The sequence below is a fragment of the Amblyomma americanum genome, chromosome 5, assembly GCF_052857255.1.
Source record: "Amblyomma americanum isolate KBUSLIRL-KWMA chromosome 5, ASM5285725v1, whole genome shotgun sequence".
Taxonomy (NCBI): domain Eukaryota; kingdom Metazoa; phylum Arthropoda; class Arachnida; order Ixodida; family Ixodidae; genus Amblyomma; species Amblyomma americanum.
This window is the reverse complement of record NC_135501.1, coordinates 110,167,987-110,228,934: the sequence shown is the minus strand read 5'-3', so window position 1 is coordinate 110,228,934 and position 60,948 is coordinate 110,167,987. Positions and strand designations below refer to the sequence as shown.

General features: G+C 47.3%; 1 protein-coding gene and 1 pseudogene across 3 annotated transcripts; one reads left to right on the top strand and one right to left on the bottom strand.

Moving 5' to 3' along the window:
* The first annotated feature begins 933 nt into the window (after positions 1-933).
* On the top strand, positions 934-58,303 carry LOC144132602 (uncharacterized). Of its 3 annotated transcripts, none has more exons than XM_077665129.1 (5): positions 936-1,127; positions 12,076-12,234; positions 36,117-36,365; positions 39,042-39,318; positions 49,770-58,303. In XM_077665129.1, the coding sequence occupies exons 4-5, from the start codon at positions 39,070-39,072 to the stop codon at positions 50,151-50,153; spliced, it is 633 nt and encodes a 210-aa protein (XP_077521255.1). In that variant the 5' UTR covers positions 936-1,127; positions 12,076-12,234; positions 36,117-36,365; positions 39,042-39,069; the 3' UTR covers positions 50,154-58,303. The 3 variants fall into 3 exon arrangements, with proteins under 3 accessions (XP_077521257.1, XP_077521255.1, XP_077521256.1); XM_077665130.1 differs by lacking the exon at positions 936-1,127 and adding an exon at positions 1,720-1,868; XM_077665131.1 differs by lacking the exon at positions 36,117-36,365 and having other exon boundaries at positions 934-1,127.
* Positions 12,048-35,214, bottom strand: LOC144134105 (uncharacterized; annotated as a pseudogene).
* Positions 58,304-60,948: the final 2,645 nt, after the last annotated feature.

Sequence of the window (60,948 nt, the reverse complement as noted above, 5' to 3'; positions counted from 1 at the left end):
CACTCAAGCTTTGAGGGACTCTGCAGTGGAAAGCTTCGGAATAATTTATACCACCTGAAGTTCATTAACATGCGCTAACATCGCACCGCACACGTGAATATTACATTTCGCCGAATTTCGAAATGCGGCCGCGTTCGAAACGTCCATCTTGGAATCAGGAGCCAGACGCGAAAGCCACTGTCCCGCCGCGGTGGTTTATTAATTAGGGCGCTCGACTGCTGAGCCCGAAGACTTGGGTTCGATCCCGGCTGTGTTTCGGTGGAGGAGAAACTCGAGGCGCGCCGACACAGGCTCTCAATATGTGGACACACTTTACTCCGTAAAGAAAGGCACTTTCATGTCTTCTTTTTTTTTCGGAATCCCAACAAGGCATTCTCATGGCTCTTTACTTAGTGAAGAAGAAAAATCACGCCTCAGAAACTGCTGCGCAAAGCTTTAACAAAGTCTCCCACGCATTTCTTGCCTAGCGTGTCAGCCGTCGTCTGCTACAGCAGACATGCCACCGGTGGCGCCTCCTTCGAGTAACTCTTAAAGCGGAGGAGCAGGGCAGATTTTTTTTTAGCCCGTTCGCGTAACATCTCATTTAGTCATAAGCTGTGCTTTAATACCAGAACTTTTTGATTGCACAGAAAAAGTTTAGGAAGGCAACAGGACAGGTTTCATCTGCAACATCTGAGAACTACTTACCTATGGAAAGCCTCTGTGATCTAGTTTTATGCCAATTTTTTGTTGTATTATCTAATTTGCACATTGAAGTTTATAGGTACTGACAGTTTTGATATATAAAAAACATTAATAAAGGTACAGTTTTTTTTTTTTCCAAAAAGGCCTTCGCAATATTTGCAGCTGGCCACACTGAAAGCACCTGGCGGTGAAAAACGAAACGAATGCAACCACCTTCGTCCTATCTCTCCCGCGCGCACGGTACGGGCAGGCTTTCCACGTAGTTTGTGGAAGTAGACGCTCGACGCATTTTGTTGGTTGGCTCTCGCTTCGCCGTAAACATATGTGATACGGGGTGCCGGTGGCGTTGCGCTGAAACTCGCGAAAGCAAAGTTTGCTGCTCCCGGTCCTCGTTTTGATCCAACACCTGCGTCCCGTCGAACCGATCCGAACGACAAGCTTGGGTAAGCTTTGCGGTGTGCTGCTCTGCGCAAAGCATCTTTCCGTAGAGATCAGCGGCTGCTCCCCGTGCCTGCTCTGCTCTTGACGGGATTCGTGCCGGCATGGAAACCGGCACGCGCTGGCTCCTGACGCTCTTTTAGGCCTAATCATGTTGATTATGTTTTCTCGCCTGTCACTTTCTCGACCGTAATCAACAAATGTGTTCCTCATTGAGTTTAACGCGTGTACCAGTAGCCACGCGTAGTGGCAGAAAGAGATGCACTTGAGGGGCATCGTTGGGGCGCGCATTGCACCCGCTTTTCCCAGCCGGCTTTTCGGCGCCGCGTCTGAGAAACGTGGGTGCTCCGGGTTTTGTGTCCGAGGAGGCCAAACCTACGTGGTCACGTCGGGCGGGTTGTTTAAAGCGATCGCCGAAGGCCCCCGAAGTCGTCACCGAGTCGACAGTCCGGCCTTTTGAGCGCTATCCGTTGATCTCTTTTGATTTGATCGCGCGCGTCCGTGTGCAAAGCGACCTTGTGCTGAGCGCTCTGAGATGCGGGCTGATTAGCACTGTCAACTGATCCAGGCGCCCTGTCTACATCTCAGAGCGTTTGACACTGCTTCTTCTCTTCCGTATATTCTTTACGTCGCGATCGTTCGCTATAACAAGGCTAACTGTGTGGTTGTTATTCGAATGTCTTTATCTCACTTTTTTCGAAGCCTGCTTTGACGAATGGCCATCCCGTGCCGGCATTGAGTACTGGGTGAGCGCTGCTTGTTTGCGTAAATTCATTCATTTTTTTTTTCCTCATTTCCATCGCGTCTCTAATAGGCTGTGTTTCCTATGTGGATTCCATGCGCCCGTGATTTTCCGGGTCGCTGCTTCGGCCATGGTATTCTTGTTGTTTAGAGCATTCAAATTCTATTTCCGCGTCTGTCTGGCCAGTCTGGTCCCCCCCCCCCCCCCCCCCCCCCCCTCGCTGCCCGTATCTGCGGTCGTGGCGCGGTTATTAGGCCAGAAACCGGTATCTGCAGCATTTATTTCCCCGACTCTTCTGCAACTCCCGGTTTTAATTCTCCGAATAGTCGCTCGAGGTGCAGGCACTGCATATAGTGACGCTATTGAGGACGTGACCGCGAACAGCTCCCAAAGAGGAAAACTGTAGCGGCTTCGCGTTTAGCACCCACACGCTTTGCAGTCGCGGAAACGGCCTATTAAAAGTAACCGTAAAAAACTACTCCTTGGGTGCTGCACTGGTAGGATTTTCTGTTTACGCTTACTTGAAATGGCCAAAGTCTCGATCCGCGATCGCGATTATGGCAGGATCAGCGGGATGTGCGTTTCTGTTAATTCTATCCAACTAGAAGATCGATTTATTCGACTGATAGAATCACAGAAGACAAGGACGCGAAGTCAGCTCTTCGGCGACGGGTTCTTCGGTGCGCAGTTAAATTGCCTCACCGGGCACGAGCAATATCAACTCAAATGCGTATAATCGATCTCTGTTTGACAAGGCCGTTATAGCATGCACAATATCGATGGGACGGAGCAGAGTGCAACGCTGAAATGCAGTATGAGCATTTAGGTGACAGTTTTCCACTGGTTTCTACCGTTTCGCACCCTGTTCGTTGTGCAGTCATCGCACATATCGTCCGCCGTTCAGTATGGTAGGCGCTACTAATTTCTTTTATATACATGCTTTTACTTCGCGGGAATTCCGAGACCGGTGAGGCACTTCGCTTCTCGAACACTCGATTCGTGCTTGTCATTCCAAAAAGGATTCAACGTCTACCCCATTGTTGCTCTCGTCAAACGTGTCGTATTCCCACCACCGACCTCGATTCCGTCTCCCAGCCCCCTCTGCGCGTCACTGGCCTATGCAGTGCCTCACTGAAAGCCTGCCTTCGGGAGCTCATCGCATGCAAAGCACTCGTTGATGCGCCGACTCCAACCACGCAGTATACCGCTGCTGTAGTTTCTGGAACGTCAGCAAGCACGAGCCAGCTGCGCGTATCGCACGAACATCTCCCCGCAGTTCCGGCGCCTCTACGTAGTTTTTATTTCTTTCGAGCATCGGAGCGATCGCTTCTGGAATCCCGATACTGCGTCCGCTCTCCGGCTGCGCGCTTGCCGAAACCGCCGCGAGCACGCGCGCACGCTGGTGTCAGCACGCAGCAGACAGACATCGAGGTCGCCGCTTTCACTCGCTACGGTTATTCCCTGTCGCCCACAGTTCTTTTTTTTTTTTTTTTCGTTCGAATACGTCGTTGCGCTCGGTGCTCCCGGATTGAGTCTTGTCAAGGACTCTCGTCGCTGGAAACGGCGCGACACCGGAACGCGAGAGTGGCTCCCCGATATCGGTGGAACACGCGCAGTTCGCGTGCGAAACTGGAACGGCAGCACCCCGGCAACGACTGAGGTTGTCGGGGTGCCTTCAGAGTGTTCGCGAAGGTCGTCTCGCTAAACTTTTTGGCCGCGCGCGATCGAGCTTCGCGGCGCTTGTGTCCCGTGGGTGCGGCTAATTTGTAAGGAAGGGGTAGCGGTAGCTGCAAGGGGGGAGAGGTCGTGCGGAAATTGGCCGAAATGCGCTCCGCGGTCGCTGACCCCATGCGACGCGGGGCCGGCGCTACCGCAGGGCCGTTGCGAGAGAGGCTCTTTTTTGAAGCACGGTCATTGTTGCACCCGGGAAAGAATAAAAAGACAGAAACAGTATTGCTGTGCGCCGGTCGTGCTGAACTTTCTAGCAGCGCCGTTGCAGCGAGTCGATTGTCTGCGGGGCCGGCAGAGCCAGCAGTACTCGGTCGAAAAACATTAACAAAGGGAGCCGACGTACAGTGCTCTTTCAGGGCGTCAGCATGTCATCTACGTGTCATTCCTTCTGCTGTCCGGTGGCGGACTTGTTTTTGACAGTGATTACAGTGTTTGTCGGTGCAGTGGAATGGAGACGGGAGTATAGTGCGGGAAAAACGTCATTGGAGCAGCTGCTTTTATGCCACGTTGAGTTCAAAGCCGCCAGTACTCTTGGCTCTCGTGCCCACCTGCGTTATTCTATATCAAACGTGTTTTTCTGTGTCAACCGTTTCCTGTCCTTTCACGTGGCACATTAATTATGTGTCTTTATTATTTGCCCTTTCCTGGCGTCCTGTTTTCCTTGCACACTGCTTACTTATCGCCGTGTCACACAAACTAGTCCAAGCTGCCACCACGAAAGAGAAATCTCTATGCTGAATACTATAATTTCATGTGCATACCCTCATTCTCAACAACGGGCTGATGCTAGAAAACGCGCGGAAGCTCCTGCAAATTTATTTTTTGCCTGCTAAAAAGCCTTCTTCAAGATGCTCCTGGCCATTCTAGGTACAAAAAGGTAGTCATAAACTTTGAAAGGATGGCAGGGGCTTTAGTTAGTAGTTACTGCTGCTTCTGTTCCTTAAATGTGTATCTTAAAAGGGGTGGATACTGTTGTGGACTCTTCATAATTTAGATCGCAAATGGAAAGATTTTCTTTAATTGACAGCACTAGAAAGTGTATTGCCTTTTTAAGAGTTTTATCTCGTACCGACACAGGTCTGCAGAAGTCTTGAAAAAGTGATGCAGTGCATTGGTAGTTTATCAGAAAATTTGGATTTGATCCACTTGAACGTGCGTGGCTACAGAGTTATGCATTGGTCTTTGCACATAATTTGTGCATTTTTTTTTGTCTGTAGTACCTGTCTTTACTGGCTTGTTTACTTGATGCAGTAATGGTTATGTTGAAAGCAACTGGTATCGCCTCGGCAAAATAAAATGGTTTAACCACGACAACCCCTTAGTGATGGCGCTGCACGGGAATGCCAATGACATATTGAGCCTCGGGAAGCAATGTGTTAACATGGAAGAATTCACTGCGACCATCTGTGACATCTGGAGGTTCGTGAAGAAAGCAACCATATTGTTTAATAGGGAAATTGATTGCGGCTGCAGTTGCATTCCATTTTTAGTGCATTATATGTGTTTGTATTCAGTGTCTGCTTCTTTGAAATAGCAGTTTTCAGTGTGAAGCATGTTATAAATGAGTCACAAAAAAAACTTGGAAAATTTTTACATTAACTGTGTGAACTCCACATGACTCGAAATTTAGTGTTATTTGAAATCCCTCTCGATGATAAGCTTTTTAGAATGCTACAAAAAAATGGCACTGTAATGATCAGTTATTGGTTTCATTATATTCAATTGATTGTCATATAATTGTAAGAGCTTTCTCTCTTTGTTATTTCAAGTTCTTAAAATACTGATTCATATTGATACCAACTCACCTAAATTTCAACTTTTCTTAAAATATTGAGTAGTGCAAATTTAAAGCACCAAAACCAGGTAGACGAAAAGGTAAAACTCGGCTGTGTGCTGGATTATAGGGGTTTGGGTGATACAGCAATTACATTTTAAGCATTATTGGAAAAACTTGTGTGTATAATATTGAATGGCTGAACAAAAAGCTGAAAGTTTGTGAGACGACTCCCGTCATTGAAAAAAGTGCTGAACACTTCGAGCACATAATAGACAATAATGGATGAGTAATCAAGAAGGTGCACTGACGGTCAGGTTGATGCTAACGCACATTTACCAAAAGCATTGCACAGTGAGACACAGTGTTGTTTGTCATTTACATAAGTGGACATGTATCAATGGTTGTCTTGCCTTTTGACAGAATAAGAGGGTGAAGGGGGTTGTCCCGTCTACTGCACTGGTGCATGTGCATGCACATTACATGCCTGTGCTTGTCAGCTACTGCTAAACAAGACAAAGATATTTGCTCAGAAGTCGTAGCTGGGTGGTTTTTGAATGCGTCAAGGCATTTTTGAGTCTTAGCTAATGCAGGTTGTCTATGAAGCAAACCTTCAATTGTTTCGGTGGACTTTTCTCAGTGTTTATTTCAGAACACAATTTTTTTCTAGCTGATAATATTTCCTGTAGAAGAAGCACCAGTCGTTTTCAGGGATGTGTGGCGCGCCACTACGCTCAGCAGTCACGTTTAGCTTAGTTTGGTTTATTTGCAGGCAAGAGCAGTTCATATACAAGTAACTAACGCACAGATTGTCGTGTTTAGAGTAGTGGCAGCTGTATGAAATACTACAGCTCGAAAAATTAAAGGAGCTACGCAGAATTTGCGTGGTCAGGCTGCAAGGAAATTATGGAAATAGAAATCTGTTTCTAGAAGCTGGGTTGTGTAAACACCCAATGTTTGTCGTGTCTCGTTAATATGGACACTTTTGTGCCCAGCAAACTATTCTATAAAGCGAGTCCTCTGTATCAATGAATTGCGAAAAAAAAACATGCTGTGCTCAACATCTGCTTCTGTCGTTACTGGTGGCCAGCGAAGTTGAAATTAAACGTCAGGTGAAGAGGTTTTACAATTCGACCAGTTTAAAGGGGTGGAATGTGTGAAAGTTGCAGGTAAAGCATGCGAAGTATTTTTGTGCTAGGATTTGATATGGTGATCTAATCTCAGAATAAAGCCACATCGTCGTTCAGGCTTCTCTGCAGTGCGCAGCGACATGCAGAGGACACAACGATGATGTCACATAGAGCGGCGCTGCGTTTCCAGCGAAGAAACTGTTGTTTCAAGGAAATAAACCGCCGCCGCCGAAGGTGAAGCCCACGAAGCATTGTTTGGTGGTGCTGGAAAACGCGTGGCAGCTCGCGGGTGATAGCAGCAGACGTCATCGAGAGTTTCTCCTATGCAGTGAGGAGAAGCCTATCATTGCAGTTTTTATCTGCAGTTACGTAACTATTCTAATTGCTAGCACAAAGCTAGTTGGCATGCTTTACCTAGAAGCTTCATGGATTCGATTTCTTTACGAATTTCAATTTCTCAAAAAACCATTTCACCTTCCCTTTAAGCATGATTTTAGGCAACTCCAAGCCCATTATCCTCGTCACCTTTGTGTTTGAAATAATGTAGTGCAGCGTGACGTGCCTGGTGGTCTATGATATTGCTGCAAAGCTTTGTTATACTTAATTGTTTGTGCTAAGTACTGCCAGCACACTGCCTTATATCGCTTTGTTTGTGATACAAGATGCAATTAGATTTATCTTGGATGATCGCAGACTGGCAGAGCCAATTCTGTGTTGTTTGAGAGGGTAGTGGTTACTTTGCATTCTGCTGATAACGCCGAGCACACTTGCTGCTATTGCCACCGAGTTAAGTTCTTTGTGACTGCAGGTAAGCCCAATAGACTGTTTTATTTGGAAGCCTTTCGCTGTCTTCCTACTTGCCGGGCAGCTATCACTACACCATGAGAGCATGCTTGATTGCATTTCAGAGCTAAATGACCTAACTACTGCAGCTATTCACATCTCACGAGCTGCTACTACATACCAGCACTCAGCTGGCTGGCAGCTGCTGAGTGCGGCTTTCTAGATGGTACAAGCTGTAGAGGGAGTTCTCGTAAGTCATTCATGCAATTCCGAAAGTGGTGAGCCACGTCAATTGGCCAACTTTGCATTGTAAAGCATGTGACCACAAAAGAAAAGGGCCATCATTCAGCCATTTTCACCGCATTCCTCTGGAGTCCAGCGCAGAAAATGCAGAAATGAAAACACTTGGTTAGGGCAGTAGATATTTTGTTCTCATTGCTGAGCATAGCAGCGAGACAGAAATACATAGGCCCTAATGGGAACTGCATTTTCCTCTTGACCATTCTGGACAGAGAGTTTTCATAATAACGAGATGTAGATATATTGGAAAAGGTTTGTCCCCAGAATAATATATTGGAAAAGGTTTGTCTCCAAAATAATTGTTCATAATTTTTGTCGTGCTTATTAACGGGGTGAGTATTTACAGCGCATGATTGTGAACTATAAAAAGTACGGAAAATTAACACGGAAGAACACATCTGTAAACTTGTCTTGCTCAGGTAAGTGGAATGTGGCTTGGATCAGGGAAATCGTACAGCAAGACCGCACCATTCAAGTTCGCACGTTATCAGATGCTCTCGACATTAGTAAGACAACATGCCACCAAATTTTGCGTGAGAACTTCGGGAAACGAAAACTGAATGCCAGACTTGTGCCACAATCCCTCACACAGGACCAGAAGGACACGCAAGCATCAGTGAGCGCTGATTTGCTCTCCGAGGCAGAGAAGGATGCTGCGTTCGTTGACAGCATCATTGCTGAAGGCAAAACATGGCGTTTTCAATACGATCCTCAAACAAAGAGGCAGAGTGCCAAATGGCGGTCCGCAAGCACTCCGGTGTCGAGAAAGGTGCGGCGACAGAAGACCAAGCCAAAGACAATGCTGATAGTTTTTTCCGACGCCAGAGGTGTCACACACCACGAGTTCGTCCCACAAGGACAGGCGGCGAATCATCAGTTTTTTATTTGCGTGCTCCAACACAAGCGTGATGCACTGCGACGCTGTCGCCCTGACTTATGGGCATCTGGACAATGGAGCCTTCTCCATGATAACGCAAGGCCGCACATTGCTCTCAGCGTGACAGAATTTCTTGCCAAGCACAGCATTACTGTACTTCCCCGTCCGCCATACTCCCCTGACCTCTCCCCATGTGATTTTTTCCTGTTTCCTCGTGTGAAGAGAGCCCTAAAAGGTCTATGGATGGGGAGTGTGGAGGCCATTCAAGGCGCAACGACAAAGGAGCTGACAGCCCTGCCGAAAAAACTGCTGCAACAGTTTCCAAGACTTCAAGAAGCGTTGGAAGCTGTGTATAGACTGCAAGGGAGACCATTTCGAAGGGGTGCTACAGAAATGATTTCAATGTTAAGCGAATTTTTTTTTTAATGGACTCAGTCTTGGAACTTTACGGACAAAGGTTGTATGTTGTATCATTAGTTTCTTTTGTACATTTTTCATTCTTTGTCGCTCTTACTCAATGCCCTTCTGGGCCCTGTAAGGTATTCTGAATAAACCAATAAATAAACATAGTTTGTGTAATGATAGCAGCGATGGAGCTGCCACTAAAGCAGTTGCAGACCACATTGCCTTGTTATGGTTGCAAATGTTATCAATGTCCTTGTATGCCATGCGAAAACTCAACCACTAGCAGATCTGACAAAACGGTGATAGCGTATGAATGTTGCGCATCTACGTTAGTAGACGGAACTTGATGAGGTAGTCGACTGCTCGGTCTGCTCCCGACGTTTATCTAAAGTAGGGGAGTAGTGCCTGAAAGTGTACAACTGAGCTGTTTATTCCAATGATCCTGTTGTCTCACTGTGCTCCTGGTTTTTACACTGTTAATTCTCTCCTGTGGTTGATTGTAACTCATACTCCATACCAGCATGCTATGGCGTATTTTTTCAAAATACTATTCTGACGAATGGGTAAAACTGAGTTTTCAAAAATTAATTCAATGTGTGCTTATAGTTTTTTTTTTAGTTTAAACCAAAATCTCCCGCTCCCATTTTAATCACAATAACAGGTTTTTGAATGACTTGAGGCACAAGTTTTGTTTGCACATGTGAGCATTTTTTTCTTCTTTATTAAATCAGTTGTAATTGGAGGCTTTTTCTATATGCTTTCTTGTCATGTTGTATGGAATCACTGGAAAGTGATGTGGAAACCTAATCGAAAATATGATTGGCAGCAAAATCATAAACTCAGGTCAGAAGAATGCAAACATGAAAACTTTTTTGCATGGAAATGAAATGCTATATAAGTGCATAATTTGGTGTAAATAACTGGGACAGGAAGAAGCCCGTGCAGAAAAAGTTCTTGTAAAGTGCATGAAATTTAAAATAACTCTGCCAGGACCTTTAGTTATTGTAATGCATTCGATTCCAAAGATGGCGATCACCGTCCAGCGGTAAAAGGGCCAAAGTGGAAAAAGAAAAGACATCTGCTGGAAAAAATGTTTGCTATCAGCAGATGATAACAGATGGCACCGCATGATAACCTCTTGAGTTTTGGTTTGTAGTTTCTACACCAGATAGCAATGCTTGTCCACAAGATTCGCAGATATTTACGAGGAGAAAAAGAAATCTAGTTAGACAGATCAATAAAGAGACTTGCCTGGATACAAGTGCAGAGGTAAACCAGCTGCAGCTCCAACTTCAATGCGTTTAGAGACTTGAGAATGGGTTCATTTTTCTCGGCAGCTACCTCCAAACGGCTTGAAGCAGAAACCATCACCCAGATGCATCTTCTGCAAACCCTGGGGCAGAATAAGCGAGAGCTGTGTGAAGTGCAAAGGTTTTCCACACACAGAGTAACGTCTAGATTTCATTTGTATGTGCATGTTCTGACATCTGATTAAAACAATTTGGTCCGCTGGTATGCAGCATATGCTACCAGCGGAACAAGTTGCTTTATTTGGATGTCAGATGTATACCAGCAGAACAAATAGTTTTATTCGGATGTCAGAGCATGCTGACATTGCTGATTGTTTCATACAATCAAGTCATTGTATTCATACAATCAATTCAGACAAGCAAGTCATTGCTGATTGTTTCTTGATTGATTGATTGGCTCGCTGCACACTCAAAAAGACTGCACGGAATGCTATGCAGGGAACATAGACAAGAGGTGGAAGCGAATGGATTATAGGCTACTAAGAATGGACATAAAATTTATCACTTGGGCTGAATTGCAATTCATGTTTTTGGCAAAGCTTGGTGTATGCAATAGTCTGTGCTTTTTTTTTTTTTGTGTGTGTGTGTGTGTGTGTGCGTGCACGCGTGTGTGTGTGTGCGTGCATGTGTGTGTTCTCTTTTTCCTTTTTTAGTTTTTGCCGACTGTTAGGAATTGTGAAGTTTATTGATATTATTCTGAGTGCCCATGGAGATCCCCTCCATTTCAGTGGCACTTGCAAACCACTATGGCCACTATTCTTAGCCATAAGCATGCAGAACCAAACAGTGTTGTGAGTGAGCACAGCACTAACTTCCTAAGCCTAACTGCTGGGTGCTGCACTGAGTGCTGTTTGAAAACAATACATGCGAGGTGTCAGAGTTCATAAATGAATAACTGAACCGAAATAGTGAAGGGCTGCGGAATAATGTGTCAGTGCAGGTTAATATCTCCAGGTGGCCAGAATTATTCCACAGCCCTCCACTATGGCACCTCTTTCCTTCTTTCAGTCCCTCCTTTATCCCTTCCCTCACAGAGCAGTTCAGGTGTCTGGGATATGTGAGACAGATAGGTACCGTACCATTTCCTTTCCCCAAAAACCATTTTACCAATTTTAACCTAAATAATGCTGCTCATTGAACTTGGGGACAACACTCCACGGTACTTTGCAATTTCCTTTTACATGAGCCTGTTGTTACGCATCTCGAATTGTATTGCAATGAGGCTCAGATGATGTGACCTTGCAGCCTCAGGTGTAGCATTCTGAGCTTAAGTGCCCACGTGTCAACGTGAAGTGCATTTGTTGTAGGACTAGGAATTCTGCAGTACATGTGGGGTTAGGGCTCTGGATGAATAGCCTGTTATCGAGCTTTCCCCTGTGACCATGGAACTGCATGTCCTCTAGCACTGTCCCGGCAAAGTTGGTCATCTCTTTGCTGCTACATGCTTAAGTGATGGATGAGTGTAGTCCGATTCACAATGATGTATTATGGAAGGCGTAGAATAGTGAAACTAAGGTTTAATTTCCACTTAAGTGCGACTAGCTTTCACCAGCTCTTGCCAAAGTGGCATTTTTTGAGTTGTGGTATTTCAGGCTTTGCATTCCTGTTCCTGCAGTTAAAGGCTAGAACTCATTATCACTGCTTTGCTGCAGATACACTTTTTTTTACCTTTGTTGTGGTACAGAACAGTGGGCTTAAAATTTTATGAACAATACTCAAATCATCTTGCACAGGGTGGCAAAGGGACAGCGGTTAGTGATAAGTAGTGAGGGAGTGCATCAATGCAGGCCATGTAATCATGGCACTGTCATGCTATGGAAAAGAAGTTAGCAGTTTTGCATTTGAGCCTGTATCTCTGCACAAACAGCCCACATCATGGGGAGTGTGCCGTGGCTGTGCAGGAGGTTGTGTTGGCCCATCCCCTATGAGCCTGGCTGGCACGAGCCGCCTGGAGGTGAGCTGTGTGCTGCACTGGTTCTCCCTGTGGAACGCTGCCCAGAGGGAGGCCTTCTCTGCTACCCTCCTCGCCCACTTGGCACCACACCCGGAGGACACTGCTGGTGAGGGCATTGGTCTTTTCACTGGCTCTGCTGCCCCTCTAGCACGTCGAGTATTGCTCATATCACAACGGGTATCTGAGCTTCGCACCATTGTGGCCATCAGCCTAGCAATGTTCACTCCAGGCCGAAAGCCTGCCAGCTGTGACCACCTTGTCTCCGTGAACTTCTTAATCTCATCCACCCACCTGACTCTCTGTGACACCCCCCGCTATGCTTGCCTTTTCCTGGAATATACTCCATTAGCCTTAAGGATGATCGGTTATCTTACCTTCGCATCACATACCCTGCCCATGGCCACTTCCTGATTTTGACCAAAATTTCATTAACTCGCTGTTGTTCCCTAACGCATTCTGCTCTCTTCCTGTTTCTTACTCTTAGCGTTTTCCTTTCCATAACTTGGTGCGTCGTTCTCAATTTAAGCTGAACCCTTTTCATCAGCCTGCATGTTTCTACGCCATAGATGAGTACTGGCAAGATGAAACTATTTTATACATTCTTCTTGAGGGGTACTGGTAAATCGCTATTCTTCATTGCCTCATTTTACCTGCCAATTGCATTCGACCCCATTCTCCTAGTTCGCATTCATGAGCCGAATGTGCAGTCACTACCTGCTCTGATTCGGTAAATTACCTTGCCACTTCCTATGTTTCACTATCTGGTGTAAACTGTTGTGCCCTTCTGAGACTGTTGAACATTCCTGTAGGTTTTGTCATACTAATTTCCGCTCTGTTTGCCTGTCTAGGCCCTCGGTCAAGCTTTGCAATTCATCGGTGAATTAGAGATTACTATGGCAGTGGTGGTCCAGCTGCTCCATTTGCACCATTCGGATACCTTTGCATTTTGCTGCTACAGTCTGCTCCAAAGGTGGCAAATTGATCAGTATTGCGTCTTAGCTGTGCCAAAAAGAAGACATGATCACGGGAAAACAACTATTTTTGGAACCATTCAGGTTTCCAGTTGGCATCCTACTAAAGCGTTTCCGCAGTTGCCAATCCAGGGTGGGCTGGCTTGTGGTACAATTTAGCAGCCAGTTCATTCGCGCACTTGGAAGAAGGAAAGAACTCGGGAGAGGCGGTTAAAGGGGCCATGACAGCCTATTTTCATGCATACCCTGCTTATCGCCTTAAATTCCGAACAGGTTAAATTACAATTCCCCCAATTTTCAGTTCATTCTGTGCGACAAATATTTTTTAAACAAATTTTTTCCGTTTCCTGTGCGAACTGCTTGCTGGTCTGGCAACCTCTGATCGCTGACGTCAGAGGGGCATACACGCCCCACATCGTCTACTGCGCGCAGTTGAGGTGCTTGCATGCACACCGTAGACAACGGTCGCTCAAAAATTTTTCATTTTTTTTAGCTTATCGAAATAAAATGCATTTTCAGTGTTTTCTTTTTGGAAGCCGTCAGCTTAGTACGTGACCTGAATGATCCTTAAGAAGGCGGACTTGCTCGTGGCGCCACTTTTTTGATTCTGGGGGAAACAGAAATCGATAGACCCCTGCTTTATTATTTACGCTTATAAACATGTTATTTTTATGTTATGAGTGTGGTTTCTTTTGAGCAGTCAAGTGCTCCCATATGTGGAAAGCGGCACGTGCTGTGCATGCCTTTGGCGATGTGCGCCGTGAAAGCTGTGGCGTTTTGTAGCTGGCTATCAATTTCTTGTCCGCTATTGATCAGCTCGATAATTAAACTCAAATTATCACAAGGTGGCACTAGAGTAACCTTGAGGCACGAACGGACCAGAGAAAAGTGCCGAATGAGACGGCTTCCCCGCTGCATGTGTATATTTGTAAGTCGAACATACATTCTCTTCGGCTCGTAGAACCCTTTTGCAGGAACCAAGCCGCTTGCAAAATCCTACACAACTCTAATGCTTTCACTGCCCGCACCGATGAATAATTGCCGCCGTCTAAATGAGTGCTTCAAAATAATAGTACAGCATTTTGCTGTGCGTGCACATTGTGCCCCAGGAGTGCGACGATTACAACTGCAGCCCTGCACTGAGGTTGTTTACATGGCTGTGCGCAAACAGTACTGCTTGTTTGTGTAGCATAAAACGCAAGGTAGGTTCTCCTTATCTTAAATATTGCGTACTTTTGCTCACAAATTGCACTTTTACTCGTTTACACACCATGATAACACTGCAATAAGCGCCGATGATGCTATATCACCTGCTTGGGAAACGCTCCGCGTAGGGTACCGGCGCTTCCCACTAATTGTATCTACTTCCTCTTATGTCACCAAAATTTAACCTTAGATCGGTTTAGCTAAATATACGTTCGGGCATTACTTCAATTAATGAAAACAACTAGATTTGTTGTCGACAGTCGACGCCGACGGCTGCTGCCAGCTGGCTGCCTTCTGCACATGCTATGCAGACCGGGTCACATATATCGGCACCTCCCCTATAATGTATTCGCGTCCTGCGATGCAGGCACTCGTCGCTTTGAGGGCACTGTAGCCAAAACTACGCTCAATAGCTATTTGCAGGCGCTAAAACTTGCGAATTTGCTCTCCACAATCGCCGAAATCGCACACACGAATCCTGCGTACTCGCTAGGCCTTGTCACGAAAGGGGCCGGTGGTCCACCATCAACCGAAATTCAAGAATATGGCAAAAGTACCTCACTGATTAGTAACAAAGTGTGACGATATGATATGTAGCTGCTTGTTTCACTTTTTTCGATACAGATGAGGTACACAAGCGCAGTTTTTTTGGCCGTCGCCTCACCGGGCGTGAAGCTTTCGCTCGTCCGCACAAGCAGAGGCAACGTCGGCGAGCGACACCGTCGTGCGGCGTTTTCTGCCCGTGTATCTTGCCTCGCCGATCGGTTCTAGGTGCAGGCACCGAATGAAAGCACATCTTCGCTGGTGTACACACATCGCATATGTCGTGGTGGCTGGCATGAGGTCCAAGAAGTTTCAAAATTCTTAACCTTATAGAATGTCATACCAACTAGTCCCCTACCACACTCTTCTGGTTCCCACTAAGCTGACTCTTAACATTACTACGATACGTGATCGTTGATCATGCTGGCGTCGTTGTCGGTCTAGCGTGATAGACGAGTGCATCAGCGACGGCATTTGCGTACCGACCGGCCCACCGACCGTCGATCGCTGTCGCATCGGCCTATAGTGTGCCCGGACCCTATTTATAGCGAAGAAAAACAGCGTTACTGTTGTTATCGCTTTTGCGGCACCAATCATTCATATATGGGGGACAACTGCTACTTCGATCGCCCGCGAAAGTAAACGGGGGAATGAGACCTCGCTGTGCATATTGCAGCAATGAGAGCAGACGACGTTGCTCCGTGCATGCCCTAGTGACGTCACGAGAGCTTTCGATATGGTGGTCGCTGCCGGTGGGAGGAGTCTCCCGGTCTCAATTTTGATCGTATTTTTTGTATTAGTTACTGAAGCACAAAACTGCAATATGAAGAACGACGTCATGACCCCTTTAAGTCACTTTTTTGAAGCTGGCTCCCCCCCCCCCCCCCCCCCTCTACTTGGCCGCCGTCTCAGCGGGCTTGCGCATGCGCAGTAGACATTGCAGCAGGCGACGACGCTGCGCCAAGCGTTACTATTGTCTGCGCCTTTGGTTAAATGGTTAAAGACTCCCAGTAGTCCTTGCGATAGCGCATGACTTCCGGCACACTTTTTGGAGTGCAGCTCGGATAGCGAAGACGTCTCTAGAGTTTTCCTTCCTTCATGCTCGCGCATCATGTCGGTTGTATCAAAAGGTTGCATCATGTCAGTCAACCCTGAAGCGAGCTGAAGAAGTCGCATCTTCTGGGTTAAAGAACAGCAGCTTGGAACAGCTCCAGTGAGGTCAAGCTTTGTTGAAACAAGTGAATTTCAGCCTTGCTGATTCACTTTGTGAGCTTGAAGAATTTGAAAAAATTCCAAGAAGCGTTGAGACAGTGCTAATAAGAAGAAAGAATGGTTGAGGTGAACATGTAAGACAAAGCCAGCATTAATAAAATGTAGCTGTTTTTTGTGAGCACCTTTCTTGTTTTTTTTTATTCCTAGCTGCACATGGCTGACCCTGATCACGTTAGTAAAAAACTATTCTGGGTGACTTCTTTATTCCGTTTGTGCTGCTCCCGGGTTGCTCAAGAATTATTGTTCTGATAGAAAGGTGCTCCAAAATGAACATTTTTCTGCTCCAAAAATTGCTCCAGAACTTGAAATGGCTGGACCGCCACTGTTAAGGTATTCTCTATTGACTCTTATCCCCAACTATTCCCAATCCAATTCTCTGACACCTCCTGTAAACATGCTGTGAATAGTGCCAGAGAGATTGCGCCTCCCTGCTTGACAGCCTTCTCGATTGGTATTTTGTCACTGCGTTTACTGCGGACTGTGGTCAGGATGGAGCTGTAATAGTTATTTCACAGTACCTCTACATATGTCTGTTCTACATTCTGGTTTTTACAATGCCTGCATTACTTCTGAGGTTTCTACTGAGTTAAATGTTCATAACCTCAGCTGTTGCTTTCATAGCTACTCAGTCACTGAAGCGGCTATGGGGTTCATATTTTGGAATGATCATTTTCAGAAACAGTGCTTCGATCACGGGCTGGAATATTTTTACCTGCCGATCTAAATACAGTGGAAGGTGCTTGCATTCAAGTGGGCAGCATTCCTGTTGATGTCATTTCGATGTTGCAGTGTCACTGAGTGTACCAAAATGAACTGAAAAACAGAATAGTCTCTTGCAAGTTCTTGTCCCTAGTTTACCGTTAAATTCTGTTCCCCCACCTGTGACCACTGCCGACAGCTGCAGTTGTCTCATTATTATTGGAGCCCATTAGATTTACTTGGGAGAGTAGTCCACTATGTTTTCTTGGGCCACATGCACACTTGGCATGTGTGTGCAGTTATCAACTCCAGCAGAAACTTCATGATTGAAGTTAATGCAGTTTGCTGCAATGAGACACTGTGCATGATGTTTCTTCACATCAGTGGAAGAGTACTGATAAATATTTCTTGTCACTTTTTTTGCTTTCAGATGCCTGTTCGGGCCTATAAGCTCATTAATGTATAGGTTCGTTATATGCACCCAGTTCACATGCTTCGATAGGTTTACTTAGTCGATTAGTGCTACATGCTACTTCCTAGTAGATATTGCCGCCAATATTTGCAGTGTTTGTTCGTTTTTCAAATCTGCCGCGACACCACCTTATCGCTTTGTTTGCGACGCAAGACGCGACTAGATTTATCTCGATTGATCGCAGCCAGGCAAAGCTGATTCTACGTTGTTCCGGAATGTTCTAGTAACTTTGCGCCCTTTATCTCGAATGTTTGCTATCAGCTTTAAATTGAGCACGGCCGACAGCGGCGGGCATTCTGTTCGACGACCGCCGAGCACGCTTGTCGCTTCGCCGCCGCCGAGTGATTCAGTCCATTTTGGGTGCAAGTCAGCCCAATAAACAGTTCTTTTAGAAGGCCCTTTCGTCCATCTTCATCGCTGCTTCGACTGCCGTCACCACTACGTGACATCTGGTGGAGGTGCGGGGTAACTTCCATGTTCCGGACGCCCCCTTCAAGTTGTGAAGCCAGCCCTGAGCGCTTCGCACCCGAGGACGAGCCAGCAGCTCAGCGAGCCAGCCGACGTCTCCAGGGAGAGGAGCCTGAGTTCGGGAAACTGCCGGACCGTACAAGACAGCGAAAAGACGCGGCTACGAGCACCGCAACCTCGCCGAAGATGTCGACACCGATCATACTGCAGCAGCCGCGGGTGCCGCCAACTTTCAATGGATCCCTAGGCGAAGACCCTGAAGAATGGTTGGATCAATTTGAGCGCGTGGCGTCATTCAACAAGTGGGATGATGCAGCAAAAATTGGACACGTGTTCTTCTCATTGGATGGCTCCGCACGCACGTGGTACGAAAACTACGAGTCGTCCCTTACGACATGGGAGCTATTCAAGAGAGAACTATTGAAGGTATTCACCAGTGTCGTGAGGAAAGAAAGAGCCGAACGACTCCTCGAGTCCAGGATCCAGCTTCCGAATGAGCCCGTCCGCAGTTACGTCGAGGAGATGAAGCGCCTATTTCGCCGCGCCGATCCCGGGATGACCGAGGAAAAGAAAGTTCAGTTTTTAATGCGCGGCGTAAAAGAACAACTCTTTGCAAGCCTCGTCCGCCAGCCGCCAAAAACAGTCGAGGACTTTATGCAAGAAGCCTGCACGATTGAGAATACCCTCGACGTTCGAGCTCGGCAGTACAATCGCCCTTCCTCTGCCTGTGCAATCCATTCGGACACGCCGGCCACCACCAGCGACAGCTTGCGGGAAGTTATCCGCGAAATCGTACGAGAGGAGCGACGCCGATTACTGCCATCTTCCCCACAGCCACAAGCAGCGACTCTGATGGATGTGGTACGGGAAGAAGTGCAACAGGCACTTGGCACCCCGACGGCCACAGAACCCCAGGCCATGACCTACGCCGCTGCAGTAAGTACTGCTCAGCCCCAGCGACAACCCCCACGTCCTTCCTCCCCGAGATGAGCCAATCGTTCCACAATGCCGCCTCCCAGCCCCCACCCGCCCAGCCTATGACCGACGCTCAAGCCCCAGGAAATGCGACGCCTGGAGGACTTCCGACAACCAGCCGTTGTGCTTCCATTGCGGTGAGGCCGGCCATATTCTTCGTCACTGTCCGTACCGACGTATCGGTCTTCGAGGATTTGCCGTTAACGCCCCACGACCACGCTTCGGACAACGTCCGCACGAAATCGACGAGTACCTGCGTCGAGAAGAGTACACGCCGAACCGCTTTTCGCGCTCACCATCGCCGTCAACCTCGCGCTTTGCGTCACCACGCCGCAGCTACGCAGCCGCGGTACGAGGAAGGTCTCCCAGCCCCCGTAGGGGAAACTAAAGGCAGCAACCTCTGGAGGTGAGGTTGCTCACGAGCTAAACGCCGAAGATCCTCCACCGACCACGTCCCATGGAGACGCTGCACCCGCGACGCCGCATGAAGAACCGACACTCGCTGCACCGATGCCGCACACAATGAGAACCTCGACCACGACGCAAGCTACCTTGAAATCGACGCCGCCACCCAGAGGAGCTTCGACCACACGCCCAACCCGTGACACGCATACGCGACGAAGCCGTGACCCGACGCCGAGAGCGACATGCAATGCAAGAGCCAGGACCTCCGACCTAGAAGTGACTATCGACGGCCGGAAAGTTACCGCTCTAGTCGACACAGGAGCCGATTACTCGGTGATGAATGGAACATTCGCTGCGCAGCTCAGAAAAGTCACAACGGCTTGGGACGGCCCACAAATTCGCACCGCTGGGGGCCACCTCATTACGCCATCAGGACGATGCACAGCGCTAGTGACTGTCAAAGGACATACCTATCCTGCGACCTTTGTTGTGCTACCGCAATGCTCCCGCGAAGTGATCTTGGGTATGGATTTCCTTAATGAGCATCAGGCGATCATCGACCTGCGATCCAAGCTGATCACGCTTTCGACGGACGAAGCCATCGCTTCGATGAAAACTCGGGAAAATCACGTTGCCCTAAGTGTCCTGGAGGAAGAAGTGAGCGTCCCACCCCGTTCAAGCGTTATCGTGACCGTAGGCGCCACGAAAGCCATAAACACTGAAGCCATCATCGAGGGGAACATGCAGTTGCTACTAGACCGAGGAATCAGCATCGCAAGAGGCATTGCACATTTCCGCAATGGCCAGGCCGAAGTACTGCTGACTAACTTCAGCGAAGAATACCGGCATATTAACAGAGGAACGACGATTGCTTTCTACGACGAAATATCTGACGTACGAGATTCCTTCGCCCTCTCCGACCGCTCCGCAGAAGAACCGCCTGACCAAGAGAACTCGCCCACTTTCGACATCAACCCAGCCCTGCACCGGAACAGACAAGACCAGATCCGCAATCTGCTTCAAAACTACAGTGAGTGCTTTTCGACATCGCCGAAGGTGCGACAGACGCCAATTGCCAAGCATCGCATTATAACGGATCAACACGTCCGACCTCTCCGTCAAAGCCCCTACCGTGTGTCTCCGCGAGAACGACAAGCCATCCGGGACCAAGTCGAAAAAATGCTTCGCGACGACGTCATCCAGCCTTCAAACAGCCCATGGGCGGCACCGGTTGTTCTAGTGAGAAAGAAAGACGGCGCACTTCGATTCTGCGTGGATTACCGCCGCTTGAACAACATAACAAAGAAGGACGTCTACCCCCTCCCCCGCATCGACGACACACTGGACCGCCTCTGCAACGCCAATTATTTCTCATCGATGGACCTCAAGAGCGGCTACTGGCAAATTGAGGTCGACGAAAGAGATCGCGAGAAGACAGCATTCATAACTCCGGATTTGCTGTTTGAGTTCAAGGTGATGCCATTTGGTCTCTGTTCCACACCAGCGACGTTTCAGCGAGTAATGGATACAGTGCTGGCAGGCCTGAAGTGGCAGATTTTTCTGGTATATTTAGATGACGTCGTTGTCTTCGCCTCGAACTTTGAAGAGCACCTCAAAAGACTTCGAACAGTACTAGACGCAATCAAGTCGTTTGGCCTAACCTTGAAAGCAGAGAAATGCCACTTTGCCTACGAAGAGCTGCTGTTTCTAGGCCACATCGTTAGCAAGGAAGGAGTACGCCCAGACCCGCAGAAAACAGCCGCTATTGAACAGTTTCAACCGCCGGCCGATAAGAAAGCAGTGCGCAGATTTTTCGGACTATGCGCATATTACCGACGATTTGTGAAAAACTTTTCGCGCATCGCCGAGCCCCTGACCCAACTGACGAAGGCAGACGTGCCGTTTAAATGGGAAGCGCCGCAAGCAGAAGCCTTCAAGGAACTTCAGCGTCGCTTACAGTCCCCACCGATCCTTGCGCATTTTGATGAAAACGCCGATACTGAAGTTCATACCGACGCAAGCAGCGTGGGACTAGGCGCCGTTCTCGTTCAAAAAAGTGACGGGCTGGAGAAGGTCATTGCATACGCTAGCCGTTCCCTTTGTAAGGCCGAGGCTAACTATTCGACCACTGAGAAGGAGTGCCTTGCCATCATCTGGGCTACGTCGAAATTCCGCCCCTACCTCTACGGACGGCCGTTCAAGGTGGTCAGCGACCACCACGCGCTCTGCTGGCTTGCCAATTTGAAGGATCCCTCTGGCCGACTCGCTCGATAGAGTCTGCGTCTCCAGGAGTTTGACGTCACCGTCGTTTACAAGTCCGGACGCAAGCACACTGACGCCGATTGCCTCTCACGAGCCCCTGTAGATGCACCGCCGCTGGACGACGATGAGGACGCCTTCCTGGGACCCATCAGCGCAAGCTCTTTTGCTCAGCAGCAACGCTCGGACCCCAACCTAAAGGGCCTCATCGAGTACCTGGAAGGCAAGGTTTCTTCACCCCCCGCTTCATTCAAGCGAGGACTGTCTTCTTTCTGTGTGCAGAATGAGGTCTTTGTGAAGAAGAACTTTACAGCGAACAAAACAGCCTACCTCCTTGTTGTACCTACTTGTCTCCGCGAAGAAGTTCTACAGGCTTCACACGACGAGCCGACATCAGGACATCTCGGGTTTACTCGCACCCTCCGCCGCATTCAAGACAAGTATTACTGGCCCCGACTGTCTGCCGATGTCGCACACTATGTGAAAACATGCCGAGATTGTCAGCGACGAAAGACTCCTCCCACACGACCAGCAGGATTTCTGAACCCCATTGAACCTCCCTCAAGACCCTTTCAGCAGATTGGCATGGACTTGCTTGGCCCTTTTCCAACGTCAACATCTGGAAATAAGTGGATCATCATAGCGACCGACTACCTGACCCGCTACGCCGAGGCGAAAGCCCTACCGAACGGAACAGCAGCTGAAGTGGCCAAATTTTTCGTGGAGTGCATTCTTCTTCGACACGGCGCCCCCGATGTGCTCATCACGGACAGAGGAACAGCATTTACGGCGGAACTCACGCAAGCCATCCTGCGCTACAGCCAAACCAGCCACCGGAGGACAACTGCATACCATCCGCAGACCAACGGACTGACTGAGCGCCTGAACAAAACCATCGCCGATATGCTCGCTATGTATGTCGATGCCGAACATAAAACCTGGGATGTCATCCTGCCTTACGTCGTCTTCGCCTACAACACCGCAGTGCAGGAGACCACCCAGATGACGCCTTTTAGGCTCGTCCATGGCAGGGATGCCACGACCACGCTAGATGCCATGCTGCCCAACGTTACAGAAGAAAAGAACGTCGACGTTGCCGCCTACCTTCAACGCGCAGAAGAAGCTCGAAGGCTTGCCCGATTACGGATCAAAGATCAGCAGCGGTCCGACGCCAGACGCTACAACCTACGAAGACGCAACGCGGAATACAAGCCAGGAGACCAAGTCTGGGTGTGGACGCCCATTCGCCGCCGTGGATTGAGTGAAAAGCTTTTGCGCCGCTATTTCGGCCCGTACAAGGTTCTTCGTCGGCTGGGTGAACTGGATTATGAAGTCATCCCTGACGCAATGACTGCATCCCAGTGACGCCGCGTATGACCAGAAGTTGTCCATGTAGTCCGTCTGAAGCCGTATTATGCGCGCTAAAGGCCGCTGCATTTCCATGCTCTATTTTCTCAAGATCTGTTTTTTTCCCTTAATAGTCGCATTATTTGTTTTAATGCATCGGGTCGATGCTTCTTTGAGAGGGGAGTAATGCCGCCAATATTTGCAGTGTTTGTTCGTTTTTCAAATCTGCCGCGACATCACCTTATCGCTTTGTTTGCGACGCAAGACGCCACTAGATTTATCTCGATTGATCGCAGCCAGGCAAAGCTGATTCTACGTTGTTCCGGAATGTTCTAGTAACTTTGCGCCCTTTATCTCGAATGTTCGCTATCAGCTTTAAATTGAGCACGGCTGACAGCGGCGGGCATTCTGTTCGACGACCGCCGAGCACGCTTGTCGCTTCGCCGCCGCCGAGTGATTCAGTCCATTTTGGGTGCAAGTCAGCCCAATAAACAGTTCTTTTAGAAGGCCCTTTCGTCCGTCTTCATCGCTGCTTCGACTGCCGTCACCACTACGTGACAATATGGTCCTGTTGGTGCACTGCAGCAATAAGTGATAAGAAATTGCACTTCAGTTGTTGTATTTGCTGTGACAGACAAGCAATTCCATACATTTCCTGTCATTGTGGTAGCGCTTACTCACTTGGAAACACTGTTGTATTTTGTCTTACATATCATGTCCTCCAAAAAAATAGCTTTGTAATGTATGAGAAAAACATCATATTTCTGCATTGAGTATGGCAAAAGTGCGGTGGGGTTCCATTAGTGTCTGGGCTTGTGCTCTCAAAGTAGCAGTCACTGCTGTAGTGATTCTCAATTTCTTTTGTGGGTGCAGTTGAACCTAGCTATGCATTGAAAGAATTGATGGCTTCTTAGTGGAAGATCGGGTGTGGAAGTAAAGTGATGAAATTTGCTGGTAATTTTATTGGTGGCTGCAACTGGCACAGTGCTCGGTTAATTGGAATTCTGCGTGAGGTGCCTATGCTCTGCTGTGGGCGTATTTAGGCTGATGCTGATGACGGTGGCTTATAAGATGTATTATGGATGTACGTGGAGGTAACCTTAGCAGAGTCTTTCAGCACCTTTCCCTGGTAATGGAGCTTGTGCGTAATTCTGGGGTGAGCTTTGATGCTACCAACGGAGGGCCATGCTGTGGCACCAGTGGTGACTAGCGGGCCAGCAGGAAGGCAGCCATCATTTGTGGTGATTTATCGCAGCGAAAATGGAAGGCGCGTAATTCGGGCAGTTCATGCTTGTGTTACGTGTGGAATGCTGCGTGTGGCCACAGCCATGGATGGCGAGTGTTGGCTGCAAGCCGTACACCCACACTATATGTAGGAGAATTGAAACAAAAATGTGTAATTTGTTTCCTTTGCCTAGTGTAACTGTGCTTCAGAGTGCTGTAATAAGCCATGCAAGTCCATTTTGACAAGAGGGATATTATTTGTGTTGCGCAAGTTGGTCTCTCATTGCAATGCAAAAACTGGTGAAGCTCGCTGTGCATACACAGAGTACAGGATGGATAGATGGCGTTCCGGTAATATATTCAAATGCCTCCCAGTGAATTTGTCAAAGTTTCTATCAAGGCCTCGACTGTAGCCGCATCAACAACCCTAAATAAATGCTGCCAAGAGTCGTCACATGACCATGACTGAATGGAAAACTGTGCTAATCTCGTGCTTGAGCCTCTTCTTCACTGTTGATCTAAGTGATGAAAAGTAGCAGGGCAGCAGCGGTGCTTTTCGTTACATGATTGCTTACTACATTATTAAGTTTGCACCCTTACGTGATTGCTTACTGCATTTTTAGGTTTGCACCCTTGACAGGCGAACTAAATGTGTTTGAACTTCACTTTTAGTTGTTCCAAAGGCAGACAGGCAAGCACAAGCAGAGATGTAGATGCACCATGCCCAACAGAGGAGGCATTGTGGTGCACATTGTAAACTGCGACTTCACCGCTGTAAAATGAAGCCAAGCCGAATTTACTCAGTGGCACTGCCTGGGGCCTTTATTTCCATTTCCTTTTTTCAGTGTGCTAGCACTAGGGCTTCCACTCAGCCTAAAAGCCATTTTCTGTCGGTCAGTTTGTGTGGTCCCTGGTCTGACCTTGATGAGCCGATATACACACTTGGCAACCTGCCCACTGGATTGCAAGCAAACTGCCCACTATGGCAGGCGGCAGTTCAATTAGTGATTGGTCGTGACAGGCTGGTCGGAAAAAGCAACCTAGGTCGCACAAGCACCTGCCATCATAGGACAGGGGTGCATTGCTTAACAGATGCATAACTGCACCAGGAGTGGTATGAGGACTCCCAGGGATGTATGAATGTAAACTGCATATACAGTAAAACCTCGTTAATTCGAACTCGAGGGGGACCGGAAAATTGTTCGAATTAAGCGGAGTTTGAATTAACGAGCGGGCGCTAAAAAAAGCGGCCATCACGCCCGGCAGCACGGGCCGAAGCTAAAACAGGCATATCTGAGATCGTTATCTCTTACTACGCGCTAGCTACTACACATTTGCGGCGGGCGATTGCGCGAATTAAAATCATAGAGCCCGAATATCGAAGGAAATAAAGTTAATTTGTTTATGCGGTTTGAGCTAACATCAAAATGTATTCGTGTAAGCAGCAAGCTTAATGATTAAATATGACACTATGCTTCAAAAACATGTTTATTAACAGCAGATTGGCAAAGCATATCAAAGAGAAAAATAATCGGTGATGCGCATTTGTTTTCGTTTTCTTTGCCGTGACTCGACAAGCATCGTCTGCAACTTGCCCAACAGCTCCAACGCAGCGTCCGAATTATCATCGGCGGAGAAGTAGCGCGCAGCCAGATCGAGTGCTGATGCTGTTTCACATGCACTCGGGGGTGGCAATGGATTGTCGCCTCCGTCGGACTCGTCGTCGCTGTCAGCTGTGCTCGCCGCGCCCGAGTTGTGCGGCATCTGGTCACCGCAGGCCGCTTCAATAATCTCGGCATTGCTTAACGGCCCTGATGTCTCCACGCCGCTGTCAACGTCTACGAAGCTCTGGAAGTCAACACCCTCCGATAAAGCAGCGTAGGCAGGGTGCAGCGCGACGGAGTCATCACACTGAGCACCCAGCTCTGCCATGCTGCAGGCTTCTGGGCCTTCAATGAAGCCGCACTTTCGATAACAGTTCGCGACTGTGTCCGCCTTGACAGCATTCCACGATGTTGCCAGCATGTGGCAGGCTCTGAGGAGATTGACGTCGTACGATTTTCCGCTGTCCATACACACAAGAATCCGCTCTAGGAGGTGGCGCCTGTACAGTGTTTTGAGGTTTTTAATAACTCCAAGGTCCATAGGCTGCAGCACAGCCGTAGTGTTTTTCGGCAGAAATGCCAGACGGATCGCCTTCAGTCCGCTGATGTCGCAATGGGCTGAACAGTTGTCGACGAACAACAGAACATTCCTGTTCTGTGCCGCAAACTTCCTGTCGAGTGTGCGCAGCCAATCCGTGAAAATTGCTCGCGTCATCCACGACTTTCTGTTGAAAGTATAATCAACAGGGAGAGTTTTTAGCCCTTTAAAGCAGCGAGGCTTCGCTGCTTTGCCTATAACTAGCAAGCGGCACCGTTCCGTGCCAGTCGCGTTTGCGCACACCAACACCGTCACTCTTTCCTTGCTTCTCTTCCCGCCTGAACACGTGTCGCCTTTGTAACTGACAGTCTTGTTCGGCAGCAACTTAAAATAAAGCGCGGTTTCATCTGCATTGAACACATCGCTGAGCGAGTAATCGGCAAAGTAGTCCTTTAGTTGACCTGAGATCCAATTTTGACACGTTTCTTCATCGACTGCGGCTGCCTCTCCACAAACGCTTTTAAACGTAAGTCTGTGACGGGCCTTGAAACGCGACAACCAGCCTTCCGACGCGCTGAAGTCACTTATGCCCATCTGGCTGGCGAAGTCCACTGCCTTTGTGGCAATTATTGGTCCACTTAGCGGAATGTTCCTGCTGCGAACGTCCTTAATCCATGCCATTACAGCATCCTCCATCTCTGGATGAGCCGATGTTCTTAGTCGTTTCCGCGAGGGCTCCATCTCCTTTTGATACGCATTGAAGATCGAGTCCTTGTTCTTGAGGTATGTGGACAGCGTGCACTTCTTGACTGCAAACTTCTCTGCGATCGCTGTCTTTGTTAGGAGACCACGTTCGACCTCCTGTAATATCTCCACCTTCGTCTTCAAATCCTTTGCGGAGTACTTTCCTTGGTTTGCCATGATTGCCACAGTCGATGAGACGTCACCAGCGAGACACCAAACAAACGAGGAATATCACGCAACACAAACTTCGCTAGACACCGCGGCAACAAAGACTAGGCGCAAGAGGGGCCGGGTGCTGCGTGCAGGATGAAGGAAAGGAAAGAGTCTTCGCTTCCCGAGCTGCACAAAAAAATGGTACCGGAAGTCACGCGTTCTCGCAAGGGCTACTGGGAGAGTTTAGCCGACGGCGCAGCCAATAGAATGCTAGGCGCAGCGGCATCGTCTGCTGCATGGGCATGCGCGCTGGGACGGCGCCCAAGTAGAGGGAAGCGGGGGAACGGGGAGGGGAGGCCCGCTTGATTGAAACGTTTATTTCCATCAGAAAAATAGCGCGGCTTCAAAAAAACGTGACGTAACCGCCTCTCCCGAGTACTTCCTTCCTCCATGGTCGCGTGCGTCTCCAATGGTCACGACCGCCTCGGCGCTGCGGAAACCTGCAACGGCTTGCGCCGGAGCCACCGTGGCCGGAGCATAGGCGGCGCCCGCGGTATGGTGGCTGGAAGGGGGCAGTGTGACGGGCAGGAGCCGGCGGGGCACCCAGAGGAGCGGTGAAAGTTGTAGATGGCGCTACCTGCAGCTTGTGTGCAGCCATCGCGCCTTTTTCAGGGGGCGGCGCTGGGCAGCTAGGGTGCCCGTCTAGCTAGTGTCGCGTTTTTTTAATAGTCGCTTAAGAACAAATCATGCACGGCGCAAGTACTACAAGCTGTTTTCTGCTCAGATTCATTAATAAGAAGAGTGAAGCTTCTTTGGAGAGCAAAGAATAAAACGAGGCGTAATTTGCTTTATCGTAACGCACAGCAGGAGCTTAGATGTGAGACTTAAAAAAAAAAGGATTATATTTTGCACTTGAACGCAAAGTAGAACCTTGACTTGCTGGACGCCTTGGTTTCCAAGAAAAGACATGGTGTTAACCCAAGCGAACACGGACAGCAAACACGAACGACTCGGAATGCTTTTCAACTTTGTCATTCACACATCCGCCGTAATATAGTCAGTGGCCACAGAAAAAAAAATACGCACAAGGAAACAGGCAAATACTACGTTGTGGCCGCGCGCAATAAAACTCGGCGATGTCACCAAATCTTCATTCTGTTCTGTCCGCGTCAGCATTCGCCAGCACCAGAAGCTTTAGCTTTGTGAAAAAAAAAAAAAAAAATTAGGTGCTTAAGTGGATGCAGAGGCAAACTTCAATATGCAGTAAATATTTTCCGTCACTGCTTTTGTTGTACAGGTCCACAAGGCCAGAGGAAACACTTCAATGCAATGTCCACAAGAGAATAAATGATTTTTATTTAACAGTGCAGCAAACCATATAACCATATGCACACATCAGACCGAGTGGAGCAGTGTGCTCTACTTCACTGTTCCTAACTTCAAATGTTTCTGGCGCTCCCTCTGAACAGCCTTGTCCTTATTTAAGGATTTTGTAAAAGAAATGCAGCCTAGTTAGCACCACAAACTGAATAATTCTGGCAGTAAGTTGTTTGCGATGAAGCTCGCATCCTACTTGGTGGAGCGTCAGACTGCTCAGAAATTGCATAAAATCATGCACACTGAAAGCATAAAGCTTCTCTGTTGAGAAAAACAATGTGAATGCACCCTCTACCACTTTAATGAGCGTGGCCAACTCATCGCCAGGGTGCAACAGGCCTCCCCTATCAAATTGTTGAGTGAACACACTGTCTGCATTACATTCAGCTGCTTCTCTGGTGACCGTGAGGCCAGAAGCACAACGTTGGTAAGAAATTTTGCCACTAAACTTCCTGGCCACATATCCCGCCATGTAAAAGACAAGCCGGCTATCACTTGTCTCAACCACATAGCTGTTGTGGTCCGAACTGAGGCACTGCTGAATCACAGCGCCAGCATCATCAATGTTGCCAACCTCCAGCATGTCCTCAATTATGTCTTGCATGCTAAATGTATACTTATTTTCACCACTTGGTGAACTAAGGAGGGCATTAACAAGCTGGGCGGGACTGTTTCCTGACTTGGGCGGACGAGCAAGGTTATAGAAACTGAGGCAATTCACAGTTACGAGAAACTGTGCAGGGCTTGGGTGATCATTTGTCCCCGAGTACTGCCTGATAATACCGAACAAGTTTTCCAACTTGTCCTGACTTAGCCTTGACGTCAATAGGTATTTGAAACCTAAAGACGCTAGGTAAGTCAAAAGTGACAGTGTGCTTCGAATTGTAACGCGCAGTCCTTCAGCAGTGCTCTTGCTAAGAAAGCCACCTCCAACGCTCTTTGCCACATCTTCCCATTTATCTAAATAGTCCAGAAAAGCCGCCAGGTCGGCAACACCCTGAGAGGATGGTCTTAGTCCACTGCGTGGAAACCTTGACGTGAGAAGGGATATGAGGCCACTCACGCACTTCACAAGGTTTTCTGTCGGCGTAATTGAATCATAAGAGTGCTTTAGGTGTGCTTTAAGTATAAAGAGGCCTTTTATCACTTCTTCGCTAAAGAGTGTGAAGGCTAAATTTACTTTCATTTTTTCGAACGAGTTGGGTCTGCTTTGTGCACTGGTTATATGTGGCATTGCTTTAAGCGTTAAAGGGCTTTTGTCCTTTTCCCATGCTAGTTCTATATGCTCTACACATGCTCGGCCATCTGGAGTTAAGAAACCAGTGGTTACAAATGCGTTTCTAACACATTTCACTAAATGCGGAAAATCTGAGCAGAAATGAAGCTCTCTTGTAGAGTCTACAGGATGTCGTTTCTTGAATGTGACATGGCTTGAGGATGCTGAAAGAGAAATGGAGGTATTTAGAGCCAACTCTTGTCGTACGTCCTCTAGATGTTTAGATCAAGATGTGTTCTCCAGATTACTGCACTCCAGCCTTGCAGTGCCATGCCAAATAAATCGAACACCAATTGGTTTCTTACCACCAATTCCAAATGACCTCCACATGCTGTGGTTCCATGATGCTCCGTCACAAGTCAAAAAGTCAACAAACAGTCCAGCCCGTTCAGCCAGCACTATTGCTTCCAGCAAAAGCTTTGCAAGCATTTCGCCCTTGATGTTGCCTCTTGACACAAAGACACCAAGTATTTGGGTCCAGTCACCTGCACAAAAATAAAAAAAACCACATAGGCAGCATGCATAACTTATTCTAGGAACACTGCTTGTATATTCAGTCAGCGGCACAGAATGTTTATTGAATCAACCATAATGGAAACCTTGTCTCTGCTTAGTGCTTATTTTGTGTGTGTAGCTGGGGCTAACACTCCTTACTACAACAAGGCTGCAGTAAATGAAGACTGGGAAACCACTTCTCTTTGTGCGCAACAAAACGGAGTGGCACACAAGGCCTATAAGCACATACAAGTCAAAATAAGCAGCGTTACAAACCTTGAACTGGTTGGAAGAGCATCACCATTCCGTGATCTGCTGGAACAGTTCTTTCTTCTTCAGGTGTATGTCTTCCGAGGTCTACGAAACCTTGTACTGCACCTGAAATTATAAAATTCCATGACTACACAGTGCTGCATGTCATATTTAATTACAATGCTACCATGCTAGAGATTCCAACTGTCATGGGAGAGGTACCGTAAAAACCGGAATATAGGTCGAACTTTTTTTCAAAAAACCATGGTGAAAAGTCGACCCCCGTCTTATATACCGGTCATTGGCGGAAAAAATACGGAAGTCTTGCAACAATCGGTGGCTGAAGTCAGCAGCCTCCATCACCATCGCCATCAGCAGCAGTGCCGCCATTTTGCGTTTCAGTAGATGCAAAGCGGAAGCTAACGGCAATTTACCGTCGCCTTCAAGAAAAACACGATTGAGTACGAGGAAGCGCACGGGAACCTGGCGGCACAGCGCGAATTTGGAGTATCCGAAAAGAGCATTCAGTACTGGCGGAGGCAGAAGCTGCGTATTACAACTTGCAGCAACCAGAAGAAAACATCATTTCGTGGGCAGACCGTAGTGTATCGAGAATAGGAAGGAAACGTTGCGCTGCGAGCAAGATCGCTGCCTGTGACTGCCGAATGCATCCGCGTGAAAGCGGCAGAGATCGCGCGTGCCTCTAGACTCACGAGGGCGCAATTCAAAGGCTCGCCATCCTGGTTGCGGCGATTCATGAAGAGGAGGGCTTTTCTCTACGGCGCCATACTTGCCTGTGCCAGAAACAAACACGCGGGCCGATTGGTGCGCGATATTGTTAAAAAATTTGCCGGGTGTACATACAAGCAGCGTTTAAATGAAATTAAATACTGTCACCATTGTGCAACCTCTCGAGTCGCATTTGTTTCAAAGTAAGGATGTCTTTCGGTACTTTTCCCATTGAAAAAGATCTTTTTCATTTTTAGAATTGGTTAGTTAGGGGGTCGACCTATATTCCGGTCCGACCTATAGTCCGGTTTTTACGGTAGTTGCAGTGGCTGTGCTTACCTGCAGTGTTGACACTGAAGTGCTCGCACAACTTCATTTCGTCGAACACTATGCCACCATGTCGTGCATTCGTGTCCATATGCTCAGTTTTCAGAGCGATGGCCTCAAATACATTTTCACTAAAGCCAAAGCCACTTTTAAAGTTTTGAACATAGCGCTGTAGGCAGGTCCGGCTGGGTAGGATCAGGATCTTCTGTTTTCGAAGGTATTCATAGAGTTTAGGGCTTCTCATACGTAAGAGTACACATTCAAGAATCCATTCTTTCTCATAATACATGCCAGACGTTGGCTTTCTTGTTGCTGCTTTGAAGCAGGTCCTAATGGCCATTTGTTGTTTAAGAGGCAATGCTTTGATGCGGTCGCTGAGCACTTCATCCCCCATTTGCTCATTTGCCTGCCTCATAGCCTCTAGCAACCTCGCTGGGTTGCGCAGTTTTTTTTGCGCGGCTTGCAAGTGACGGCGTGTATTTGCGCGCTTTTTTAGCCGACTTATTGCTGCACGCGGCCGTTTTCTCCGTGACTGCTGGTTTTGAATCAGCTTCCTTAAATATTTACAGTGGATACAGGGTCTCGGCACTTCGCATGTGAGAAAGCATTTGGAGGAATAGTGGGTGCCAGCAAACGATACATACTTGCTTGATTTTTCGGGGGTAAGTCCGCAACCTGTGCACATCACAAGCAAGTGAGTAGCGTCGAGGACTGCTTGAGCTTCAACAGAGGATTTAACGATGCGCACCGAGTGCTTTACACCTCGCACATAGACATAGCACAGAATTGATCCCAGCTGGTTGTTGTCTTCTTGAAACTTGGTCGCTTTTGGCAGCCGCATGCGACATATCTCATCTCCGTCTCGCTCGCAAACGCCGAAGAACGCAACGTGCGGTTCGGCTGCGAATCTCAGTTTGCTCCAGGAGCTATCTGGCAGCTGAAGGTTTTGGAAAATGCTCTCTACAGTTGCCTCATTCTTGTCCTGTGCTGGTGACTGGCCCGGTGACAAGACGGCTATGTCGAGCGGATCCGATGACTGCGCCAACTGCGCGTCGTTGGCCGTGCCTATCCTTTTGCGTTTTTAACATTTTATGTCTTGGTTGCACAAATTCCTCTCCTTCCGTTTGATGGGTGCTTTCTTGGTGAAGTATTTGGGGGCATCCGGAAAGACAGTAGGGATAGCGTCGTCAGTCAGCTGTGGCCGATCACGTGGAATATCGACTACGTCCCCATTTATCACATGCCGAAAGGCCCTTTCGATGTACTTCACTTCGAAGTGACGTTCACAAACGACACACTCTGTTGCTAGCTCCTTGTCAGCACGTTTGATATTTCGCGACCTCAGTTCGCGTCGAGCTGCATCTTTAGGCGGTCTGAAGAGGGAGGCCTTGTCTTTGCACGTTCTGTATCCGCTTCTGCAGCCAGGCACAAAACATGTTCGCGCTTTTGACGCCATGAGTGCACGCAGTGTTATCTATCACATAGCGCAGGAATAGCACTATATCACGTACTACACATCTTCAAATAATCAGTGGCACATATGCAGAGCTTTCCAGCTCTAAAGTGAACGCGACCAATCGGTAAACACGCACTTGCGGCCTCTGGTATGGAGCGGCGGCAACGGCTTGCTCACCAGTGCGCTTCAGCGCCCCTAGCGGCGCGGGGAACTTTCATCGCACATCGCGCCTCTCCCTCCCATGGCGCGCATAGGGCGCCCGTCACACTGCCCCCTTCCAGCCACCATACCCACGGTAGGGTGGCTACCCACGTGACCGCGCGTCAGCCAAAAATAGACAAGCCAATGCTTTGACGCTCTTTCAGCGAAAACCTGCTACGGCATGCACCGGAGGGTTGGTTCGGGCAACGAAATTCACGTCTCACCTCATGCGTGCTGGCTTATTTTTTTTCTCATCATTCTGCATTTTTTTTTAATTTTCAGCGCATTGTATTTGCTACGAGGTGACTTCTATATGCGAGGAGCAATGCCAGTAATCGGCGCCTAGTTCGAATTAACCGACGTGGATACCGGCATATTCGAATTATCGGGAGTTTTAACCCATTGAAATACACAGGGCTTTGCCGGGACCCGGCCGTCAGTTCGAATTAACCGGAAGTTCGAATTAAGCGATTTCGAATTAATGAGGTTTTACTGTATTGGCACTAACCCATTAATGTTATCCAAACAAGTTCCATCCGTGAACACTGGATGCAAACACTGGAACCGAAGTGAAAACCAAAGTGCTAGCGCACCTAATTTGCATTTGGGCTAAATACGCAAATCAGCCATCATTTTAGTGTTCCACTGTAGCGTTTGTCTAATGAACCTCTCTGGAAAGTGCGGGAATATAGACTGCACAGCTGCGAGCCTCTTGCAATCACTTGCATGCCCTGGAGGAATGCGACAAGTCTGGGCTTTCCTGGTTTGAAAACGCGTGTTCATGTTTTAATACCTTCTGAATTCAAATGAAATGATTCATAGCAGTTCAGTGCATGCATATTTTTAAGCAGAAATGCTTTTAGTTCCCATTGTCGGAGCACCGTGGTTGACCTTGGCGTCAAAATCGAGAACACGGAGCCGAACCTAAACGAACATTGACAATTGGCAACCTCTGGTGCGAGCCTGAGTTCGAAACTATCAAACCTTCTATTTATTTATTTATTTATTTAGTTATTTATCTTCATACCCACAGCGCTATTGTCTGGCATTACAGTGGGGGGGTTGAAAAAGGGTTTGGGTTTTGGGGGTTTGACGTCCCAAAGCGACTCAGGCTATGAGGGACGCCGTAGTGAAGGGCTCCGGAAATTTAGACCACCTGGGGTTCTTTAACGTGCACTGACATCGCACAGTATACGGGCCTCTAGACTTTCGCCTCCATCGAAATTCGACAGCCGCGGCCGGGATCGAACCCGCATCTTTAGGGTCAGCAGCCGAGCTCCATAACCGCTGAGCCACTGCGGCGGCGGGGGGGTTGAAAAAGAAAACGTTGCTGTTCGGTCTGCTGCTAGTCGGCCAGGCCACACGGAAGGGCACTGTTTTATCACTTTTTATATCTCGATTTGCCTCTGACTACTGAACTTGTGATTCGGTCATTGTGCGTTTATTAGTTGCTGCTTGGTGTGCCGCTAGTCGGCCAGGCCACACGGAAGGGCACTGTTTTATCGCTTTTTATATCTCGATTTGCCTCTTACTACTGAATTTGTGATTCTGTCATTGTACGTTTATTTCTTTGAGCTGTGCACTCACCATCTTTCTGTACCATAACATGAGGTGTCTGTGGGAGGTAGGGTGGGGGGGTGTGCGTCTACTTATATTGGAAGTCTAATTTTTTTGCCAGTGAAAAGAGTGATTTGCGGGGTCAATGTACAGGCGGCAGTATAGGGTGTATATTGCCTTTTTAGAGCTTTTAGGATGTGTTCACGAAATCTTTGCGTAATTAATTTCAAGAAAAAAAGTGCAAATTACGCAAGTAAATACGTTACCACCATGCTATGACTAAGAAGTGACGCTAACTGCTGAAGGAAATGTTGCAAATAAACTTCAGTACATCAGCAAGCTGTTCAAGCATTGGGTGTAAATTGTAAACCTGAATTGTTGAATTTTAAAGGAGGACGCGTCTTGCACATTCAGAACATGTAAGCCATTGTTTCTTCGTACTGCGCAAAAAAGTTACTCTTTCTCACCTTGGACAACAGTTCGTGTGCAACATCTAACGTGCGATGGAAGGGAAGTTGCTTTACCAGTACCGTCATTGGTACGCATGCCCTAGAATGACTTGCCCTTCATGTTACACTAACTTTTCTTGTACTATTTAATGTGTACTCCTTAAGGACATTGTCAGTGTAGAATGCCTGAAGGAAAAGCGCTTGTTGCAGTTGCAGATTCTAAAATCGGAACGCATGCCTGTAGCAGGTGAGAGTAGCACAAGTGACTGATCACTGGAGCGATGGTATGACAACGCATGGTGCTGCTGCGGTAAATGAACAACCCGATAACAAGCATGCCAAGTAGTTCCCACTTCTCAGTATGAGGGGAGGTAAGGAGGCCGTTACTGCCTTGTACAAAGTTCTTGTTTCTTTCTCGCTCTTTCTGGCGATCAAGCCAAAATGAAAATTCGTGTGCACAGTTGCATGTGGCCACCACTTTGACACCATGGAAGTGGCGCAATTTACAAAGTTTGCTTCCTGTCGACCCCATCATGCTGAAAACATCGGACCAGCCCGACTGATGGGTTCTCAAACTGCACCCCTGGGTGGCATGGTTTCGCGGCCCCGGTCGTCGGTCACTTATGCTAAACTTTTTCACTCGCATTTTTACAGTCTTCTGAGGCTTTCCTTGGTGAAAACTAATTCACATTTAATGCTTATGGAAGTACAATTTAACATTGCACATGCACATAAAGACAGCGAACATTTCTATTCCCATTGCACAATGCGACAGATCAGTTTGAAAGCCAAAGAGTCCTCCGTATTCTTTCCGTGACCAGCACATACAGCTGGTTGTGAAGCTAAGCCGCGCATCGCTGTTGTAGCAAGGTGTGTAATGAGGGTTTTTTTAACGGCAGTGCACAGTTGTGTTTAAGAAGACTGCTGTGCTACTCAAAGCTTGTGCATGAACTAGATTGGAATACCTTGCCTCACTGGTTGTGGTGCAGGTGACCTGTGCGAGCAACTAGACGCTCTGACGCTGTCCCGCAGCAGCTGCCCAACAGTGCTGGGCTGCCAGCTGTCGCTGTGCAAACTCTACTTTGCCTCCTGGGGACACCAGGGCGTGCGGGTTTTCCTACAGCTGCTGGCGCAGCGTGACCACCCTTTTGTGGCCCGCTTCCTCGGCTCCCTAGCACAGCGAGAGCCTCTGCTGGCTCGGTTTCTTGTCCCCTGACCGATTGTCAACAACCGAGCAGGTGAGAACGGCCGCTGGTTCTGGAACTCATTAATGACAGACATGATCATGCAGCACAATTTGCACTCAACCTTCTCCAGTATTGTTTGCCAATCTGAGAGACTCCTAAACACGACCCCAGGGGTGGCTCGCTGGCTTTGGCATGCGGCTGAGGTCCCAAAATCGCAAAATCGATGCTGGCCGTGGCGGCCGTATTTCAGTGGAGGACAAAGGCAGACACATCCATATGCTTGATGTCAGTGCATGTTAAAGCCGAAATAATACGGAGCCCTCCACGGCAGCATCCCGTAGCCCATGTGTCAGCTTGTGATGTTTAAATTGCACAGTTGCAATTTGGAACTACACTGAGTACCATTTTGTTATGGTGGGTCATCTCTGGAAACAGAAAGCTACATGCTTAACAATGCTGTTCTAAGCCAGTGTTTCATTGCTCCAAAGTGCTTGAGATTGAAAAATTTATTGCTGCAGAGTGCTTCTGAATCAGCTGCTGAGGATAAGCTTTGTGCCTAATTGGATTCTGCATATTGGACAGTACTGTAATTTCTGATGCACAGTCCGTGGACTATACATGTTTAAAAGTTGAAATTTTTCACTTTGGGGACTATACCTGTACCTACCTATACATTCACGGGCCAGTTTCTCGCACTTGTCTGGATTTGAAAGATGGTCTCAGTAATTAAGCAGTCCGAAGAATCTGCGAACTTAAAAAAAAAAATCACTTTTCTGTGAAAAAACAACTTTTAAACCCACGAAATTTGCCATTTCTTATGTTTCATTTGCATATTGCATTGTATTAAAGCCCAAGTCATGCTTTCATCAAGTCTGCACCACCTCGCATCACCAATACCAGACTATGTGCGGCCACAGGTTGTGCATGAACACACTGCATTGCACACGCCACGCGAAGCAAGAACAACCCATTTTCCTGTGTAGCGACGGTCACGAAGACCTTCCTAACATTGTATATGACTGCTCCTCACCTTCTCCCAATCTGCCTCGCACTACGGGCGGCGTCGGACTGCGCTGAATGCTGCTTATAATAGACATTTGGTTACCTTGCTTATAATAGACATTTGAACTTTATTTGTCATAGTTTGCCACAACTGCGTGGATGCGGCAAGGATGCATCACCACCCATTCGTAAAACAGGATTGCGTTCGGGCTCGAGGCAAACAGCAGCGTGTGATCACTCATACGGTATTTATTAGAGCCGCAGTCATTGGCGAGTGGTCCAGCTATCTGCAAAGCATTGATGAGGGACACCTTAATGCGAGTTCTGCATAGAAGGACTTCCAGCCTTCCTGCTGAGGTACGGGCACAAGGGTGTGGGTTTCTGCTCACAATGAGAATAGCGGAGGGGTGCGTGGGGGCTCGCTTGATCACCCACTTCTTTGACTATGAAACTCAAAACTCTGTAAAAGGGTTGTCGGCCACTTCTTCTAGTGTGCCGCAACTTGTGACCATTGCCACTGCAGTGACAGACATCGTGCGTCTCCTCCACTTTGTGGCTTGATGAATTTACGGGGAAGACCTTGGAGAACTCACAGTGGGACACAAGGCAAATCCATTTCCCAAGTCAATGTGGCAAACCTAACGGGGTTATATGGGGAAGACATGGGCCTCCAAGCTTCCCTCCATTTCTCCCTCTTGCTCAGGTAGCCACAGCTGCCTTATCAATGCAAACGCACACCTCTTCTTTGTTGTTCACGTTTGGTTTACTGTCATGCCTCAGAACGGTGCTCCTTTTTATTATAACCAAGTGTCCCATTTGCTTAATGGAGTTCATTCTGCGTAGTAACGGTAAAAAGTGGTTTAAATTCTCACAATTTATGATCAGATAAACAATGCTGGAAATTGCCCTGCTTCACTTATCTTAGTGCTTTTGGTCAAAATATTTCCCATTCTTGCGACGTCAAGCTACTGAGGCATAAATCCACTTTTCTGAAGACAATAAATGTAAAAAAGCTTGCCAGCATGTTGATTTGCACTGCAGTGGATCGTACTATACTCGGGAACACCATATGTCAAGCAGACAAAATTAAACGGCTACTTTTGCAGCTAGTAATCTAGTGCAACATGCTTGTAGGCTTTTTTCGGGGCACTCAGTAACTTGCTTGCAGTAAATGGTGTTCATAGAAATAAATTCTTTTTCATCTCGGTGTGTTTGTATGTTGTTATATTTAATACTACTTTTATATCGAATTAGATATTATATCAAACTCACAGGCTTATTTTGCAAGTTCAGTGTATGCAAGTTCGACTATAGTGTGAATTTTTGCTGGTCCAAGCAGCTTTTCTGTGGAGGGATTCTTCTACATTATGTTGTGTACAAAATATGGCTGAAATCATATGATGAATGTGTAGCTTCCTGAGCTAACAACTATTTGTCTTTCATAAAGTGCTGAAGTGGACACCGGGGGAGGAAAACGATTTGAAGGCAACATGTAATTTGGTCGCCTGGTTTGGGGTTTATAAATTTTAAGGTGCACCTTGGCCTGTTATAGGCGCAAGAGTAAACATTTCTTGTAAAGGCTGCTGTTGTCCTAAACTGTGCAAAAGTGAGCAGATCATGTTCTTCATGTGTTACTCAGATGGAAGTCATCTGGCTGTCCAGTGAGTAAGCGTCTAAAGGACTGGTATTCATTTCGTGCGCATATTTTCTTTTTTCCTTTTGCAGTTTCTTAACAAGACACTAAACCAACAAGATGCTGAGCCAGAAGGGCCCCGCGTGCAGTGCTGCCGAGCAGAGCGCCTACCTTGTAAGCTGGTTCAGCGAATACAGCGACCTGCAGCGTGACGATTTCCTGCACGTGCTAGCCGACAAGTACACACCACTGGGACCCGCCGCCGATGGCACTCTGGGCCTGTCGGGCCTGTCGATTGGCGGCATCAACCCTGACGCCCCACCCTCACTTTTCCAGTGCCGTATGAGCCTCTTTGACCAGTGGTTCCAGGTGAGAGTGCATGCAGTGTGACTAGGATCACGGAGTCGGTCATTTACGGCAGAGCCTGTGCATTTTTATCATCCGTAGTAGCGCGGGGCTGTGTTTGGAGCTTCCGAAGTTATGCACATTCTGTTCAGTGGACTCCATTTGGGGAATTTTGCAAATTGATACCATCCTGAGATTTGTATAGGCTGTATTCGTGTCAGCAAGCTTCTACGCTATAGGATGAGGTTAAGGGGGGATATGGGTCTTTGAGACCAAAAAATGACCAAAAAACAGATTTTCTGAAAATAGCATTTTCGGAATCTGCAGCTATTATTCTCCAAGTTCACCAATTCTCTTCTTCCAGAAGTCAGTAGTTTCAGCATAATATTGAGTTTAGATCACCGCGCGGTCTGAATTTGTGCACGAGCGGACGAAAAAACTGCAAATTTTTCATCGTGCGGAGCCGCCGTTCCACCATACCGATTGCGGCCTTGTTGGGCTCATTTGAAAGAGCGCTCTCTAGGCTTCAATTTCCCGCCACTGCTGCTTGCAGGCCTTCAGTGGCCACCAAGAAAAAGCACCACAAACAAGGAAAAAAACGCGGGGTCTGATTCGCTGCTGAGTGCACGTGACTGAATCGAGCCAGCCGATTGGCGGATTCCGCCACACATTGTCTGCTCGAGCCAGCGTTGGAAGTGTCGAAGACGCCATTTTGTTGACAGTCGAGAACGATCAGCAACGATGCCTCTGAGTAAATTTCGTTCGCGCCACAAATTCGGAAAACACAAGAAGTCTGCGCGCTGTGACAACTTTCGAAAATGACCTGAATCACCTTAATGCTGTGAGAACGTGCAGGAGCCAGTGGCAAGTCCCCGCGGACGAACTATGCCTAGCGAGTTCAGCGACATCTACGCACAGCGGCCGCGTCCGCTGCGACACAACGATGCTGCAGCCTTCAGACTTGCTTGAAAATAAGCGAAAAGCGGAAGGAATTCTGCAGGAGCTGGAATCAACTGCAGCGACGAAGAAAGAGCTTGATTTCATCGGAACTGTGACGACTGTCCCCTTGACGGTACAGACGGTCGCCGTGCAGACGATAGTGCTTTCACAATTGCAAGTTTAGACTCCTTCAACGAACTGTTGCGTGCCGTGAAGTGTAGAGTGTGTGGCGGGGATGTGCACGTTTCCAAAGGAAATCGTGAGTATGGTTTCGCGGTGAAATTGTCCCTTGTGTGTGTGAATTGCGGAGACACTGCGTCGGCATGGAGCTCGCCGCACGCGCAAGGCAGCCAAAAGATAAATCCATTTGTTGTAAATATTCTTGCTGCACGCGCAATGCAAAGTACTGGAAATAGGCAAACCGCGCTAAATGATGTGTTTGCTGCGATGAATATATCGCATTGTGGCCTGCACACAAAAACATGTGGCAGAGCTATGTGATGAGTAAGCTGGCGCCCGCAGCAACACGCGCAGCCGAAGGAGTGTATAAGGACAGCGCCAAATGTGTTTGGCAGCTCTACCGCGAGCTGAACCTTGACAACTCTGGGAACATTTCCGTCTCTTTCAATAGTTCGTGGATGACCCGGGGTCATTCATCCCGCATCGGTGTCGGTGCAGTAATTGAACTTTTTACCGGGCTCGTCCTGGATTACGTTGTGTTTAGTAAGTTCTGTGCCGGGTGCCAGCGTGGGCATAAGGACGACGACCCGTCCTATCAAGCGTGGAGCGACAGCCACTTGTGCCAAAAAAACACGGACAAAAAGTCTGGTGAAATGGAAGTACAGGCTGGGCTTGTCTTGTTCGAAAGGTCATTGGAGAAACATGGCCTTAGATACACTACTGTCCTTTCAGATGGCGACAGCTGCACATTTCTTGCACTGCAAGAATCGTCTGTGTACGGCTACGTAAAAAAACAGAAAGAAGACTGCATGAACCATGTGCAGAAGCGAATGGGCACGGCTCTGCGCAATGCAATTGTCAAGCATAAAGGCTATGCAAAAGAGAGCCTTAGTGTCAAAGGAAAGCTAACAGGCGACCTTGTCATTAAGTTGACGTCATATTACAGCTGGGCCCCGAAATCCCATGCTGGAGATATTGGAGCCATGCACAAGGCCGTGATGGCCACATACTATCACGCAACTTCAAATGATAGTGCAGCAAACCACACTTTGTGCCCGATAGGCCCAAACTCATGGTGCCGCCAAAACGCTGCAGCAGCCAAGGGCGAGCCCGCTCCCAAGCACAGGTATAATCTGCCGCCACATGTGTGCAAAGCACTTTTCCCATATATGAGCACTTGGCAGATCCAAAGCTACTGGAGCGGTGCTTGCGTGGCAAAACTCAAAATAATAATGAGAGCCTGCACTCGTTGATATGGTCGCTCTCACCAAAGGAGTGACATGCTTCTCTGTTTTCAGTTCAAGCAGCCATTGCAGAGGCTGTTGTCCGGTTCAATGCGGGACATCTGAAGGCATCTTCCCAAATACTGAGCGAGCTGAGTATGAACCCTGGCCAACATAATGTCAGGAGCATGGCTGAGAAACACGGGCGCCGGACAGCAAGATGAAGGAACGCCCAGTGAAACGGAGCGGTGAAAGACTGACTTTGCAATTCGACTGAGCGAGTTCCACTCGGCCAGCTGTGGCTATTGCGTCACTCCAGATTTAACCAGAGCTAAGCCACAGCCATTTTTGAAGCTTTTACGCGCCAAGTCGGCTGGCGTTGCTTTCCACGATCCTCTGGCACAGCAATAGAATATTGGGCTTTCGCACACGTCTCGTTGGTGTGAGGGCATAAAGGCCTTCGGCCATCCACTGAGCATACAGCCGCTTCATGTGTGCCTTGAACGGCTTGTTCAGGCACATGTCGAGTGGCTGTAGCATGGACGTCATGCCGCCAGGTATTATAACAAGGTCGGTGCTGGTCTCGGGGAGGCGAGCCTTCACCGCATCAGTGTGGTGGCCTCGGAGGGAATCCAGTACGAGCATCCAGTACAAGCAGCAGCTCTGTTGCCGATTTCTTTAGCAGCTGCTGTAATCTTTAGCTTCTCTTTTGCTGTGAAACTCTGCCACCTAGTCGCACTCATGACGGCAAAACATAGCAGGCAAGCAGTGCAAACTGGAGTGTAGTGCATGAAACAGCGCCTGGCACTAGGCTCACTACACTGGCGGAAGAAAACGTGGCCAATGGCGTGGGGAAGAATAAACAGGCTATGAATGTGGATTTGGCTGTGCCATTCATTGGCCCCTCACTGGCTTGACGAGCATCAATGACGATGGGGATGGCGGACTACACCACCAGGGAGGCCGCCTTGCATTGCCGTGGAGCCGACCCCCCCCCCCATAGAAAAATTCGCAGATAACCCGCACCCCGACTTTTTAAACGTGTTTTTTTTTCTTCAAATTTTGTTGTGGGTTAAACGCAAGTAAAGACAGTATTCTGATGATGATTTTTTATGGTGCAAGGGCAGTTTTGGATGCCATGGCACAAGGTTTTCATTGCCTACTCAAGGTGGGGCTTTAATTTCTGAAGCATTAATCAAAATCTACTCCAGTTTAGTGAGAATTCCGTTGTGCACACTGGGATAAGACAACTCTAAAACATGTGGGCAGTGACAGTGCAAAGGTGAAGGATGGCACGGATGCACACATGCTACTATACGACAGATTTGGTTTAGAATTGGAGTTTCATATTGTTTTCATCTTTGGTGCTTTCATTTTTGTACTTTCAAGTTCTATCACTGTTTTCTGGAAGCTCGTGTAAACCAGTACTGTGTCGTGGTGTAGGCTCTTTAGGGGGCAGTGCTTGCCATTTATAGTGTGTTGTGGCTGCACTGATGGAAATGCATCGCTTGTACAGTAAAAGCTCGTTAATTCGAACTCCCAGCCGTCATGGTGGCACAACGGCTATGGCGATCGGCTGCTGACGTGGGTTTGATACCAGCTGTGGCTGCTGTGTTTCAGTGGAGGAAAAAAGCTAGAGGCATGCTGTCTCTGCAGTGTCATTGTACGTTGAAGAACCCCGGGTGGTTGAAATTATCAGGAGCTGGCCACTATAGCACCCCTCATAGCCAGAGTCGCTTTGGGACATTAAACCGCCTGAGCCAAAACAAACCATGTATACGTATTAAGTCATGCTGTCATATGAATTCTCCCGTGGACAATCCTCCTCCCCCGTTATGTGATGCCTGAGAGGCATTAAGGATATGACATGATCATAGGAAGCAAAATAGTTTGTGCAATAACTCTTTTTCATCAATGCTTCTTATGGGAACGTATTTGTTTTTAAGGGGGGACGCAGGTCTTAGAATGGCCAGATATGGCCAAAAAATCGCTTTTGAGAAAAACGCATTCTCGAAATGTTTGTACTTTCAAGCACCTGCCCTAAAAATATTAACGCTGAATTCGATCGGGAAATACGACAAAATCGAATTGAAAAACATCACGGGAGCCACGAAATGCCTCAAAACGGGCAAAATTTTTTCGAACTTCCCGCGTGTGCTGTGGCCGAGGCATTTGCCCGATCGGCGCCATCTTGGACTCGTTTTGAAGCTTGTTTCTTTGTGCGCATTTTGCTGCATTTCAAAATGGCATTGGTTAATGAGAGCGACCGCAGTAGCCAGTTTTCCGAAGGCATTTTCTTGGCCGCTAATTGTGTGCAGGGCGCGCGCCCGAGGCGAGCCTCTCGGTCGAGGCCTACTATTGGCCGACGCTACCGGCGTGCCATTTATTTTATTTCTTTTTTTTTTGTGTCGTCATGGTTCCCGTTTCGCATGTTTGACCGCGTCTCTATTTGCGTAACGCTCTCTTAGTGAAGTTTTTCTACATTTTTTTTGCGGTTTCTTTTTTCCTACGTTGCATACTTTGTCAGTACAAAGTAACTGATGCCGGCAGACGTAGGTTTGAAGAAGACGCGTAGTACGTATGGGAGAAAGCGTCGCCCGCCCAACGCGAAGCGCTGTTCGAGGTCGGGACGTTCGACGGTGCCGGGTGATTGCAGCCACAGCAAGCGTCGCCTGCCTCATCGTATGCCCTACGTTCGACCATCCCGGATGAGGATTGTTCGAAGTTGCAGTGAGCGTCGCCTGCTTCGTCGCCTGTGCGATGTTCGAGCGTGCCGGTTGAGGATTGTTCGAAGTTATAGCGAGCGTCGCCTGTTTCGTTGCCTGTGCGATGTTCGACCGTGCCGGATGACGATTGTTCGAAGTTACAGTGAGCATCGCCTGCTTCGTTGCCAGTGTGATGTTCGACTGTGCCGGATGAGGATTGTTTGGAGTCTCGGCTAGCGTCGCCCGCCCCAACACCCGATCAATTTGCTCCAGAATCCAGGCCTGGTCACAGCACGTTTTGTCGACACGACACGGAGTTTTAGACAGCAAAGCAGATCGCCGCACGCATTGAACACACAGACATGATCAAGCCCGGCATGGGTGCAAAGTCGGCAACGCAGCCTCAGCTACTCTGCAGGCTGCAACACCCTTCGTCGCAGCCTTGAAAAGGACCAGAGAAGGCTGAAGAAGAAAACAAGAGCCTTTTTGAGGAATAATGCAGGCAAAAAAAAGTATCTCTAGGAGGCACAGTGGAGACAGGTGTCCGGACTACAGCCCCAGGCAGATGTAGATCACCAACAGGAACCACTCCAGACTACAGCCCAGGACAGGTGAAAATCAACGTCATCATGGACTGGAACTGTTTAGTTACTGAGCTTTTCCAGCCCTCATGTAATAACTGGCAAGTCATTAAAAATTATTGCCACTGTCTTGGCTAGATTTCAAGTTAACAAATTTTGCTAAATTCCTAATGGCATTTGCCATCTTACCTTGGGTTGTCTGCGATATCTTCAGTTTTAGTTGACAAATTCAGAATCCGAAGAAAGTTTGGAAATGGGAAGAACATGTTATTTTTGGTGGTAAATATCACAATGAAGCTACCGACCATTCATCTTAAATCGCGTGATCAAACTTCAAATGCATTTTTCTGGGTTTCATATTTTTGGTCGATCTCCTCAGCCTTACGCAGGATTTTGGTAACTTCATTTTGTATCACAAGAATAACCTTGGTACCATTTTCTTTGGAGAGAAATAAGGTACCCGATGACATTCTTACTTTTTTTGTTTAGGCCACGCATAAATAGCAATGTGCAATTAGCTTAACGAGTTGCACTGTCAAATACTGCAACCTTTCATTCTCGACATAATATATCAGGATGACATGCCTTTAGAGAAAAACGAAGAATGTCATCGGGTATGGGAACTCTCCGGCTGTCAATTCATGCAATTAAAAGCAACAAAACTCAATGAGAAAGCTAATTAAAACTGCATAAGAAATTACCTAATTACGCTCTAGGCTTTGTAAAATAACTTTTGATCTAAGACAATCAGCTCAGTTATGATTACACTTTTGGAACCAGAAGGGAAAAAACACATCTGTGTGCAAAATTTCATTAGATTCTAGCCTTAAATAAAAAAAAGTTAGTTTCAAGACCCTCGTCACCCTTAAATACAAACTATCTGTGGTAATATTCGAGAAGGTTTGACCCCATTTGAAACCAGTATTTTTTCCCTTGTCTGCTTCAAAACCAAAATTTTGACATTCGCAGACCTTGTGTGGAAGCATCAGATGCCCCGCAGAAAAAAACATTCACAGGACAGTCACGAAACCTGAGTGAAAAAGCTGTGATTGATTCATGTTCAGCTACTACATTGACACCTTTAATGTAAGATTACGCCACGCACAGGTGAAATAATTTTTTGGGTGGAGTGGAGGTAGGTCCAAGTGGTGGTGCATGTGCGAGCAGCCCCTTATAGCTAAGGGGGTGGGGCGGGGAGCTGGCTGGAGGGTGGTGCTCCTGGTGGGCAGCTGGTCTTCCCACTTTGTCATTGAACTCAATCTTGCTGTCGCTTTTTCGTTTCGTGTGGTTTCTTGAGCTTCTAGTGCATAGAGGCCCTGTGGAGGGCGATGGTAGATGGGTTGGTGGCGGGTGGCGTCTCTGTAGGGTGGAGGCATGACTCATTGGGGCTTATCACAGAAAAGCTGCAGTGCATGTGGTCAAAAAGAGCACACGATGTGTGCGTCACCGGATGACGCACGCTTGTAGGCATCGTTCTTGAGCTCCACTGTTTCTCTTTGGAGCATGAAAAGGGCTAAAATTCCTTCCTGTGCAGTGCCAGTGAAAGTTATACTTCGGAAAATCTGAAAAAGATATTTGCATCACAAGTACGAGTGGCAGATTTCAAAAGAAATGGGGTGCCTAATTGTAGTAGTTCAATGGCTAACTGCAGTTAAACATGAATATAACGAAGTGGAGAAAATTTCACAATTTTCGATTACGTGCAGTTTTCGTGTGGTCTAAGAATGAAATTGCAGCGTGGGACACCAGAATGAAAAATAAGTATACATGAAATTTCCTAGCCAGCATTCACAGTTAATCCCATTACTCAAAGTCGTAAACGTGAGCAAACATTTTGCGATCACTTTCATAACATGACTGTATAGCAGCTGCTGCCACATTGCTGTCGCAGCTTGCACGATGCCGCTTAGATTTAGACGGGGACAGTGGGTGCATTAGTGGGAATCGGACTCGCAGTGTGTCTACCCTCTCGGTCTCCCGGGCCATTGTTGCCCTAGAAATGGACTGTTCTCATGTCATTGGTGCTCTCCACCGTCTATGCTCCTGCCGTGCATCTGCTGTCAGTGCCAGAATTGCTGAACAGCTGAGCGGCGATGACTGGACAGTGCTCATCCTGTGCCGTCGTTGCTTCGTCCGGCTGATTTATGTCGCCCTTGAACATGAATAGTTTTAGTGCCACTTGGCGCGACACTACAAAAGTGAAAACTCTGGAGACTGCTGTGTTGGCCATATTGAGGCGCCAATCACACTGGAGCGCGGGGCATTGTGTCAGCTTTGTTTGCTCTTTTCCTATTGTAGACGCAATTTTATAGCAGATCATGTTTTATCGACATGAAACTTTCGTGTAGTTTGGTTAAATTTTAAGCAATGTAGAGCTAGATTTAGAGGGTCGGCATAGCGAGCTTGATATATCAAGATAAACTGCTGCAACGTCTTCGTTACTTGGAGTTCACAAATACAGTCGCCAACCGGCTTTTCGGACTCGAAGGGACCCAAAAAATGATCAAAATTATCTAACAGTCCGAAAAATCCGTGTAGTAAAAAAAAAATCACTTTATTCAGATGAAATTGGCTGTAAAATGTCACTGATATTACCTTGCGGGAAATTTCTCTAGCTGGCGACGATTTGCACGTGTATTTGCGTCAAACTTGTGCTTTCACTGTGCACGCTAGACAGCAAGGTCACCGCATTTAGTTGGAATACTTCCCACGCTTCTTTGACGGACCCAGCGGGGCCATGTTGTCCACAACCCAAGTGTGCACCACACCGCTCGTCAAACCCTCGCAAAGATAAGGCACTTTTCATTCAAAGCGGCGGAACCGCCGGACGCAATCACAAAATGGCGAATGGATGTAACTTCGTGAAGACTGAGCACCACTTGGTCGACACGGTCAGAGAAACCCAAGTGACGAAGCGGCGAATGGCGAACGTATGATACCCGCCGCGGTGGCTCAGTGGTTAGGGCGCTCGGCTACTGATCTGGAGTACCCGGGTTGGAACCCGACCGCGGCGGCTGTGTTTCGATGGAGGCGAAATGCAAAGGCACCCGTGTGCTGTGCGATGTCAGTACACTTTAAAGGTCCTCAGGTGGTCGAAATTATTCCGGAGCCCTCCATTACGGCACCTTTTATTGCAAAGCAATACTACTTTAGGTCGCACTTCAGCCCGTTTCGTGGCGAGGCGGTGGTAGGCACCATTGACCTCTAGCGTGACCTCGCTGCGTGACGTCACACCATGCGACCTAGAGTGACATCACACCAGCTGGGTAAAAACGGGGCCCCATCTCACGCCGTCGCGAGGCGAGGCGGTAGCCACCAACGGCGGCCTAACTCCCGCTCCTCTCACCAGGGGCGCTACGGTCGGTGTGACGTCACACCAGCTGTGTAAAAATGGGGCCCCATCTCACGCCGTCGCGAGGCGAGGCGGTAGCCACCAACGGCGGCCTAACTCCCGCTCCTCTCACCAGGGTCGCTACGGTCAGAGTGACGTCACACCAGCTGTATAAAAAAGCTCCGCTCCTCTCGCCAAGGCAGTAATACAGCCAGATGTTACGATGGTGCCTACGAACAAGGCAGCTCGGCATAATGCAAAGAGGAAGCATCAGCGAGCTACGGAGACGTACGAAGAACGACTTTCTAAGCGGCGTGCCCAGTATGCAGCTCGGCGACAACGTGCAACCTCCTCTGTGGAAACAGCAGAAGCAAAGGAAGAAATTATGAGTTTGCCCGACAGTGAGTCTCCTTCTACTAGTTCAGAACGCGACTAAACGGCAGAGGCGTGTCCAAGAAACCCCGGAACAGCGGCAGCAGCGGCTCGAGAAGGAACGTGCGTTTCGAGAGAAGGGAAACGAAAAGCGAAGAAAACAGCGTGCAGAAGAAACACCCCAGCAGAGACAAGAGCGTTCGAAGAAAAGACGGGAGAAATCTCTCACCAAGGCTAGCCTGACTCAACCCGAAGGACACTGTGCAGTAGAACGACGTGAAGAACATGCGCACTATTGCTTCGCAATCACCAGGCTTGACCAAGCTAAGCCACGGCCGTTTTTTTTTCCTTTCTTCTCTCAGTCCCTCCTTTATCCCTTCCCGCGGAGATGTCAGAGCTCCTGCACAATTTCCTTCCCCCAACAACCAATTTTCAACGTATGCGACAAGCAATAACTGCCCGCGACAATGTCGGCGACAAAAAGAAGTTAACGGCGATGACAATCCGGCTGCCACCTTGAAGTGTCAGAGATTGCAGGGACCTCTGCTGGCAACAATGAGGTACCGAAAGTTTGTCAAGCCAATCCAACTGCAGCATAATTCCACCTCAATCCTTGATGGCGCCTTTTGCGCTGGTGAAAGACGATAAGATGGCCGATTTTGGCCCGCAGGCAACTGAAATTAGTCCGAAAAGTCGAACCTTTAAACTGCTGAAGTCCGAAATGTCCGTCGCGAATATGTATGCGCTTCTATGGGGTGACTGATGGTGCCTCATCGAGGTCCGAAACACCCTACAAGTCTGAATTACCTGTCGGCTACTATACATGCACTTCAAAAGGGCAGCGTTGGGGAATCGAGAAATTTTGTAACATCAAGGAATTTGCTGCAGCCTGGTTAACCTGTGCTAGATTTTAGTTCTCCAGTTTTCTAGTTACTTATACGTCACAGCTGCTTTCTGGTGGTTGCCACCGGTGACAACACTATATTCCAAAGAATCTGCTTTGTGAAATCAGAAACTGCATTTTTTAATATAAGTATATTTTCGGTGGAACACTCCTTAGTGGTCAGCTTTGAAAACCTTGCACTGAGATGTTTTTGATTTTCGTGTCCTGAATTCGCTGTGAATGCTCTCCTTGGTGTTGCAGAGCTGGAGTGACGAGGACAAGGCCAACTTCCTTGAGCGGCTACGGTCTGCCGACCCGGAGTTTGTTGACCGGCTCTCCTCTGTCCCCAATGGCACGGCCGACCACAGCCCAATTGCTGCACCAACGGCAACAACAGTCGTCGTTAACCACTGTACAAGTGTGACAGTCAACGGAGACAGTCTCAGAGTGGACGATGATGAAGAGGCTGAAGAAGCGGAGGAAGAGGATGAAGGGAACCGAGAGATCGTCTCGCCAACGGAAGAGCCACAAGCCCTTCCGCGGACCGTTGTGTCGCCGAGCAGTGGTGGCTTCGTCGAAGAGGAAAGGGTCTCACCAGTGGGTGAGAAGATAGAATACGATGACGATGGGGAGTTGGTGCTGTGAGGTTCCTTCAAAAACATGCTCGCTCGAGTGCCGCAGTGACACCGGTCTGTATGCGACTGGTTCGAGGTTCCATTTTTTTTTTTTCTGTAAGTGGTTCAAGGTGTCTTCGTGCATCTCGCGCTTTCTGAGTGACCCCTAACCGCACATTGTGTAGAGAGTTTGAGCAGTCACTTTTGCTCTTTTCTGTATTTTGCACTGAGAGCTCGAGAGATTTTGTGCCTAAACAGTGTGGATGGCAGAAGTGACTAGCAGCTGCTGAAGGTTTCATGTGGTTTGTAGGAAAGGCTTCTTTTTCTTGTTTTTTGGTGCAAATGCATCAAGATGTGCTGGTTTGCAACGCTGCAACTCCAACGCATCAGATCACTATGCAGTATGTGATGAAGCAGCTTCCCACCTGTGCTGCACTTCAGAAAATTTCGTGGCACTAGCTGCAAAGCCTGTGCTCTTTAGTGTAGGAAATGGAACATGGTTTACACTCTAAGCAGGAGGGAGTAAAAAAAGGAGTAAGCTGTCTCCTCTAGTGCACTTCCTTTTCATGACTGCTGACTTCCTCTTCACTCTCGTATATGCAAATTCGTGTTTCGTGTAATTAGCGGCTATGGGATGTTGACCTATCATGCTTCAGCTTCTGATAATTAGTTACCGTCTTGTGAGAAATGGAGGCAACTTTTTTTATGGCAATACGGGAGTTTGATAGTGGGTCTTTGTTCTCTACTGCAGCAATAGAGGGGGTATAGTTTGAAAGACTTTAATGCAGATGCTTTGTTTCTGTATGTGTGCGTGCAGCAATCCTGCAGAAAAAGCAGCAGCATAGATAAGAAGCCTGCCATGTTAGCACGATTGTAACGCACAGTAGAATTTAAGGACCGGAAAACAAAAAATAACTTGCTGCCATTTCTATCGTGCACATAAAAAATAACGCGAACAGACACCTCAGAATTGCATGAACATTTTATGGCACATAAATCCGCACGCACACACACCACCACCACGAGACATAGACATTGTAGGCTACTCGCCGTCAGAGTCGGACGAGAGCTCTTTCTCACTGTTCACAGACGACAGCAAGTCGTCCTCAGTGCCATCCAAGGCGTTCAAAATGCCGCAGTTTTTAAATGCCCACATAACCATCGCCTGCAAGAGGGCCTTTCAAGCACTGTGAACCCACGTGGTTATCCCCCCCCCCCCCCGAGTGTCATTCTCATAAGGCGGCCTGCTGGCGTGAAGACCTGCTCACCGAGCCACTCATTGTATGCTGCGCGTACGCAGTCCTTTATGGGCTTATTTAAGCACACATCGAGCGGCTGGATGTACAATGTCATCTCTCCAGGGATAACCACCAGATCTGTATGGCAGGCTGCAAGTTTCTTCTTGACGCGGTCGGTGATGTGGCACCTGAAGGAGTTGAGAACCAGTAGAGGGCGCACACCAAGGATGGCTGCAGGCCTCTTCCGCCAGACCGAATCAATCCAGTCGATCATGAGGTCGGTGTCCATCCAACCTTCAGGTTGCACGCGGTCGACGACGCTGCTGGGAAACGCAGTGTCCACTGGCACAGTGATTCTCTGAAAATTAAATACGGACTCAGCTTGTGCCCCTCTGCCGTGCAGCACAGCATCGCCGTCGCCCTGTTTTTTTCATTGCGTGACGTGAGCGTACGCATCTGCTTGGCGCCCCCTGACTTAACCGTATAGTTTGATGGCATATCGAAGAAAATTGGGGTTTGGTCAGCGTTTCCTATCTGCCCAAGCGGGTAGTTATGCGAGAGACGAATGTTGATCACGAACCGCTGAAACGCGATCAACTTCTCTTCATACGCGTCTGGAAGTTTTTGGCAGATGCTCGTTCTCTGCCTAAGCAAGAACCCTTTCCTCTTGAAAAATTTCTGAATCGTCTCCTGCTGGCTTTGAACCGATCCCTCGGTATATTGTACTGCCTCGCCAGTTGGAGAGCCTTTGCCTTGGTTATATCCGAGGACAAGGCCAGCTGGTTGCTTCGGAGCTAGTTGATATATTCTGCAAGAGAATCTTCAAGTTCCAGAAATCGACCATGCTGTGGGCCATTGAAGCCTTTCCGTGATGCTTTGCACTGAAAAATGTGGTTCCTTTGCTTTCGCCAATCGTGAATGCATGTCTCTGGGAAACCCAACGCACGAGACGTTGCCCGATTCCCTCCGGCTTCAGCCATGATGATTACCTCGCACTAGAGCGATGCTTCATAATGCAACCATCGTTTTCTTTCCATGCTGACTGGGTTAGGGCTAATAGGGTGGATGAACACACACCACCTTGTTTGAGCATGCCAATGGAATGACGACACAAAACCACAAACAAATATGCTCGATGGCTTGATGATGATGGTAATGTCGCTGGCCAAACTTGATTGAGCTGCTCGGTTTCGGTTTTTCAATTTGAAGTTTCGATTTTGGGGTTTTTGAGTTTTGGGCACGATTGTAATGCACATGTATTTTGGTCACTTGTTTTCAGAAAAAAAGGTGCGCGTTAGAATCGTGCAAACACGGTAGTTTTCCGCGATGCTGGAAGAAGTTGCAGATTTGAGCATGTCTTGTTTTGTTCACTGCAACAGCCTCCCATTTTCACGATGTTTGTGGAAGTTGGTGTAAATGATAGGGATGAGAATGTGTTAAATTTAATCATTCGAACTCTCTTCAAAGGTAGAATCTGGTAACAAACTAAGTTCGGCTGATGCCTTCACATGCTTGCTTGCTCATTTGCTCAACCAAGTTAACATGTCGAGCGCTGCGGCTCTGGCAGGAACTTACTCGCATGTGGGCATAGTCACAATGCTGCACTCACAACTTTCAGCCCTGTCAAAAACAGTACTACCTTATTTGCATGAATATAACCCAAGTTTGTTTTGCGAAATAATCGGCTTGAGAAAGCATTTCACATTATGAACGAAATTGCTAATACAGTAAAAGCTCGTTAATTGGAACTCGAAGAGACTGGAAAATTGTTCGAAATAAGCAAAGTTTGAATTATCGAATGGACGCTAAAATGAGCGGTCATTGTGCCCTGCCGCATGGGCAGAATATGAAGCAGTCACATCTAGACTGGCTATCGCGATCTAGGCACAGCTCTACGTTTGTGGCGGGCAATTCTGAGATTTCATCCGGCCTTAATGGTAAATGAAAGACATTGATTGGCCAGTTATGCGCCAGAATCAAGTACTGGAATGCATTTGCTTGAGCAGCGAGTTATGCTGCTGGAATATATGACGTTATTTAGGCTCCAAAACATGTTTATTTACAGGGAAGGGTTGTCAAAATTGAAAGTAATCGGTGATGTGCATTTGCTTGCATTTTTTCTGCCGAGACTCCATCAGCATTATTTGCACCTTGCCCAAGAGCTCCAGCGCAACGTCCGAGTTCTCACTGACAGAGAAGTAGTGTGCTGCAACATTGAATGCCAACGCTAGTTCACATGAACTTGGCGGTAGCGTAGGCTCGTCGCCGCCGTCGGACTTGTCACTGTCGGCTGTGCTCACCACACATGAGCCCTGTGGCGTCTGCTGATAGCATGCAGTCTCAATTATTTTAGCATCACTAAAGGGCTGCATCTCCACACTGGTGTCCACATAGCTCGCGGTACCAACAAAAAGCATGACTGTGGCAGCTGAACTGTGTTGTGTATCCCACGTGATCACGACCCAGTGACTGCAGCACCACAAAAACCTGGAATGGCTTGCGCTGAAGCATCAGCGTCACAGGCGAGTGCTCCGGCAATGAAAACCTGCTATGGCACACACCGGAGTGTAGGCTCCGCCCGCCTCGTGCACTCGGCTTTTTTCTTTTCTATCTTTTACATCTATAGTAAATTTGCTTTAGTTGTACTCGCTATGGGCAGACTTCTATATAAGGAGTGATGTCAGGCAGATGCTCCTAGTTTGAATTATCGGGGGTTTTGCCACATTGAAATACACAGGGCTATGCAGAGACCCGACCGTCAGTTGGAATTAACTAAGTTCAAATTAACTGAGTTCTAATTAACGAGGTTTTACTGTATAGGGCGAATTTTTTCAATGCTCTTGCATTACTAGTGCCATCTTCGCAATATCTTTCCGGGAGTGTCAGTTTGAGGCCGCGGAGTGGAACGTGGAGAGGAGGATGAGGGATTGTGGCAAGGAGTGTCCAGTCGGTACCAGTGGGAGGAGTCATTTTGGGAAGAGGTGTGTCCTGGATCCGTGTGCATTTGATCGAGAACACACCGCTGTCGCACAGCCCACTTAATCCGAGCTTGAATCGAAGCTGAAGTGAAAACCAAAGTGCAAGCGCACCTTATTCGCATTTGGCCTAACCACACTTGATCGTCCGCATTTTTTTTTTTTCAGAATTAAGAAACTCTTGACTTGCATTGTAATCATGTTGTATTCGTGAAAACACGGTGATGGCAGTGGCAAGAACATTTGTAGTTTTTAGTAATGCCTAGCATCTATTTTGTTGTATTGGGTCGTTCAGAGAAGAAAGTGCGCAACATGTGCATGTGAAGTTTTTGCAGGCTGCATCTGGCTTGCGGGCATGGATAGTCACCTCAGCTGGTGCAGGATTGTGCACTCAGCACCAAGCAGTGACAATAATTATTAGGAAGCATTGCCTGACGTCATTTGGGGTATGTTAGTGTGTTATGTTTCCCGGGAATATTGGTGATTATTTGTTTTCAATTTGCGGAATTTAAAACTTTCTGCCACAGAAAATTACCGGCCTAAGCAAAGGGCAGAGCAATGGTACAACATTGCACATTGTAGAGGTGCTGAGAAAAACCTCAGAACTTCCAGGTGGCGGGAATTTGGTGCATTTATATGTGGGCAGAATTTACGCAGCTAGTAATGAGCATATGGGTCTCATCAGACATTGAATGGGTATCTGTCACCCTTTTGTGACTGTTCAAGGAGTCTATTTCATTTCTACATTGGGCAGCTGTTTTTCATGAAGATTGATTATTTTATAACTTAAATGTCAGTGGAAACATTTGCTGCAGCTTTGTCCAAAATGTCATGTGAAGTCTTATGTTGGGTTAACACACTATTATGAGGTGGTGTTGGGGCTCTTTTCAAATTGATTAGAATGCACAAAAAAGTATTTAAGACAATTTCTGTGGTACTGTTCAGGCCAGGTCTTACTGTAAGTAATGAACTGCTGCTCGCTTTTTCTCACTGTTAGCTTTAGCTCTTTAATAAATAATAACCAGGAGATCTTCAAAACAGCTCTTTATGGTGCAGTTCTGTGGTATCATAGTACTTTTTTCATTTTTGCTATGATAAGCTATTATATGAAAAATTTTGCTGCTTGCTTTTGGGTGACATTTCTGGCGCTGTGGTTTAGAACGCGTGTTCCACGGACAGAGCAGGATTGGCTTTGCTGGTTCCGTTGGTCGTTCTAAAGCAGCTCACTGTGCAACGGAACATTGCCACTTGAATTATCGAGCTGAGGCAGATTTTTCTTGCACCGAGGATTTCGCGCTGACACCTCTGTAATGGCGAGGCCAAGCCTGCAGGTTTGAAAAATGGTCGTATAGCCATGTAAGCTTGTTACTTTGCTGAAATGGCTGGATCAGATTGTCTTTTGCAGGATAAGACTGCTCTGTACTTTTACAAAGCGCTTCTGAAAGTGAAAATGTGATGAGCAGGTGCTGAACTCAGCCTAAGGAACCTGATTTGCGTCATAACTTTCCCAGGGTTCCCTACCAAAGCATGTCTGTTTTGCTGGTCAATCAGAAATGATTGCTTTGTGGCAGGTTTGGTTTCCCTTGTATGTGCTCGCCACCTTGCTGCAAGTCAGCCACTGAAGTTCACCTTTAAAGCTCATCAATGGTTACTGAAAGCGGCACTGCATAGCTGCTAACAGTATTGGACCACTGATAAACAAGCATTCCTGAATGAGTTTCTTGTCGTCCAGAAAGGGATCTTTCCACATAAAAGTTGGTGGCTGGACAGGAGCCTTGTATCGTATGTGTTATGCAAATCTATTTTATGATGGTCCTTTTTCAAGGCAGAGCTTGGGTCTTCTGTGCAGTCAGTTTCATGCTGTTGGGAAATGTGACAAAGCCGTCCAACCAGGCACCTAGATATGCATGGTTTTGTAATTGACAAACTTTGTAGTCAACCACAAAGGACGTCCTTTTCCTGCAAGTGATACTACCATGTGTACACGGTGTAGTTGTGTCCCACTCAGTCCTCTAATTGGCAGCAAAGCTCACGCTCGTACTTCTATCAGCCTGAACTGCTTTTTTTTCTCTTGAGAGGGTGGTGGTCTTATCACTTGTTCGCACAACCATGTGTGGTGTCTTGCCCAACCATAGTTGTATTTCGAGGTAGAGATGAAATTATTTTGTGTTCATGTTGCATAACAAACATCAGGTGTTGAATCTTAGTGCATTTGTTTTTTGCATTCCTTGTAACCTCACATTCCTTTTTGCACTTAATCTGTAGCTAACTTCAAAATTTTTCGTTCAGTCTGTTAAGAGCAGGATCAATCTATTTGGTGTTTCTTGGTGCTCTCATGCGTGCACATCATTTCTTTTGGTGTTCTCATTGACTGACTGTGGCTCATGTTCCTGGGGTTCATCTGCTGATCTGTCATATAGCATTAAATGTGTACATCACATTATGGCCTGTACATTATATGAGCTACAGCATAAGCCGATTGTTCATAACAGATCGTGTGTTATGGTTTGTGGTAGAGAAAATACATTGGGAATAATGCATCGTGCTTGGTTTTTCTATGCATCAACTTTAGGCTTATTTTAACGGTTAATGGATACCCAGCTAGGCTCTTACAATAGTCTTTTTCACTTGAAACTGCAGCGCTTTCTCTGCAAATAGCTTGTGAGAAATGATGCAGCTGCATACTCAGAGTGCTTGGGGGGAAAAATATGTAGACTTGTGCGAGTATACTTGCTCTAACAATGGCAATATTGTGCGACAGACACAGAGGGCCACTTTATCAATGTTTATTTCTTTTATTCCTCTGGTCACTTGCTGGTGTACATTTGTGAGAGATGTAGTTTATGAGATACAAAGTATGAGTAAATGCATGTGGATATGTCCTGAGTGCTATGGTTCACATTTGCTAGTTTTGCAGGGTACATACCATGTATAAACACGCTAGAAGAACCTGTAGGTGCTTGTGTCTTGCAGCAAACAAGCATGGATCTCTTTGAGATTGACCATGACATCTTCCAGGCCGCTTTTTGAGGATTTTGTGGCACTGTGTAGCTTGTGAGAAAGAGTGGCCTTGTGGCTCCATTTAACCTTGAGAAATGTGTAAGGGGCCTCTTTTATGTGCTTCTAAATGTGCGTGTTTGGTTCGTGCTGCAAGCTCACCATGATTCCCGTAACCTAACCTCCTAGCATCAGCATTATATGGTCTTTATTGAAAGTGAAGGATTGCTCAAGCATGCAGAGGTGGCCACAGTTCTGCTCTCCTAAAGTGTTTTTGTTTTGAAACAATTCTTGCAACTGCTGTCTTATTTCAGAGACCAAACAACATACGGCTTGAGAGAAATAGTTTCTTTAGGGTTTGATTGGTTCATGGTGAAAATGCCTGTTGGCACTGTTGGTGTGTGCCTTATTTGCACAACCTTTTTGAAGTAAGGTTTGTCCAACCGCGCTGAAGGCCAGCTGTTCTTTTTGTTGAATTGTGTGCGGTATTTTGTTGTGTGTGCCCACTGCTTGCAGCATTCCATTGTAAGTGATGAACCAGCAGTGCTTGGATAAGTGTGACCACAATCTTAGCATACATCAAATATGTGTAGCTGTGCTTGTGTCTAGTGTTATTGTGAGGTGGCATGTTCATTTTTTGTAGGAACCAGAACAAATCTTTTTGAATAGCCCAATAGAAGCTGCTCACTAAGACAACCTTTTAGCTATGTCTGGACTTTGTTTGGCCTCTCTCTCTATAGAAACCTTTTTTATGGTAATTAATTTTTTGTCTGTAGCAGGGATTTGTTATAGCTTAACTTCTTCAAGGAGGAAGATATTTTCAGATTGTGAACAAGTTGTTGCAGCTGTTTTTTCTTCTCTCCTGCATGACTGGACTTCGTACAATCTTTTACACTTTCATATGTGGTCCAAGAGTTGTGCACAGGGGTCATTGTGAGTACTGGTGACTAAACTTTTTCTTTGCACCAATATGATGCTGTCTCTGTCATTTCTTCTAATCTAGTTGGTTTCTTGTCTAAAGTTTGAATTTGATCGCCACTGCGTTTAATGCTCGGTTATTTACACCACTTGTGCTTAATACAGTGTTTTATATTATACTGACTTCGCTTCTCTCTTAGCAAGTGGCACTTGAGGAGTATTGAAAGAAATGGCAGAAATGCAAGAACAAGTGAAGCAGAGAGAGAGAAGCAGGTGGTGGCTATCAACACGTAAGTTATTTTATCCCAATACAAAACAGGCACCCAGATGTCACCAAATTTTCAGCTTAATCTCCTGCTGCTGTACTGGAGCAACTACGAAATCTGGCCTTTCTATCATGTGCACTTGTCCTCAGTGTACAGGTAGTTGTCAAACACCTGCTCTGTACTCTTTTGAGGGATGCAGAAAGCTCCTGCTGCCACTTCACCATTCCTTCCCATGATATGCCAGATTTTTGCTTGCCCCCTTTCTGTTTTTCACAAATGTTCTCGCGCGAGAAAACAAAGTGCAAATGAAACCATAAGAGTGAAATCGAAAGCTTGAAAAGCACAACAAAGTGGCTTTACCAAATTAAAAAAAAACAGGCTGCACCACCACCTTGTGCTGGCAGTGACATGAGAGCTATCCCTAGCGTGGCTTTGATCTATATCCGATTATTACATGCATGCCGTTATGAAGATCGAGTTTTGTAAAGGGGAGAGTACGCTGCAGTCAGGTGAATATGGTGCACAGTTATGTCGTCTTGAGTTTGTGCTCAAATGGAGTGCTATATGTCATTCGACATTCACACCCAATGGAACACACTCGACTAGTTAATGAACCAGTGACATTATCCTTACAAAATGAATTGTCGCTTTGTCATCATAATATTCATGCATGAACTGCTTTAGGGACTGTTACCTTGTGTCTACCGAGTCCAACGCACACTTGGTGAAGGCAGCATCCATGTGACCATCGTCATTTTTGTATGAAGCTTTGAAGACAAAAATGCTCAATATATTGGCTTCGGTATGAATCTCATACCATATGTGTAATCGGATCTAGGCACCTAACAGTAAAAAACGGGGAAAGTGGTTTTTGAGGAAATGAATTGACGCAGTATTTGTGGCTTATCTCGGTGGCCACCTGAACTGCACTATAAAGGAAGGTTTGAAAGAAGAAAGGTGCCATAGTGGATGTCTGCGGAATAATTTCGACCACATGGGGATCATTATCGTGCACTGACATAGCACAGCACACGGGCGCCTTTTGCGTTTCGCCTCCATCGAAACAGCCGTCGCGGTCGGGTTCGAACCCTGGTACTCCGGCTCAGTAGACGAGCGCCTTAACCACTGTGCCACCGCGGCGGGTACCTAACTGTAATCGTTAACTTTCCTGGTAGCTGACATCTCTCGATAGGGGTATTTCTGCGACTCAACAGTTATCTTTATAATAAAAAAGCCTGTTTAAAATTTAGTGATGGGCCTCAATCGAATACCTGGTACCGCACCTTGCCAAGTGAAAATAAGCACGCCAGGATCGCAGGGGAGCTAAATAGCACACATTTGCTTCCCTGGGAGTTCCGTTAAGAGGCATGGAACAAGGTGCCCGGCAGCATAAAGGACTGTTCTGCTTCATGTAGCAGGGTTACCCAGGCTTAGCATGCATCAGCCTGCAACTTTTCTTTGGGACGAGAGCTGTTTGAGACAAGTTCCGCCACTCATGACGCCGTAACTTGTTTGGCGATCATATGTCCACTCCTTGCACGTGCCACCTCCGTCGCCTTCATGTGGGGCGCGAACTCGTGATCACGTGACAAACCCCTGCAGGTGCCGCAAGCCTAACGCTTCGTGCAACCTTTGTCATCGTCAGGTGGGACAAGCAGTCGTGAAACGCCGCCAAACGCTTCAAGACGCCTCTCGTGTGCTGCATGTACCCTCGTAGCACATGATGTTGTGACAACATTGATGTTGCAGCTGTTTTTTCTTCTCTCCTGCATGACTGGACTTCGTACCATCTTTTACACTTTCATATGTGGTCCGTGAGCATGTACCCTCGTAGCACGTGATACGACAACATTGATGTTGCAGCTGTTTTTTTCTCCTGCATGACTATACTTCATACCATCTTTTACACTTTCTTATGTGGTCCATGAGTTGTGCACAGGGGGTCATGTGAGTACTGGTTACTAAACTTTTTCTTTGCACCAATATCATGCTGTTTCTGTCGAGACGTGAGCCTGCGCGCGACAAGAAGACCACAATGGTGCTTTAGTGAACTTTTAGTTGCACTAGAATAGTTTTTAGTGTTGCAAAATGTTCCGAAACATAAGCACACTTACAGCAGTGTTGTTGAAAACATTGTTGAATCGATGTTGCTATAATATTAGCCAACAACATATCTTCGATGTTACACGCACAACACCGCACCAATGTTACAGTGCCATATGTTAACATTGCAAAGTGTTGTTTTATGTGTCCACATGGATTGAAAATATATTTGTTTAAGGCACGAAATGTTCGTTGTCAAGCTTTTAGCAAGCACACAATTTAGCATTTTGAGAAATTTAAAAATGCAGCGGTTGAAAAAGAAAGCAATTTTTTTTCCAGCAACAAGCTTTTAGCCGCAGAGGGCATCTGTAGTTTTTAATTAGCTCAGT

Bases quoted from the DNA above. Each gene is read 5' to 3' on its own strand.
- LOC144132602 (XM_077665131.1), top strand. From the start codon at position 39,070: ATGCTGAGCCAGAAGGGCCCCGCGTGCAGTGCTGCCGAGCAGAGCGCC. The intron at 39,319-49,769 runs GTGAGAGTGCAT...TTGGTGTTGCAG, and splicing joins TCTTTGACCAGTGGTTCCAG to AGCTGGAGTGACGAGGACAA.